Genomic DNA, 53,014 nt, shown 5'->3' on the forward strand with positions numbered 1-53,014 from the left:
TGATGTACATTACATGATGCCTGCCACAATAATTATATTGTTTACCAGTCACCAAAATATATCCTTCAGTAACTTATTGCTCTGTTGAGCCTTTGTATCTGGAAGTGTGGGTGGCTATGACATGCTCCTTGTTGGGTTTCAGTATAGGAGCGATGTTGGCAGGCAGATGAGGGACTTGGACACGTGATGAGGGGTCCCGGAAGATGACTGTGGTGTCCAGCCGTCTTTGTAATACCTGTTCCATCAGTTCTTCTCTGAATAATTGGGTAGTGGCTTCATAAATTGGTCGGGAAATCCATTGCTTTGACTGCCTTTGAAATACAACGTTGTGTCTCGGAAGGCCTGAAATGATATAGCATGATAGAGACATATATCTGTGTCTGTTATGATTATGACTTGTAGACTAAATTATTTATGGTATAGCTATGGTACATACTCAGGGCATATTACACATCACTCTTTTTTCTCTTTTATTCTGGGAATTTACCTGCAGCAGTCGTAGCCTGTTCACGCTTTGTGTTGTGGTTTTCATTGTGGTCAAGTATGGCCAGCATTGTCCGCGCCTGCATCGATGAATACTCAAAATGTAGTCTCTTGGGAGTATACTTGAGAAGGGCATTATGAAACACCTCCAGTTGTCCTGTAAAAACATAATTGGTATTAGAAAAAGAAAAATATTAGCAATGTACTACATGAACACTTACTAGAGAGGTTTCTTATGTTTGGCATTGTGGAATAATAACTTTCATAAGCAAAAAAAAAAAGAGAAGATAAATAATGGGGATGTAAACTAACGCTAGTGTAGTTTGTAATAATATTTTAACCCCCTTTATACTGTCAGTCAGTTTGAGTCATTTCTCTCACACACACAGTATCAACATATTTCAGTGAGCACATTATACTCATTGATAGACATACCTGTGTGTTTGAACAGCGTCATGTGTTCCAGGTCTTGGAGGAGGCGTTTACTCATTACCACATCATGAAGGGCTTTATAGGCTGGGGAGTCTTTGGTCAACCAATTTTTGTTCCTCTGCTCTTCCGGTGACAGCTCTTTGTGGTAACATCTGTGTTGTATGCCATCTTCTTCCCAGCGATGTACCCCAGTGATATGCAAGAGAAGTGACTTCCATCGTCGGATCAACTCCTGACAATAACATTATAGCACATGCAGAATTCATTTTAGAGTTACCATAACATTTTTTGTGAATTATCCATTAGAACGAAGTAATAGTATAATCATTGCTTGTTATAAAACAGATGCACGCTAAATGGTGTTATTGTTGCATTATATCAAGTACTGCATTGGTTAGTTGCTCAAGACCAATATGTTGCTCAGCCATCTGCAACAAGGTGTGTGTCTTTGTGTGTACCTCTTTATCTCCCTTGGATGAGCTACAGCACCACCACATGTGATTGGTAATACTCTTCACCCAGGGACCAAGGTCCTTGCAGTCCCTGTGATTAGATGCTAAAACCAATTTCTTCTTTATTCCTAAAGTAATGGATGAAAAATATGGTTGAATAATGAAATTTCCCTTCAGAAAAGGCATACAATACTTTTAGTGTTTGAGAACAAATTGCCCAGGGGTTGTGCTCTATAACCTGATATGATACTTTAGAATTACACTCACCTTTTGATGTATGCCATGGATCAAACTCGTGTTTTATATCTGCATACGACTCTCTCATAATTTTCCTGATGGAGGGATGTCTGTCAGTGGTGACAACCTTCACATCAATCCCTTCATCCAGAAGCCTGTCCAGTCCTTTCTTGAAACCCAATGGCTCCATTGCAACTGAATTTTTGGCCTGGGTCACCTAGGGGATGAAGCAGGGATAAATGTTTAGTGGCAGTTACATTTTAGACATGTTTTACTTCAGTTTTTTTTTTACCTGAATCAAATCAAAAAGGATAATCTCATTGGTTGAGTCATCTAAGAAGGAGTAGGTGGTGTATTTGCAGGAATGGCCTGGGCTGTCACTTCTCCCATCTCCGCAGACCTGGACACCTTCACCATCGATAGTCTGTCCAATGAGCCTAGCTAGGATACCATTCTGCTGTTTCCTGTATGCTTCTTCGATGACTGGAATCAGGTAGCTGGACTGTATACTGTAATATGTTGTTTTCTGGGGTAGTTGAAGGTTCAAAAGTGATGCCCATTCAGAAATTTGTGTGTATGTTTTACCAGTGAATAGTGTAGCTGCTGCTGTAAGAAGGTTGTTTTCAGCCATCCCACATACATTTGGACAGGACTCCCACTTTCCAGAGTGACCATTGTTGCAATTCCATGTTATTTTTATTCTGCTTCCAGATGTGTTGATTTGTATGTGTGGTTCAGACAGGGCATCACCGCAAGTAGTGCATTTCTGAAATAGTTCCATGAGTTTGGACTCATTCACGATCCATTTCTTCTCAGCCCATCCTGTCAGTTGTTCTGGAATACTTGATGAGCTTCCTGAGCTTTTCTCAGAGGTGGAACAGCTTGGAGGTACAAAGCTGGAATCTGCACGATCAGTGGCTGGCGCAGATGACATGCTGATGTCCAGGGCAGAAGACTCTTGACTGACATCCATCACACATGCTTCCATTTCACTCGTTTCCTGCTGTAAAACCAACAAGACAGTTTTTAATTTTCTCCCTCACAAATGTTTACTACACTAGCTGCAGTTCACCACTATTATTTATCAGGCTATGAACAAACAAATATCTGCCAGCTTTAGTGTTACATTTCATTGTATTCTGGATAAGTGTCAAATACATGAGAAAAATGGAATTGAAATGTAATGTAACAAGTAGATTTTACATTGTTTTCATACACTCACAGGAAAATATAGCCTTGTTTGTGCCTTGCATGAAGTCACCATGGTGGACAAGGATCCAGTGTCCTGCAAAGAAATGGATTTCAAATATGGCTAAATCGTCACATTATTTGGCCCACCGATCGCATAGTCCAGCTTGGTGCCAGTGCAAGATATTTTCCTGATCTGGAGGGCTTTGACCGTGGCCCTGTCTGCTCAGGACTGGTAAGCAGTAAAGTTGCCAGGTGTCCCTCGGTAGGATGTGCTTTTTTGGGGGTTGATTGTGGTACAGCAGCTAAAAGACTCACAGCACCCTCCACTTGTAGGTCCTGTTGGACCTCTCTCTCCAAACTCTGAACAACAGACGATTGATCAAAAAAGAAAAGAAAAAAGAAATGGATAAAAGGTTTATTTTTTTATACACATAATGCTTTTCTTTCTTTCTCACCCTTTCAACATCATATGAAAATTATAATGCCATCTTATGAGTATTGAGATACATAGCATGAAGGAAATATTTTGACACCAGGTAAATAAAGGGATTTGACTGCATTAGACTGCACTGATGTACCTCACAAACTGGCTCACCACATTCATAAAAAGGGGAACATGCTAACTACACACTCCTCACTTTTCCAAAAATGAGAAGTAATGACAGTCACTTCACTAACTTATGTGCTCAAGCACTTATTCATAAAGACAACAACAAAATGTGTATTTTAGTGTCATTCACCCTGCTAGGCAGTTGTAGGCTAGGCTAATGTTACTCAACATAAAGCTATAGCAGAGAGATTAGTGAGTGAAAAACAGCAGTCACTTACCATGTCTGCTTGCTCTGTAATATTGACGGATGGTATGGCAGTATTGCTCAAGTACACTCCAGGCTTTCCTCGGCGTGTCTTCCCGTAGTCCTCGGGGAGAAAGTGGTCAGAGCACACAAACATTTGCCCGACCACTTCTACAGGAGTGTTGGGATCGATGTCCAGCACTGTCAGCCATTGTTTCATCCTGTCTTCATCTGTCGTTGGTACATGGTGAAACTTGACGCTGCTCCATTTTTTCGGCTTGTTACAACAACCTTTTACTATGCACGTGTAAACCATGATTAATGCACGACACTCTGAAAAAAATTCGAATTAATTCTAATACGCCCCGCGATGATAGTCCAAGTCCAGTCGAATCCAGGTAAATCCTACCTACGGCTACGGCACTGGCTGAGGTGCGCACACTGTGTCCCTCCGACCAGTGGTTCACTGAAGAAAGAGTATTTGCTTCACTTCTCTTAACTTTCCGCTATTATCTCATAGCGTGGTAAATGTGCAGGTCACAACTTGTCCACCACAGCGTTTTTGAGTTTTTTGGTTGTGTATTTGCTGAGTTTGATGAGCAAAACCAAGAAATTCCATTAGCCTCCGTAGTGTAGCTGCGCCGCTCGGTATTCTTCTCCCCCGATCTAAAAGCAGCTTGGACCAACAATTAAAGGTAACGAACCTACTGCTATTACTAGGGGGATCATGGCGATGGGCCAATTTTCAAAAATGTTGAACTATCCCTTTAAACTTCCAAATATTTGGAGAATTCAGTTGTTGTTTAGATGTTAATAAGTTTAGACTAATCATGCAGTGGTCAGTGAGCGGAGAAGCTGATATTTTACAATCTGAAATATCGTTACATAACTCACAGCCAGTAATCTAGTCTTGAACATTGACCATTTCCTGCAGAGTTATACCATGTATACTGAACTGATGTTGGATTTGATGTTCTCCAATAATCAATTATGTGTGTTGTTGTACATAAAGACAGTATAGTGTCGCTGTATACAGGTTGAGAATTCCTTTGAGGTAGTCGGTCTAGCCATGAATCTGGGGCTATATTATGGTCTCCTCCCAATATCACTATATATCCTATTATATGTTGTTTTCCATTCATTTATAAATTGGCTTAATTTTGCATAAAAGTTCACATTCACTGCTTGGTTGTTAAAGCCATAAACACATATTAACTCTTTCCCCCTTGAACGCCTATTAGGAACAACCCATATATATGTTACTAGGGCTACCCATGGAACGAATTTGCATAAAAGAAAACAAACCTCCTCGAGTGGTTATAAATGACTTTCACACTCATAAACTTTATTGAAATATAGACATATTATATATCTCTGGAAACCTGAGACTCTGAACTATGCATTTATGGAGGTTTCAATGGGATTTGACTCATTTACAGGTATATAACAGGTCATTAAAAATACAAGTTTACCTCGTCAGGTGCAAAATTAAAAACCAAAAATCATTTAGCATCTGATAAATGCAAATTCTAAACACTGTATTCATTAAAAACATTACAGATATATTTGTCAAAGTATTGAGACAGATTTCATATCACCAGATACAGTATAGACATGTGTACATCTGTTTGTACCTGGTCCGCATTGCACCTGTTATTTCTAAATAATCCTTTTTTTTTTCATTTAGCGCCAGTAGTGTGTGTAGTTGCTATGGTAACCGGGCGTCACCTCCGGTCTGTTTGTTATTGTCCCTGCCCCGTTCCCAGTAAACGGCTGCTGCCGAACGTTACCTGCTGCGTTGTGTGATTCATGTGTCGTCCTCCTTTACTGGCGTGGTGGCAGCGCTTCCCGAACACACGACCCGAGGACATTATCAACTGCCGACGTCATAGCGGTAACTACCCCGTCGGGGAAATCACAGTGTAGTGTAGTCTACAATCAGACACAGCGGAGCTAACGTGGCTAACTGGGCAGCATGGCCAATTCACACAGAGCCCCGAAGCAATGGTGCCTATCCAAGATTGAAACCGTAAACTCCTTTGAAAACTGGCGTCAGAACCTGCTGTACACACTGTCACTTGATGGTGAGTTTGCCCCGTTCCTACTCAATGGTGCAGAATGGGAGAAAAAATCCAAAACATCTCCATGCCGTGGGTTCACTGATGACGCCGACCAGCGTCGCACTAAAGAACGTAAGGCGGCTATGCTAGAACTCATGCTGGGACAGATTGCTAATTACTGTCCTGTCATCTCTCGTCACAGCATAGTCAGAAACTCCACGTCCGTTGACAGCATTTGGCAAGCTATTCGCCTACATTATGGATTTCAGTGCACTGGAGCCCACTTCATTGACTTTGCTGCTATCAAACGGGAACCTGATGAGAGACCAGAGGATTTATATCAACGTCTGATGGCTTTTACTGAGGACAATTTATTACGTAAGGATTCTGGCATTAGTCACATGGGAGACGCTGTGACTGAGGATGAGGAGTTAACGCCCTCACTTGAGAACTTTGTTGTCCTCACGTGGCTTCGCCTCATACACACCGATCTGCCGAGGCTCGTCAAACAGAGGTATGGCACTGAACTGCGGTCCCGCACATTGGCATCCATTAAACCAGAGATCTCGCAGGCCCTTGATTCACTACTGGATGAGTTACAAGCCTCAGAGGATGCCCGTGCTATGCGTGCAGCCGTGTCTGAGCTCCCCAGGTCAAAGCAAACCCTGCCCGCCCGTCCGAGGAGGTCATGTCCCCTGTGCAAATGTGCTGGCAGACCTGATAATCATTTCCTTAGCAAATGCACGTTCCTGCCCCCCCAAGACAGGATGTTCATGGCCAAAACACGGCAAGTGATGGGTGAGCAGGCTGAAACTGATGATGAGGTGGGTGAGTGCATGAGTGAGGAGGCGACTCCACCTAGTGGCGTAAAACGTGTACTCATCAAACAGTCCCCCTACTTGGATGCGTTCCACAGTCACTGTCCTGTGCGTCTCACCATCGACAGCGGGGCTACAGGCAACATGATGAGAGCCTCATGTGCTACCAGGCTGGGCGTTACCGTCACAGGAAGTACGCAGTCTGCTTTCCAAGCTGATGGGTCATCCCTTTTGAAGGTTGTGGGAGAAACGCGGGCAAACTTCCACAGAGGCGGTCACAGTCTGTACTTCGAAGGTCTCGTTGTTGAAAACCTTGACTCTGACATTCTGGCTGGGATCCCCTTCATGGAGAAGAATGATGTCTCAATCAGGCCGGCCAAACACCAAATATGCTTGGGTGAGGATACTTACAGCTATGGCACCCTCAAGACACCAATGGACAGGCATGCGGTGCGGCGCGCGCATGTGCTCCGTGCTCCAGATAAATATGCTGTGTGGCCAGGGGAATACATTGAACTTGAACTGCCGCCTGAACTGTGTGATGTGGACTGTGAACTGGCTATTGAACCTCACGTTGACTCCTCATGTGACCTGCCACATACACACCAGTGGCCCACCCCCACCTTGCTGCGGGGCGTCTCAGGAAAGATCCGTGTCCCGAATCTCACTGGCGTGCCACAGCTGGTTCAGAAGAGCAGCCATCTTTGTCGTGTCCGCACAACATATGTCCCCCCACTCAGTGGCGCCGCCGCGCCAGCCGGCCCCCCTAAACTGGCTGTGAAAACTAAATCAGCCTTACACTCTGGCCCTGTCACTCTTGACCCTGATGACATCATACCACCTGACATCAGAGATAAGTTCCACGCACTACACAGAGAGTTTGACAGTGTGTTTGATCCCCACTTTAAAGGGTACAATGGCGCCGTGGGCCCTTTCCAGGCCAGAGTGAACATGGGACCCGTTCTACCACCGCAACGCAAAGGGAGGGTTCCACAGTACTCCAGGGGTCAGCTGCAAGAGCTCCAGGCTCAGTTTGACGTGCTGGAGGGCATGGGCGTCTTCAGGAAGCCTGAGGATGTCAACATCACGGTGGAATATGTCAACCCTTCATTCCTCATCAAGAAGCCTGGCGGTGGTTTTCGCCTTGTCACAGCTTTCGCAGATGTGGGTCGGTACAGTAAGCCCCAGCCCTCCCTTATGCCTGATGTTGACTCCACTTTGCGCCTCATTGCCCAGTGGAAATATATCATTGCCACAGACCTGACCAAAGCTTTTTACCAGATCCCTCTGTCCAGAGACTCATGGAAGTACTGTGGGGTTGTCACGCCCTTCAAAGGCGTCCGTGTGTACGTACGGAGTGCCATGGGCATGCCGGGGTCCGAGACGGCGCTGGAGGAGTTAACATGCAGAGTCTTTGGAGACCTCCTCGAACAGGGCCAAGTAGCCAAGGTGGCTGATGACCTGTATTGCGGCGCAGACACTCTCGAGGACTTGCTAACTGTCTGGAGGCGAGTTCTCTCTGCCCTGCAACACTGCAATCTGAACCTATCCGCAACCAAGACCACTGTTGCCCCTGTACAGACTTCCATCCTGGGCTGGGTCTGGCGTCTGGGTACAATCCGGGCCAGCCCTCACCGTGTCTCTGCTCTGGCTGCGTGCCCCCCACCTAAGACTGTGACGGGCTTGCGTTCATTCATTGGAGCATACAAGGTGTTGGCTCGCGTGTTAAAGGGCTGCGCCGCAGTACTGGCCCCGTTGGACGACGCAGTGGCCGGGCGTGAGTCGAAGGACGCGATCCTGTGGTCGGACGAGCTGCATAGCGCCTTCAAGTCTGCTCAGAAGGCGCTGTCCTCCGCGCGTGCTATCACACTTCCACGCCCTGCCGACCAGCTGTGGATTGTAACCGATGGTGCTGTCAGAGTACCGGGCCTTGGTGCTACGCTGTATGTCACCTGTAAGGACACTGTGAAGGTCGCAGGCTACTTCAGCGCAAAGTTGCGCCAGAACCAGAGTTCCTGGCTGCCTTGTGAGGTCGAGGCTCTGTCCATAGCTGCGGCGGTGAAACACTTTTCCCCTTACATAACCCAGTCATCCCAGAAGGCTTGTGTTTTGACAGACAGCAAGCCATGTGTACAGGCATTTGAGAAGATGTGCAGGGGGGAATTCTCTGCAAGCCCTCGCGTCACTTCCTTCCTATCCACCGCTAGTCGGTTCCAAGTGCTCGTACGGCATGTAGCAGGGGCGGCTATCTTACCGTCTGATTTTGCCAGCCGTAACGCACCTGAGTGTGACAGCCCCACCTGCCAAGTTTGTGCCTTTATCTGTTCGAGCTCCAACTCTGTCGTGCGCCAGGTCACGGCTGAAGATGTGGTGCGTGGGACTGCTAAGTTGCCATTCACGAGCAGGTCAGCGTGGTTGGGCCTACAGGCGGAGTGCTCCGACATCAGACGGACCCGTGCTCATCTCCGTCAGGGCACACGTCCCTCTAGGAAGCTGACGGACATTCGTGATGTGAAACGGTACTTGAATGTTGCCACGGTGGCCAAGGATGGCCTCCTGGTTGTCCGCCGGCACACCCCCCTTGCTGCCTCGACGGACTGTATCGTTGTACCACGGTCCGTGCTTGATGGCCTGCTGACATCCCTCCATATCAAGCTCGACCACCCCACCGCTTCGCAGTTGAAGACTGTCGTGCAGCGCTACTTCTACGCATTGGATATGGACGCCGCTGTACAACGTGCTTCCCTTGGCTGCCACCAGTGCGCGGCACTGCGAAAGACCCCTGTGTTTGTGGCTGACCAGTCTACCTGTGACCCGCCGGAGGTTGTCGGTTCCTCGTTTGCGGCTGATGTGTTCAAGCGGGACCGCCAGCTCATTATGGTTGTCCGGGAGTGTGTCACGTCATTCACACTGTCTTGCCTCATTGACGATGAACGTAAAGAGACTCTGAGGGACGCCCTGACCCGCTTGTGTGTGGGCCTGTGCCCTCTCGATGGCCCCTTTGCAGTGGTCAGGACTGACCCTGCTCCTGGTTTTGCTGCCCTGGCCGGGGACACGGGCCTCGCTGCTCACAGGTTGGTTATTGAAGTGGGGAATGCCAAGAATGTCAACAAAAACCCAGTGGCGGAGAAAGCCATCCAGGAGATCCAGGGGGAAATTCTGCGTCTCGAGCCTAACTGTAGGGCTGTTACTCCCCTGCTACTCTCTATCGCCACGGCCCGCCTGAACAGCCGTGTCAGATCACGTGGATTGTCGTCGCGGGAGATGTTGCTGCAGCGTGACCAGTTCTCCCATAGGCAGTTGCCTGTGGTGGACCAGGACCTCATCCTGGACCAACACTCGGAGCGTGTCACCAACCACCAGTACAGTATGAAGTCGAAAGTGCCCTCTGGTCGTGTGGCAATGCCCCTTGCTGTCCAGCCCGGTGATCTGGTGTACCTGTACGGCGATAGGAACAAGTCGAGGGCACGTGACAGGTACCTTGTCTCGAGCGTGGACGGGTCTTGGTGCAATATCCAGAAGTTCACGGGGTCTCAACTTCGTCGTACCTCCTACAGGGTCAGGTTGAGTGACTGTTACAAGGTGGTGGGTCCTGAGTTGGCCTCTCAGGCTCCCCCGGTGGACCCCGCGCCTGATGAGAATGTGGACGGCTCTGCTCCGCACTGCCCTGACACCCCCCCAGTCATTGCTGAGCCCCCACCTGCTCTGTTCCCCTCTCATGGTGATGATGCTGCCGGGCCCCTGCCTGCTCCTTGCTCACGTCTGGACGATGACGGTGGGTCTGGGGACAACCCCTCAGGGGTGGACATGCCTGCTTGTGCCTCTGCTGATGCGCCCCGACGTTCTGGGCGTCAGCGGCGTGCGCCGCAGTATCTGGAGGACTTTGAGGTGTATCTGTGAACTGTTGTTTCCCGTGCCTTGTGGGTCTGTTAGGTGGCCCCAGTTCTTGTGATGCCTGCTGTTTTGTGCTACTGTTGGTATGCTGTTTGGCTTTGGGGGGGGGGGGTGTACTCTCTTTATTTTGTGGGTAGAAGGGGTGACGCCAGTAGTGTGTGTAGTTGCTATGGTAACCGGGCGTCACCTCCGGTCTGTTTGTTATTGTCCCTGCCCCGTTCCCAGTAAACGGCTGCTGCCGAACGTTACCTGCTGCGTTGTGTGATTCATGTGTCGTCCTCCTTTACTGGCGTAGCTTATTTCCTTTTCGTATGAAGAAACTCTAAAACTCTGAACTGTCTTTTTCAATATAGGAACATCTTTGAACATCTGCAAGAGCAGATTAACCTGAAAGGTGTGACTCAATTATCAGTCAGGTGTCTGTCAGGTGAATGTCACTCGGTTACACCAAATCAGTCCTCAGGAGGATGCAACTGCCGGAAACAGTCATTGCACATGTGTGTGTTGCATGTTGAACAGCCAAACACAGTTTCATGGCGGCGTTCCTTCTTGTAGCAGCTTTTGCACCTGCGGTGTTTTCCAGGTAGTCGCCCAAAGGCATGTGTCACCTTGCGTTTCTGCACATCAATGTCTATGGGAGATCCACACTCGCGAATGGCAGCTCGCTTCCTGCTGGAGAATGAATTGATCAGCTCCTTACCAAGCTCCAGGATGAAGTCCTTCTGGGAGTAGCGCTTCCTCCTTCCCACCTGTCTGGTTGATGTCAGTTTGTACAGGATCCAGGCATTTACACGGCAGCAGTCAACCACAAACCACAAGATGTACTTCCAGTACTTTTTGCTGGCACGTGATGCTGCGTACTTTTTCCTCAGTTGATCATGGACATCAACGCCATTCATGTGTTGATTATACCTGTTGATAGCCTGGGGTTGTGGCACAGTCAACTTCTGTCTGCCCACCTGCCGTTCACAGACTGTCATTTCACTTGGATGAGGAAGGCAAGTGTGAGCAACAACCACAATGTTGTTGTCATTCCATGCAGTCACAGTGATGTTATCTTTCTGAAAGGCCATGGTGTCACCTCTTCTGGGTAGCTGTTTCTTTAGCTGTTTCTTTTGTTTGATGGCAGGGGGGACATTTTTTCTGTTTGTCATCATTGTCCCACAGGCATATATGTGGTCTGATAGGAGATGCTGCATCAATGCAACTGAAGAGAAAAAACGGTCAAAGTAAACACAGTGGTTGAGACCAATTAAATCTCGTGTCAAATCATGTATCACTCGATATCCTAGTCCATGAAGCTGCTGAACAGGAGTCTGATCACGCTTGCCTGAATATAACTCAAAGTCAGACATGTAGGCTGTGCTGCCATCACACCTTGCCCAAAATTTAATGCCAAACTTCTCTGGCTTCCCAGGCATGTACATGCGGAGCTCTGTTCTGCCTTTGTAGCCTTTCATGGCTTCATCAATGGAGATGTCACGGCCGTGTCTGTAGTACATTTTGAAATTCTGACGTGCCATGTCGACCACAGGAGCAACTTTAGCGATAGGATGATAACGAGGGTCACCTCTCTCAAGACGCGCTGCAGCGCAATTGCAGTGTAAGTACTGGGACAACTTCTCATACCTGTTCATGGTCATGATGCGCTGAAACCCACTGACACCCAGGAATGGATCTCCGGACCAGTAATCCGAATATTCATGCATTGGATTTACACCCATGAGTATTGATGAACTAAAAAAGGCTTTCATCTCCTCTCCGTCTGTCGGTGTCCAGTGCCTGTCAGCCTGGCTGCTTTCACGTGCACAGAGCGCCGCATAAGCGTTTGTCTCCGCGGCGATTTTTTCATACATCGAGTCAGAGAAAAAAAGGCTGAAGTATTTCAGAGGACTAGCCTCGGCAACATCCAGGTCTCGGGGTAATTTAGGTCCATGATCCAGTGTGAAGTTGACGATAGTTTGCTCGGATATAATGCGGCTCCATAGAGACGGGTCGGGGTCACGACGAGCATGATCCTCCTCCGCAGCTTCACTCGCTGAACTCGCTGAACTCTCGTCGCTGTCACTGTTTTCCGGTGAGTAATTACTTCCATCATCAGTTGAAAATCCATGGAAATCAGAGTCAGAGTCACTATCTCCAAAATTATCTCTAAAAAAATCCCGCTCCTCCCTGCTCAATCTGCGCGCTGTCATTTTCCATAGCCTAGCTTACATTTTTTCCCCGGTATTCTCGATCGTCACCACTTCGACTAACGTCGGAGAAAACATCGGAGAAAATCGCCGAAAATGGTGTCATGACTCCTGCTGAGTGTGATGTTCCATGTGCAAAGAAGGCGTAATCCCCCCATTGAATTTTCCAAAATTTTCCATCAGTCATAATAGAATGAGTCTCCTGTAAAAAAACACATTGCGATTTTTGGTCCTTACAAAACAAAAAAATGGCTTTACGCTTTGTAATGTTTTTCAAACCCCTAACATTCAATGACATAAAAGAAATTATGGTTGTTCTAAATGCGCTTAACTTCGTTTTTTTCTATGCAGGAATGAACATGTTGTCCTTAATAACATCATATAGAAAATATAGAAAAAACAACAACTTGGAATTGAAGTCCTTAAACTCCTTTTGGCAGTTAAATCAGTTTAACTTTCACCTGGTAAGATTCATACTTTCAGTATGTTTAAACAAAATACCTGAGAGTTTGCTTCTGTAAACATAAATACATCTTACCATGTTACTGTATTTTGCTCTGTAGCAGAAGGTGCCTGAGTGTTTGCTTACTAAGCAGCTATTAGGGGTCAACTCTGCGTCCGTCGATGAGTGCATATCCTTCTCTTAGGGAGGCCTTTTTTCCGTTTCTTCTGGCTTCTTGCACCTTGGGCCACAGCTTAGCTCGAGCCTCACGATCTTCCTTTGAGAAGTCCTCCTTGAACTGAATGTTCATCTCTCTGCACACTCTTGCCTCTCTTGATCTCCTCCATACTTCATCGCGAACAGTTCGCAAGGCAAACTGGATGATTACAGGTCTGGGCATTTTGTTGGTAGCTGCATCGTTCTTCTTTCCCAAGCGGTGCACTGTGTCTACTGACTCACGGAGTTTCTCCACTGACAGCGGGATTACTCTTGTCAGGATGCCGATCACAGTATCTCTTGTATCCTCTTTGTCTTTTTCAGGAAGCCCCATCAGTCTAAGATCCCACCTTCTCTTGTACCTGGCTTGCTCCAAACAAATCTGCTTTAGTGACGCATTTTCTTTTTTCAGCAACAGCATTTCTTCCTTCACTTTGCTTATTTCTTCCTTGTTTTCTCTCACTGCTTGTGTGTTAGCTTCCATTCGACTTTCAAAAATTTTCAGCCTGTCATCTTGTTCATCAAATCTGTTTATCAAAGTTTGAATTGCATTCAAGATGGTTTCATTTGTAATCTCACCCGGCTGGTTTCTCTCGTCTTGATTCCTTTGTTTCATTTTTTTGGGATTTGGGCTGGGCAGTGGTGTGTGGTTATGAAGCATTTTCCGGTTTTCTTCCTCCATCGCCTCTATTTCTTCAAGTTCTTCTTCATCACATGCCTCTTGCAGGGCCGTCAGGTTGTATTCGTGGTCTGTTGTTGTTTGAGCATTAGCTGCTTTGCTAGCGTTAGCCATCTCGTTCTCGTTGTAAAAAAAAAGAGCAAAAGTGTTCAGACTCGAAAAAACAAAACACCGTGGGGCTCAGGAGTTGTTCGTGCAGTTCTTTTGTGCAGTTGTTGTTGTTTTTGTCGAAGGATAAATGTCTAGGACGGTTTCAAAACTTTAATAACGGAGCCTGCAAAAAACGCTACCGCTCACTCCGCCATCTTAACTCCTCTCTCGGTCGGTTGTCTGCTTACTCCATGGATGAGCCACGCTTCCTTAACCGGAAGTGGTTGAAGCTGCAGCTTCAACAGCGCCGCCTGGTGGTGAGTAGGCAGCTGATGATCCAGCCTGGTGGTGAGGAGCATAGGCAGGGCAAGGCATCTTTATTTATATAGCGCATTTCATACCAAGGCAACTCAATGTGCTTTACATAAAGACAAAACATTAAAAAAAAAAAAAGAGAGAGAGAGAGAGAAGCATAAAACAGAATAAAAACAAACACTAAAAACAGAGTTAAAAGCAAGAGCAAATAAAAGTAAAATAAAAGAAAATAGATAAAGTTTAAAGTTCTTCATAAAACAGAATAAAAACAAACACAGCAAATAAAAGTAAAATAAAAGAAAATAGATAAAGTTTTAAGTTCTCAGCTATAAGCACATGAAAAGAGAAATGTTTTTAACCTGGATTTAAAAGTGCTTTAATTGGGGCTGATTTCAGTTCTGCTGGTAGTTTGTTCCAGTTGTGTGCAGCATAACAGCTAAATGCTGCTTCACCATGTCTGGTCTGAACTCTGTGCTCCACTATCTGACCTGAGTCAGTAGATCTCAGAGCTCTACTGGGTTTATACTCTACTAACATGTCATTCATGTATTCTGGACCTAGACCATTCAGTGATTTGTAAACCAGTAGCAGAACTTTGAAATCTATTCTGTAGCTGACTGGGAGCCAATGTAAGGTTTTAAGAACTGGGGTGATGTGATGTGATCTCTTTGTTCTGGTTAAAACTTGAGCTGCAGCGTTCTGAATGAGCTGCAGCTGTTTGATGCTTTTTTGGGGGAGACCAGTCAGAAGACCGTTACAGTAGACATGTATATATAGACATGTATATATGTCTATGGAGAGGAGGACCGACAGCTGATGATCCAGCTGTGTGGACCAGGACCGATCACATGGATACAAACAGGATAAATGAACTGGAACAGAAACAAATACAAAGTATCCCTGCTGGTGTTTCCATGTTAGCCTATTTAAAAGCACAATAGGACAGAACCCAACATTATCTATACAGTCTATACGTGCTTTATTTCAAGAAGAAGTTGTATCAGTTCCGTGTGTAGTCACTTATTGGAATAACTAACTCTAATTCAGTAAACAACCTTGACTGGAAGAAGAACTTACCAGCTAGATATATGATAAATTATAGAATAAAAGAATAAAAGAAGTATGATAAATAATAGAATAAAAGAAGTATCGTTCAAAATAATCCACAGAATTAATTTACCCTTCTAAAGTCTTCTTTTCACAACGTTTTAAAAATGTCACTGATACAAGTTGCTCTTTTTGTTTGGGATGCCCTGAAGATGTCTTTCATTTGTTTTGGTCTTGCTCTTTTTCTACCAGTTTCTGTCTTTCCATTTACCAAAGTTAGACAATACTACATCATTAAACGTATTATCCTTTTATCCAAATGGCACATTCATAAATGTTGATACACAAATCAAAATCCCCTTTTTTTCTTACATTTAAGAATGAAGTCAAGCAGTATATTACAGTAAAACTATTGAAAAATCTAATAACACAAAAGCTACCAAGACCTTGAACCTATGTGCTCTCTACAACATCTTTTTATAATGCAATCTGTAAAAAAAAAAGCCTTTATGTGGATGCTGGACATCAACTTACAGTATTGCCTATCAAACCCACAGACAAGGGAGTTTTTTAGGGATCAACTGTTTGGTCAGACCTGTTGACATGTTTAATTTACAGGCTGTGACTGATTGACCACCACTCAACGTGACACATGGGAATTTCTACTGTTTGTCACCTTTGCTGTGTTTGCTTTCTGCTGCTGTGCTGAGCGCCGTACGAGTCAGTACAAGTCCCACATCTTCAACTTCCAGATCCTGTGGAGTTAGAGGTTGTTGGTTCAAGACCCGGTGTTGGCACTTTGCTTTTCTCTGGTGGCTTTCCTTTCAATGTGGAACTCTAATACACCAGGAGCCAGTGTAGAAGACAGCTTGGCTGGGTAGTCGAGAGGTTTACACTACTGGTGTTGGAGTTGAAGGTTGTGAGTTCAAGACCGGCAATGTGGTCATGATGCATTGAAGCTACAGCTAGGTGAAGCCAGGATTTTAATAAATATAATAAAAAATAAGTGTGCGATTTATATAATAAATATATAGATACATATATATAGTTTATTTATATAAATAACATATATATAGATATATATTATACATTTATATATTTATTTATTTATTATTATCATTGTTATTATACTTTGAAAAAAAGATAGTGGAGAGGTATTGGTGTTGGAGTTGAAGGTCTAACTAACTCTTCTACGACCATGTTACCTAGTGCTGTTATCTAGGCTACATACTATCTTCTATCGCCATCTTACTTAATGCTATTCTCTACATACTATCTATTGGAGTTGAAGGTATCTACTATCACTATCTTCCATCTATTACTATCATCTATAACTATCGTGCGGGGGAGAAACTCCCGCACTAACCCTGGCGTCCTGACCAGGGTTTCCGTTGTCCGGTAATTACCAGACTTTGGCCGGTAAAATCTGCCGAAGTCCGGAATTTTCTAACCCCGCCGGTCAAAATGTCCGGTGAAAATATTCCCTCCGAGTCCGAGCACAATTTGAATTTTATTAAAAAAACAAAAACAAAAACGAAATCGGAGATTTCAGCGACATCTACCCTGAGTGGAGAGAGGCTTCACTCTGCAGAATCGCATCAAAACAGCACAGTGAAGTCGCCTGGCGGAGAGCAAAGTCTCAAGACTGATGCGCATTTCAAGCTGCGCAGAGACACTGCACACATTAGATTTTAAAACAGCTGCAGCACATTTCACACATGCGAAAAAAGCGTAAAAAGTAAAAGGAAAAAAAGAGAACTTGTCAAGGGATTTTTTTTCAGTTTGTTTGTTGAGTTTTTATTGCAAAGCAGTGGACTTTTTATTATTATTAGCCCATGTCAAGTTACCAGCACGCCGCGTTATTATGAAATGAGCCAGTCCAAGTTGTGGCCTTCAGCTGCTTTATGTTCTTTATGTAGGCTATGAGCGCAGGCTTGTGCAATATTTATTTTAGAATTTACGCGGCCATTTGACGGCATTAACAGTAAATTACGTCTGCCATGAATAGATTTTTCGACCAGCGCAACATCGTCCCGTTCAGTCACCTCCGTATAGCGCTCTTTCTCCGTCGTCGACTCACACCTCACACAGAGCAGCGCACATGCATGACAGTCGTGCCCGGCATAGGCGCCGATTTCGTGGGTGCTCCGGGGCACGAGCACCCACTGACCAGGTTGAGCACCCTGGGGTCACGCCACCAGATGCGCATTTCTCCGTGCCGCGCCTCGGCCCCTCAGCTGTGTGTCTGTGTATCATGTGTAGCCCGTATGTGTGTGTAGCCTGTGTAAATGTGTGTATTAATCTCTCGCGCGCTCTGTGATGAATAAACACAAATCGCGGCAGAGCGCGAGCCTGACACCGGTTAACGACACCGAAAGGAGGCTATTTCGCGTCCGACGTCTATGTTAAGCACACGTTCTTATTGATATTGTAGGGTCCGGCCCGACGTAATGGCAACAACATAACACAAACTTATCTGACAGCTCTTACTTCCTCCTCTGCTCCTCCTCACTCACTCACCTACACACACACACCCCGGCCCCGCAGCTTCTCATCCAACCTGCCCGGGCCGTACCAGACACATTCACAGTCAGTCGGAAATCACGGAACTTAAACACCATAACAACAACATTACTGCGGGGTTGCTACAATATTTTCAGTTGTGCAGTTGGCTATTATTTATTAATAATGACCGGAATTTGAAACATTTGTCCGGTAAATTGAAAACCTGCCGGTCACGTTGTCCGGTGACATTTTTTTCTAGCGGAAACGCTGGTCCTGACTCCTCCCTCCTATGTATTATTACCGCATGGTCGGTCTTGAACTCACAACCTTCAACTCCAACACCAGTAGTGTAAACCTCTCGACTACCCAGCCGAGCTGTCTTCTAACTCAACAAATACTATCATCAACTCTTTGATTTTGTGCCCATATTTAAACAGTGGATTTGGATTTTCCCATCCCTCAACTTTTTTTAACCGATCAAGAGATTTTTGCGCATGTAAACAAAGCTACTGTTCTTACCAATGTCATCTACATCCATCATTAGCAGTTAGCACCACCCTATTAAAAAATAATTACTCACAAAAATAAGCAAACAATAAAAGAGATGGTAATAATATTTAAAAAAGAACAAATATACTAGGTAAATATACAAACATTGCACCTCGAGGGTGATCAGAGACATTATAAAGAAAAAATAAAGACCTAAAAAAATAAGTAAATACAGTAAATATAAAAAAAACAAAATAGTGGTCGACTAACCGTAGAGGTCAGCCTTGTCCTCTCCAATGTAATACCGACAGCGGTTCCAGAGAGTCCATCCTTTATGAAGAAAGAGGAAGAGGTGGCAACAATGCAATGTCCATCAATTCAAAATAGGCCAAGAGAAAAAGTGACAGAAAGATGTAAAAAGAAAGACTCACTTCTCTCTTCTATCATTCAGGAAGTGGTCAGGATGTTGGGTAATGTGGGTTTTTCTCACGCAGGCGAGGAAAACCTCCCACTGGACCACATCACGTGTCCAACAGGACTCCCTGAAACAACAGTGAAATGACATTTTGATCAGATCCTGTCTCTTCGTCTTTAGCTGAAAGCTGCAGAGGACAGTGACCAGTCAACACTTCTTCTTCCACTTTCTGTCCGGACTGGAGGCCTCAGTTGTAAGTTTGTTGTTGTTTTTTTTACAGTCGTTCTATCGTTACAGCAGTTAGAGTATGTTTCATTCTACACCTTGAACAGCCGTAGTGCTCACAGAGAAACCTCCATGCTGTGACTTTACTCCAGTCAAACAGTGTAATCAGCAGCTGTTACAACACCTGACAGAGACTACATCTTGATGCTTTCAGGGACGCTTAGAAACTGTCAGACTTAGTCATTTAAAGCTCTAACTCAGTCATATCTCATCTCAGACGTTGTTCAGCTTCAGGACAGACACCAAAACAAAGTCAAACTACTGTACAACTGACCACGCTCTGACACTGTGTCAGCTGTTTCTGCTGTTTCTGCTGACCACCACCTCCTCATCTATATTTAACTCTTTAAGTTTCACTTTCAAAGAACATGTGACGCAGTTGAATTTCTCTTCTGAGGTAATGTGAAGCTTTTATCGTCTGACTCATTAACGCATGACAGCAGCACACGTCACTTATTGGATTTTTCTGTTGTTATAAATTTAGTGTAACTGGACTTAGAGTTTAAACACATAATATACAATGGTGATGATATGATTAATCACTCCACATTGCTTCTCCGATGTTGAAATATTGCAGCTCACAAATCCTAAGACAGAACTTTAGTATTTGGTATCTAACAGATCTGATAACTGCCTCCATAAACCCACTTCAGATTCTGTTGTTCAAGAGGTTTCATCAGCATCACTGTTCATTTGCTTCACTTTAGGGAATAACTTTGACAAGTTGAAACAAAAAACAAAAAACTCATGGAACTCTGTCTGACTAAGTTTGACTTAATTGTGATCAAGCTTTCTAATTATAAGTACTTCTTCTCAAAGAGTTTTGATGGATGCACGATCACACAGAGTACCAGCATAAAAAACTTAGGAGTCACCTTTGATTCTGCTTGATCTTTTCAGCCTCACATCTGGGAAACCACCAAATCTGCATTTTTCCATCTCTTTAACATTGCTAAAAAGCCACCCTGTTTTTTCTCATCACAATGCTGAAAATTGTCCCTCATGCTCTGGCGTCTTCCAGACTAGAGGACTGTAACTCATAAGTTAAACTTATAATAAATGGTCTTACCTATCTGCCTCGACCTCTTTGCTCTCTGAACTCACAGCTTTTGGTCATTCCCTCAGTTGATAAAATATCATTTGGTTGCAGGGCCTTCTCCTACCACACTCCATACCACATGGAATAGCCTCCCGTTACATATTAAAGAGTCCACCTCCAATGCAATATTTAAAATACACCTTTCTACCCAATGTTTTGGTGTAGTTTCAGTTTCTAATTATTCTATCCTTGTCTGGCTTTTCTTGTGTTCTTTTGCTTATTTGGCCTGTCTACTTTTTTGACTTGTAACTGATTCTGTAAAGTGTATTGAGACCATGTAGTTACCATGGTGACTTTACACTAATAAACTGAACAGAACTGAACTAAATGAATATTTGAGAGACAATTCTGAGTAAAGACACTGACTCACCCCACATCAGCCTCTCTGGTCCTGTGGCTCCATCTAGTGGACTGAAAGTAGAAGTGCAGCAGCTTCCTCTTCCTCACACTGGAATAGAGAAGAAGAGCCAGATGTTGGAGGAGCAGCTGGACACACGATGGACATGTCAGTTGATGTGATGTGTGTTTCCTCTGCAGGTGAAGCTCCAGAGTGTGTGACCTCAGCAGCATGGATCAGTGTGATGGCACAGAGGAGGGAGCGCCTCTTTCTAAAACCACTCCATGTGGCTCCAGCCCAGAGCAGCAGAAAAACACACATTTTGCTGGACCCGAACCTGGACCAGGATCCAGCTGTTTGTCCGCAAAGAGCAACCACTCCATCGAACCCCCTCTTCACTTCAGACAGTCTGTTAATGGAAGGTAAGAATACAACACTTAGAGCTGGAAAATGGCAAAGTCAAAGGACACAGAACAGTATGATGAAGAGATTTCTAAAGTCCCTTTACATAACTTATATTAACTCACACTACACACTTAAATCTGACTCAACTTGGCTTTAAAATAATGATTAATGATAACATCACTGATGATGTGTCCAGGTTGCATCACTATGAGACCATTGCTGCGCATTGACATCTGGTCACTATGATTTCTATAGATTTAAATACTTCATCTACACAATGTTGTTGCATCCTAAAGGACAGTGGACATCAGTTGATCAGACATGAGCTGCAAGTTCATAGATCAACCGAGAACATTGGCCCAACAAAACACAGTGGCTGATGGATGCTTTGATAATTGCTCTTTGACTTAAACTTGCAGACAGGTCAGGTCATCACATTCATATTAATTAATTGTTTGTTTGTTTATTTTCTTTTCAGGATGCAACAGCAAACAAAATACTCTTCAGAACCGAGCTGTCTTTCTTTCAACAGCAACAAGTCAAGGGACTGGATCTTGACTTTTGGAGGACAAGAACAATCAGCTGATCAGATGTAAGCTGACACTGACTCACCCCACATCAGCCTCTCTGGTACTGTGGCTCCATCTCCATCTGGTTATTATTCTAAAGATCCCAGCCTTCAAAGAGAGGACGAAGTGATTTAAATATGGAAGATAACTTTTCCATGTGTCCTGTCCTGGAAGACGTTCAGACAGTTGACCTCAGTGACTCACAGTCAGTTCTCACTTGTTGATTCAGAAGAAGCAGTGGATGAACCTTTGACTTGTGTTTGTGTTTTGATTCCAGAGTGGACCAGGAGAGCTCAGAGGTTCCCAGTGGTCAGTCTGCCCAGCAGCATCAAACACACCTGGACTCCATATTTAAGGTGAGGACATGTCCAACAGCTGCTGTTACATCTGTTGTGTTCACCATCATCTCCATGCTGCACTTTGACACCAGTGGATTGTCAGTCTGTCCAACATGGATCTGATGTTTGGCTCCATGGTTTTAGTTTGATGTTGTCACTCATAGAGTTTCTGTTCCAGCTGCTGGAGGAGAACATGGTCACTTTTGTCAAGAACGAGCTGAAGAAGATGCACAAGTCTCTGAGTCCAGATTACCCAGAAAGCTCAGGGAGCCAGAGGGAGGATGAGAGTCTGTTGGATGGTGAGGATGAAGAGCAGAGGAGGAGAAGCACAGAGGCATTAGTGAAGATCACAGTGAACTTCCTGAGGAGGATGAAGCAGGAGGAGCTGGCTAAGCGTCTGCTGAGGAGTACGTTTCTTGAAAGATTCAATGTAATGGACAAATGAGACATTTCAATTGTGATGCCTATCGGAGTTAGTGCAACCTTGTTTTGAATCTTACTTCTCTCTTGCAGCTGAAAAAGTTAAGATACAACTGCATTACAATAAATGTTCTTTTGTGTTCTTGCAGGATCTCCTGCTATGTGCCAGCAGAACCTTAAATCTGACCTGAGGAAGAAGTTCCAGTGTGTGTTTGAGGGGATCTGTAAAGCAGGAAACCCAACTCCTCTGAACCAGATCTACACAGAGCTCTACATCACAGAGGGAGGGGCTGGAGAGGTCAATAATGAACATGAGGTCAGATGGATTGAAACAGCGTCCAGGAAACCAGACAGACCAGAAACAACCATCAGACAAGAAGACATCTTTAAAATCCCACAAAGAGACCGACCAATCAGAACAGTGATGACAATGGGAATGGCTGGCATTGGAAAAACAGTCTTAACACAGAAGTTCACTCTGGACTGGGCTGAAGACAAAACCAACCAGGACATACACTTCACATTTCCCTTCACCTTCAGAGAGCTGAATGTGCTGAAGGAGAAAAAGTTGAGCTTGGTGGAACTTGTCCATCACTTCTTCACTGAAACCAAAGAAGCAGGAATCTGCAGGTTTGATCAGTTCCAGGTCGTCTTCATCTTTGACGGTCTGGACGAGTGTCGACTTCCTCTGGACTTCCACAACACTGAGATCCTGACTGATGTGACAGAGTCCACCTCAGTGGACGTGCTGCTGACCAACCTCATCAGGGGGAAACTGCTTCCCTCTGCTCGCCTCTGGATAACCACACGACCTGCAGCAGCCAATCAGATCCCTCCTGAGTGTGTTGACATGGTGACAGAGGTCAGAGGGTTCACTCACCCACAGAAGGAGGAGTACTTCAAGAAGAGGTTCAAAGATAGGGAGCAGGCCAGAGAGATCATCTCGCACATCAAGACCTCACGAAGCCTCCACATCATGTGCCACATCCCAGTCTTCTGCTGGATCACTGCTACAGTTCTGGAGGATCTGTTGAAGACCAGAGAGGGAGGAGAGCTGCCCAAGACCCTGACTGAGATGTACATCCACTTCCTGGTGGTTCAGTCCAAAGTGAAGAACATCAAGTACGATGGAAGAACTGGTACAGATCCACACTGGAGTCCAGAGAGCAGGAAGATGATTGAGTCTCTGGGAAAACTGGCTTTTGAGCAGCTGCAGAAAGGAAACCTGATCTTCTATGAATCAGACCTGACAGAGTGTGGCATCGATATCAGAGCAGCCTCAGTGTACTCAGGAGTGTTCACACAGATCTTTAAAGAGGAGAGCGGCCTGTACCAGGACAAGGTGTTCTGCTTCGTCCATCTGAGTGTTCAGGAGTTTCTGGCTGCTCTTCATGTCCATCTGACCTTCATCAACTCTGGACTCAACCTGATGTCACAACAACAACCAACCTCCAAGAAGTCTGAAAGAAAAGTTGAATGTACCCCGGCCTGTTTCTACCAGAGCGCTGTGGACGAGGCCTTAAAGAGTCCAAATGGACACCTGGACTTGTTCCTCCGCTTCCTCCTGGGTCTTTCCCTGCCGACCAATCAGACTCTCCTACGAGGTCTGATGACACAGACAGGAAGTGACTCCCTGACCAATCAGAAAACAGTCCAGTACATCAAGAAAAAGATTGAAGAGATTCCTTCTGCAGAGAAAAGCATCAACCTGTTCCACTGTCTGAATGAACTGAATGATCGTTCTCTAGTGGAGCAGATCCAACAGTCCCTGAGCTCAGGAAGTCTCTCAACACAAAAACTGTCTCCTGGTCAGTTGTCGGCTCTGGTCTACATTTTACTGTCATCAGGAGATCTGGATGAGTTTGACCTTAAGAAATACTCTGCTTCAGAGGAGGCTTTTCTGAGACTGATGCCAGTGGTTGAAGCCGCCAACAAAGTTCTGTAAGTGCAGAAAGAGATGGTTCAATTGAGGATAGTTTGGTCCAAGCTGTGTAACACAATCATGTTGTTGTTGTTTCTTCAGACTGAGCGGCTGTAACCTCTCAGAGAGAAGCTGTGAAGCTCTGTCCTCAGTCCTCAGCTCCCAGTCCTCTAGTCTCAGACACCTGGACCTGAGTAACAACAACCTCCCGGACTCAGGAGTCAAGGTCCTGTGTGGTGGACTGGGGAGTCCACACTGTAGACTGGAGACTCTCAGGTGAGGATCTAATTCATTCAGCATAACACAAGAAAGATCTTCACGAAAGACAAGTAGTCAAGCCTCAACCTGATTTAGTTTCCTGAACAATTAACAATCATGTCAAAACTTGAGCCTGAACTTCAATCACCCAATGCACTGTACCCGATCCCATGTTATGTATGAATTCTGCTAATCTAAGTCTAGACTATGAAGGTGATCTGATATGTATCTCGTGCATGTTTTGAAGGTTGTCAGGATGTCTGGTAACAAAGGAAGGCTGTGCCTCTCTGGCCTCAGCTCTGAGCTCCAACCCCTCCCATCTGAGAGAGCTGGACCTGAGCTACAACCATCCAGGAGCCTCAGGAGTGAAGCTGCTGTCGGCCGGACTGAAGGATCCAGACTGGAAACTGGACTCTCTCAGGTATGGAGAAGCTTCATGCAGGTGCACACTTTACTATTAGACAAGGTGATGAGGTGTTTCCTCATCTCCTCCTCCTGCTCTGTATCATCACAACATGAAGACTCCAGCTCCTTCTTCTCCTCTTCTTTCAGAGTGGAGCCTGATGGAGTACAATGGTTGACAACAGGTCTGAGGAAGTGTAAGTGTGTTTGGACTTTTATTCATGGAAACAAAGCGGCACATTCAACCATCTTCACACTGTCGTCATGAGTCTTCATCAAACTATCAATAACTGATCAATAACTGCAGCTGTGTCTTGTTTCTCCATCAGATTCCTGTCGACTCACAATTGACACAAACACAGTGAACAAAAAGCTCATACTCTCCGACGACAACAGGACAGTGACACATTTGGAGGAGGATCAGTCATATCCTGATCATCCAGACAGATTTGAACGGTGGCCTCAGCTGCTGTGCTCAACTGGTCTGACTGGTCGCTGTTACTGGGAGGTCGAGTGGAGAGGGGATGTGGATATATCAGTGAGTTACAGAGGAATCAGAAAGAGAGGAAACAGAGACGACTGCGTGTTTGGAATGAACCATCAGTCCTGGAGTCTACGGTGCTCTGATGGCCGTTACATCTTCTGGCACAATAACGTGCAAAAACCCATCTCCTCCTCCTCCTCCTCCTCCTGTGTCTCTGACAGAGTAGCAGTGTATGTGGACTGTCCTGCTGGCTCTCTGTCCTTCTACAGAGTCTCCTCTGACTCACTGATCCACCTCCACACCTTCAACACCACCTTCATTGAGCCTCTGTATGCTGGGTTTGGAGTCTGGTGGTCTGGTTCCTCAGTGTCTCTGTGTTGAGTGTAGCACAGAAACACACGTTCCTGTTGTTACAGTTCAGTCTGTAAATGTTTGTCTTTTTCACTCATACGTTTTCAGATTTACATCTAGATTGCCACTGGATCACGTGTCCAATATGATTGTTACTGTGACGTGTTTTCAGTCAAGTCCGTCTTTAGCTAAATGCTGCTGCTTCAACTCAACCTGCCAAACTCATCTCCATCATGGGTGGAGCTTCTTCTTCTTCTTACGCCTTCTTTTTGTTTATACTTTGTTAAGGTTTGAAATAATTCAATATATTTACGGCAAATAAAGTAGATTTCATTCTAAACTTTGGAGAACTGTTGTGATTCATCCTGTTGACTTTACTCCAAACAGCTGTTAGCTGGGTACTGAATGTGATCTCCATCAGGGTAAAGGACATCACACTGTAGTGTCATGATGTAATGATGCTCTCAGGGAGGTGGACATGAGAACAGCTTCAGCCCCCAGCAGCTCTTCTCATTCAAAATTTCCCTCTGGCCAGCAGCTTTGAATCTGTCTGACTTGTCTTCCTGTCCTTCACAAGGTTATAAGAGTCATATTGATATTGCTAATGATGTTTTAGTAGTTTCCTTTAGAAATGTTGAAATGCTCCTTTAACTACCCTGCTGGTGACATCACAGCCACTTAGCTCCCTGACCAGGTTAAGCAGCTGAAGGAGCAGCTTTCTGACTGTTGTGCCTGATTGAGCCAAGAGTGAATCTTGTAACTTTGTAAAGTTTTTACTGACTCAGGAGTTTCTTTTTGTGCCAAGATGACGACTTAATATTGGTGGTTATGTGGAGTACTGGACGGACCAAAGATTACCGCCACATGGGGTTAAGCTATCAGATAAAATAAAATCTACAACACACATTTTGATCCAAGCAGGTACTAACTTTCAAAAATATCATCAACTAAATGATCACAGTCACTACAAGTCAAGACAAGACTTAAGTCTAAACCTGCTCAGCGACTTTGAATTCCTTACTCCCTCCCACCATTTTCTTGTTGAAGTTAAGTTTCACTTTCAAAAAACATGTTTCTCCTCTGAGGTAATGATAACTCCTTATTGTTCGACTCATCAACACACATAACTCTAACCAAACAGTGCAATGTCTGTTAGTGACAGAGACTCTGACAGAATCTCAGAGCTGGGCTAAAGGATGAACTTGGTGCGGTCTCACCTGACATTTCTGTCATTCAGAAACTTGTCAGGATGTTGAAGAATGGAAGTCTTCATCCACTCCTACATGTTCCCCTAAAATAAAAACAAAACAAAACAAAACAAGACTGATGGAGGACATTTGATAAGAGGCCCTGCAGTACACATACACATGTTGTCAGTCAAGTTTTTCTGGACCAGCAGTGAACACATAACATGATGCCGCAAGTCCTGCCTCCATAACAGGTGCAGTCCTGACTTATTTACATAGGCACTTCCCCTACCAGCCTGTTCTCTACAAGCGTCGAATGGAAATGTCTCCTCATCATCTCTCTGGACTTTCTGAACTCTTCGTAAGTTTGTTGTGTTTAATCTCTTAATTTCATCTATAATGAATCCGTTCCCTCTATTTTCCTGCTCGGTAATGATTGTCAGTATAAGGCCAGTTTTGATCTCATTTGAACAGACTCTTGTATTCAAAGCAGTTGGTGTTGTAACTGAAACAATCCTGGCTGCAGTCAGAAATATAACTGCGTCACACACCTGTCTCTCGTCCTACAGGAACCAGAGCTTTTTGCAAATCTGAATTAACACATAATCAGTGACGTGATCAAATAGATTTTGTTTAAACTACTTTTAGACATCAAAGTGAAGGCTTTATTAAGACTGTAACTTTGGACATGTCTCTATAAACTGCTTTAAGGAATACATCTAATTTGATCATCCTGTGATAAACAGTGACTACATACATTTAGCAAAATCTTTACACTCTAATTACATTTCCACATTCTACTGCTTTATATCATTGCACTATTGTACTAAGTATGACTGTGCAATGATGATAAAGAGTTATCTTGAACTATAATAAAAACACAACATTAACATCACAGACACAGTTAAAGGACAATTCCGGGCGAATTCAACTCTGGGGTGTATTTTCATATCATTTTAGGTCTAAAAGAATGAATCTGAAGATTTTCAGTTTAATCGCTCCTGTTTTGCGGTAGTTGCGTCTGTCCCCGCGTCCCCACGGCAGCAATGAATGGGAGTGGATGTAAGTTCCGCTGTTTAGGCTGTTTCCAGCCCTCAAAGCCGCAATTTTTTTCCACAGACAGCGTCAGATGGCTACTCAAACATGCACCGAGAAGTTTATTTACTTCAAGCAAGCCGGCATGTTTGTAAAACTAGATCTAATTCAAAGTCTCCCGGAGTCTCGCGCGAGCCCGAAGTTGCAGTGCTGGTGTATTCAGGCGCAGTCGGAGCTACCGCTTGTGTCATAAACACAGGAATATCAACTCTTTACTTGCTTGAAGTGTACATTTTTTTCCACAGACAGCGTCAGGTGGCTACTCAAAGATGCGCCGAGAAGTTTTTTTTACTTGAAGCAAGTAAAGAGTTGATATTCCTGTGTTTATGACACAAACGGTAGCTTTTCCCACTGCACCTGAACACACCGCGCACGGCAACTGGGTCTCGCGCGAGACTCCGGGAGACTTTGAATTAGATCTAGTTTTACAAACATGTTGGCTTGCTTGAAGTAAATAAACTTCTCGGTGCATGTTTGAGTAGCCATCTGACGCTGTCTGTGGAAAAAAATTGCGGCTTTGAGGGCTGGAAACAGCCTAAACAGCGGAACTTACATCCACTCCCATTCATTGCTGCCGTGGGGACGCGGGGACAGATGCAACTACTGCAAAACAGGAGCGATTAAACTGAAAATCTTCAGATTCATTCTTTTAGACCTAAAATGATATGAAAATACACCCCAGAGTTGAATTCGCCCGGAATTGTCCTTTAAAGTATTACTTAGGGTACAGTATTCAGACTTTTAAACACATTTCTCGTTTAATTTCGACTTGTAAACTGTGTTTCTTGTATTTGTTTTGGACAGCAGCATAGTAGAAACTATGGGACCGGCTCAACTTGATCAATGTTTTGTTTCATATCTGAATCTCTATGGCTGTTTACAGTGTAGAAAACCTGTCTGTCAAGACATTACGCACTTCCTGTCTGTGTCTCTGTTGTTACTGGTACTTTGTGCCGGTTCAGACTTTACTATTAAACTATTAAAGAAAGCGACCCTGGTCATTATTATGACATTACTCATTATTGTTACTACAGATGTCAGAATGTGTCAGGGTCATTAAAAACAGGAATATTTTAAGACTAACTAACCCCACATCAGCCTCTCTGGTCATGTGGCTCCATCTAGTGGACGGAGAGTAGAAGTGCAGCAGCTTCCTCTTCCAAAAACTGAAACAGAGAAGAAGAGCCAATCAGTTGAGGAGCAGCTGGACACATGATGGACATATAAGCTGGCAATGATGTGTGTTTCCTCTGCAGGTGAAGCTACAAGGTGTGTGTGAACTGATGTGGATGTGAACTCTGCAGCATGGACAAAGAACAGGGAGTTCATCCCTCTAAAACCACTCTGTGTGGGGAACATGAGAGCCAGATCAAAGGTCAAAGGTATAAGGACGACTTCTCCATCATTGTTACTCTCATTAAAAGCTGTGTGTTAAATTCAGTCAATCTGGTGATGGAAGGTCAGAATTAAAACATTCAGAAACACTTTTCTCATTAAAAGTCAGTTGTTGTGTTCATTAAAAGACTGAAGACATTTTTCATCAGTTTTCTCTAAGGTTGTTGTGTTGTTGTTTCAGGATCCAGCAGCAGAGACCAGACTCTCCTCAACCCAGCTGTCTGTCTCTAAAGAGCAACGACTCAAAGGATGTCATCGTTGAGTTTAAAGGAGGACGAGGATCTGCTGGTCAAATGTAAGCAGTAACTGACACTCAGACTCAGGTTAATTTATAAAACAACCAGTTGTATGAGGTGTTGTTGGACCAGGTCAGAGGTCAAAGTGTCTCTGTGTTGTGAACGTCCACATTGGAAGGTGGAGGTCAAACTGTGAGGGGTGGTGAGAGCTGTAGGGACTGAACCAAACACTGAGCTGAAGCTACAAACAGCTGCAGACTGAGCTGTTGATTCTCAGTGGGATCAGCAGGACTAGTCAACCTTCACCTCTACAGGGAGGCGTCTGATTGGCTGTCACATCAAACCTGACTTCATGGACCTTTAGCTTGTGTGTGTCTCTGTGTGGACAGACATGATGTGAGCTCATTCTCCATGATTCCTCCACAGAGTGGACCAGGAGAGCTCAGAGGTTCCCAGTGGTCAGTCTACCCAGCAGCATCAAACACACCTGGACTCCATATTTAAGGTGAGGACAGCTGCTGTCACATCTGTTGTGTTCACAATCATCTCCATGCTGCACTTTGACACCAGTGGATTGTCAGTCTGTCCAACATGGATCTGATGTTTGGCTCCATGGTTTTAGTTTGATGCCGTCACTCATGGAGTTTCTGTTCCAGCTGCTGGAGGAGAACATGGCCACATTTATGAAGAACGAGCTGAAGAAGATGCACAAGCTTCTGAGTCCAGATTACCCAGAATGCTCAGGGAGCCAGAGGGAGGATGAGGAGGTGTTGGGCTGTGAGGATGAAGAGCAGAGGAGGAGCAGAGAAGCATTAGTGAAGATCACAGTGAACTTCCTGAGGAGGATGAAGCAGGAGGAGCTGGCTGAGTGTCTACAGAGAAGTAAGAGATTCAGTCTCAAGATTCAACATGATGGACGAAGTCATTTACTCACATCAACACAAAGTGTTGTTCATATGTTCCATATGTTCATATAGTCGTTTCTTATAGGAATAAAAATTCCTACACAATCTACTCAATGAATTCACATCATTCTGTCAATGAATCAGTCATGAATTTTATTTCTCAAGTAATTCGTTTGCATTTACTGGACACTACGCACAGCCTTGTTTTGAATTGTTCTTGCAGCTGAAAAAGTTCAGAAACAACCACTATAATAAATGTTCTTTTGTGTTCTTGCAGGATCTCCTGCTATGTGCCAGCAGAACCTTAAATCTGCCCTGAAGGAAAAGTTCCAGTGTGTGTTTGAGGGGATCTCTAAAGCAGGAAACCCAACTCCTCTGAACCAGATCTACACAGAGCTCTACATCACAGAGGGAGGGGCTGGAGAAGTCAATGATGAACATGAGGTCACACAGATTGAAACAGCATCCAGGAAACCAGACAGACCAGAAACAACCATCAGACAAGAAGACATCTTTAAACTTTCACCTGGAAGAGACCGACCAATCAAAACAGTGATGACAATGGGAATGGCTGGTATTGGGAAAACAGTCTTAACTCAGAAGTTCACTCTGGACTGGGCTGAAGACAAAACCAACCAGGACATAGACTTCACATTTCCCTTCACCTTCAGAGAGCTGAATGTGCTGAAGGAGAAAAAGTTGAGCTTGGTGGAACTTGTTCATCACTTCTTCTCTGAAACCAAAGAAGCAGGAATCTGCAGGTTTGATCAGTTCCAGGTCATCTTCGTCTTTGACGGTCTGGACGAGTGTCGACTTCCTCTGGACTTCCACAACACTGAGATCCTGACTGATGTGACAGAGTCCACCTCAGTGGACGTGCTGCTGACCAACCTCATCAGGGGGAAACTGCTTCCCACAGCTCGCCTCTGGATAACCACACGACCTGCAGCGGCCAATCAGATCCCTCCTGAGTGTGTTGACATGGTGACAGAGGTCAGAGGGTTCACTGACCCACAGAAGGAAGTGTACTTCAAGAAGAGGTTCAGAGATGAGGAGCAGGCCAGAAGGATCATCTCCCACATCAAGAGATCACGGAGCCTCCACATCATGTGCCACATCCCAGTCTTCTGCTGGATCACTGCTACAGTTCTGGAGAAGCTGTTGAAGACCAGAGTGGGAGGAGAGCTGCCCAAAACCCTGACTGAGATGTACATCCACTTCCTGGTGGTTCATCTAAAGCTAAAGAAGGTCAAGTATGATGGAGGAGCTGAGACAGATCCACACTGGAGTCCAGGGAGCAGGAAGATGATTGAGTCTCTGGGAAAACTGGCTTTTGAGCAGCTGCAGAAAGGAAACCTGATCTTCTATGAATCAGACCTGACAGAGTGTGGCATCGATATTAGAGCAGCCTCAGTGTACTCAGGAGTGTTCACACAGATCTTTAAAGAGGAGAGCAGCCTGTACCAGGACAAGGTGTTCTGCTTCGTCCATCTGAGTTTTCAGGAGTTTTTGGCTGCTCTTCATGTCCATCTGACCTTCATCAACTCTGGACTCAACCTGATGACACAACAACAACCAACATCTTGGTGGTCGTTTCAAATATTTAAACCAAAACCTGAAAAAGCACATTTCTACCAGAGCGCTGTGGACGAGGCCTTAGAGAGTCCAAATGGACACCTGGACTTGTTCCTCCGCTTCCTCCTGGGTCTTTCCCTGCCGACCAATCAGACTCTCCTACGAGGTCTGATGACACAGACAGGAAGTGACTCCCTGACCAATCTGGAGACGGTCCAGTACATCAAGAAGAAGATTGAAGAGACTTCCTCTGCAGAGAAAAGCATCAACCTGTTCCACTGTCTGAATGAACTGAATTATCCTTCTCTAGTGGAGGAGATCCAACAGTCCCTCAGTTCAGGAAGTCTCTCAACACAAAAACTGTCTCCTGCTCAGTGGTCGGCTCTGGTCTACATCTTACTTACAGGAGATCTGGACAAGTTTGACCTGAAGAAGTACTCTGCTTCAGAGGAGGCTCTTCTGAGGCTGCTGCCAGTGGTTGAAGCCTCCAACAAAGCTATGTAAGTGTAGAGAGAGTTGAATCAATTCAGGATAGTTTGGTCTGAGCTGTATAAAAGAATCATGGTGCTTGTTTGTTGATGTTTCCTCAGACTTAGAGGCTGTAACCTCTCAGAGAGAAGCTGTGAAGCTCTGTCCTCAGTCCTCAGCTCCCAGTCCTCTCGTCTGAGACACCTGGACCTGAGTAACAACGACCTGCAGGACTCAGGAGTGAAGGTCCTGTCTGGTGGACTGGAGAGTCCACACTGTGAACTGGAGACTCTCAGGTGAGGATCCATCCAGCTGTTGATCTGATAACACTTGAACACGCCCCCAGGTGTTGACAGAGAGTTCCTGTGTGTTGTTGTGTGTGTTCAGTCTGTCAGGATGTCTGGTCACAGAGGAAGGCTGTGCTTCTCTGGCCTCAGCTCTGAGCTCCAACCCCTCCCATCTGAGAGAGCTGGACCTGAGCTACAACCATCCAGGAGCCTCAGGAGTAGAGCAGCTGTCGGCCAGAGTGGAGGATCCAGACTGGAGATTGGAGACTCTCAGGTATGGAGAGGCTGCTGCAGCCACACACACTGTCTGATAGAGGTGGAGCTTCATGCAGGTGCACATTTCACTATTAGACAAGGTGATGAGGTGTTTCCTCCTCGTCTCCTCCTGCTGTGTATCATCACAACAGGAAGTCTCCAGCTCCTTCTTCTCTTCTTCTTCTTTCAGGGTGGAGCCTGGTGGAGTCCAATGGTTGACAGCAGGTCTGAGGAAGTGTAAGTGTGTTTGGACTTCATTAAACCTTCTTCACTCTGTCACATCACTGGCATCATGAGTCTTCATCAAACTGTCAATAACTGATCAGATGATCATTAACTACAGCTGTGTCTTGTTCTCTCCATCAGATTCCTGTCAACTCACAATCGACACAAACATTGTGAACAAAAAGATCAAACTCTCCAACGACAACAGGAAGGCGACACATATGGAGGAGGATCAGTCCTATCCTGATCATCCAGACAGATTTGAACACTGGCCTCAGCTGCTGTGTTCAACTGGTCTGACTGGTCGCTGTTACTGGGAGGTGGAGTGGACAGGAGCTGTTGATGTGTCAGTGAGTTACAGAGGAATCAGCAGGAAAGGAAACAGTGAGAGCTGCAGGCTTGGAAGAAACGATCAGTCCTGGAGTCTGAAATGTTCTGATGATGGTTACTCTGTCAGTCACAGTAATACAGTAACATACTCCCCGTCCTCCTCTGTCTCCAACAGAGTAGCAGTGTATGTGGACTGTCCTGCTGGCTCTCTGTCCTTCTACAGAGTCTCCTCTGACTCTCTGATCCACCTCTACACCTTCAACACCACCTTCACTGAACCTCCGTATCCTGGGTTTAGGTTCAGGTCCCAGCAATCTACGGTGTCTTTGTGTACAGTCTAGTGTCCAGATGCTCCCCTTTTGGGAAAAAAAAGCTCTTGCGTTCCTTTTTGCCGTGTCTTTTTTAACAGATAACAAATTATGTTCATCCATCTGTTCGTTCGTTCGTTCGTTCTATCTCCTTCCATTTGTCTCAATGATGGGCACAAATAGGCCTAGAGATCAGGAAGGAGATGCTGCCATGTTTAAGTTGTTTGAATTTTATTGTAAATGGTTGCGGTGATTAACATGATTCATCACTTACCTTCAGATTTGACATTAGATTCTGTAAATACTCTGTGGATCACTATAACAATATCTTGATGGAAAAAGTCCTTTTCAATGCTGAACTGTCTTTAAACCCAAGTTCTTTAGTACTTCCATTACAGTAAAAATCTCTAACATTCACTGGTAATAGAATTGTATTTGATCAGGATGATCTGTACTCTGACACACGTCAATAAATTGTCTGCTTCATACAATTAAGAGATTATTGCAGGATAAAAATGTTGTAGAGTTTTACTTATTTACCACTGTCACTTTGTCATCTTTTGACAATAAAAGCCTCACTGAGAATATTTGTGTTTTGTCTCTGAATCATTGAAGAACTGACATGATCAGGTTCAAACTAAAACACTGCCACAGTGTACATGAAATGTCTGAGGAAAGACAAATACAGTGAAAGTATTCCAGAGGCTCTCAATGTTGAAGCTTTACGTCCAGAACAAAGACTAAGAGGTTCCAGGAAATTGGGTTTCCATCAACCTGCTTAATGTGCATTTTGACATTTTGAATTTAAACAATCTGTAATGGAAACATCAAAAAACAGTCAGTCAGACAGGGCAAATTGTTTTAAAATTGTAATGGATAGAAGAAGATTTGCTCTCCAGCCTGAGTAAGGAGATGATCCGAAACTGGTTTATGTTCTTATATTCTTCTTCCTTCAGTATGATCACTCTGGGTGTTTCCCTTCTCCTCCAGGTCACATTCAAGGCCCACCACAGCTGTTGGAGTACCTTTGGACAGTTCTTACAGATTCTGTGGGGCACTTTGCTTTGTCCTGGCGCTGAGCTTGATCTTGCCCTGTTCACCATTTCTCAGGATCAATAGATGCTTTCGGAGCATTGCCTGGATGTCGGCACAGGCCAGCCATCTCTTCTTCCCCAGAAATCCTGCACTGGTTCTTTAGCAACCTGAGAGCTGGATCTTCCTTGCTCTATTGTTCAGAGTATAGGCTGCTACTGCAGGCTTGGCTGCCTCTGTGCCAAAATGCTCAGGTGCTATGTTGATGGTGAAGGTGGTCATGGAGCACAGCCTGTGGTCCACTTCACCCTTGGCCGTTGCTTCCAAGATCTGGTCAACATCCTCATCAAACTGTTGCCAGACAGCTCTCTTGAGGATTTCGGCCAATTGATCCTGGGTCTAGCGTATGGAGCTGATGGCGTGTAGCTTGGTGCTGTGGTTGGTGACTCTGGGGGATTCATGCATTCTGACCCTTGGGGGGTGAGGGTGGACTGATTGCAGCAGGTGTTGGTGACACTTGGAGGCTCGGGGCACAGTGATTTGTCTCCTGACCTAGCTCCTCCTGAGTATCACCAGAGGTTAACTTCTGTGCACTGTGTGGTTTGTTCCTGTTGGGGATTTGCATAGGTGTTTGGTGATTGACAATAATTATTAAGCATTAATAATCAATAAGCAGGTCAACTAATTTATTAATTATTGAGTTTAATAGAGAAACTAATAAATTTAGGATTAGCGGTCGAAAACAGTAGTAAAACCACTTATTGACTAATAATTACTAGAAAAAAGAATAGTTGCATTATTAATTAAATTAAATAAATTAATAACAACTGCGGGGCACCACCCTGAAATCAGGGATCAATGACCAAACTCTAATAGAGTAGGATAATCAATTAGATACGAAGGCGTAAAGTCGAGCACAGACCCTGATAACCAGCTTTAGCGTCACAATAGAATGTCCACAAACAACCACGGAACAACTACTTTAGTTCAAGGACATTTATTACTAAAATCATCTAGTAGTACACACTCAAGTTCAGGTAATTCAAAGGAATAAACAGTTCAGCAAACATACACTCTCAATGGCTTAGAATGAGCGTATGGTGTGTACTGTAGGTGTGTGTGTGTGTGTGTAGCCTAAGAGGGGGAGGAGAGACGTCGAGTGACGTCAGAGGGCGTCGAGTGACGTCGGATGGCGTCACGGACGGCGCGCTCGTTCGAGTGAGACAATGGACACGATGTGGCTGTTTCCACGTGTTCCTCAGGTCCACACACAATGGTCACAGTCACGTCGCTCACACTGATCACTCTGATACGAACTCTCGTGTTGGAACGCTCGTGTTTGGGGCGGAGTCCCTTATGGCGGCCCGTTGTGTTACATAGGCAGGTATATGTGTGTGGGTGCACGGCTGCGCACGTGTGTGTGAGTTAGTAGAGAGGAAAAAGGAGAGAGAGAAGAGGGAGAACGGCGGCTAAAAGGGGCGATCGGTTATACTAGTCAGGGCTGAACCCAATCTGTATCCAATACCACAGTGAGAATAAAAGAGCTGACGCTCTGATATCTTCACTGGTCTTCTGACTTCTGAATTGCGTTCAGCACGTGACTAAGACCTAGTTAATATAACTAGTAAACATCGATCGACCACTCTAGTTAATACAACTAGTAAACATACAGCAAAATCACAATCAACATAACCGGACGCGGAGGTCCTAATAAAATCACGCTTAATTCTAGTCGCTGCCCAGACAAAAGCTCTCTTACTGAAGCGTGCTTCCCAGTGCTGATGAGGTCCGTCGACCTGATGGCCTGGGGCAGCTGTAGCGTCCCACAGCGGGATGAAACTGGTCGTCCTCTGGAAGGGTGGCAGAAAGGAGGGCCAGCTGAGTTAACTCTGATGACGGCGGGATCCTCGGCGGAGTCCGGCGTCGGCGCGTGAAGAAAGGTGATCTTCACTTCTGCGGCAGATGTGGGAGGGAGAGAGCGGCGGTTGCGCGGCGGTCTCCACAGGATCCAGGTGTTTCAGATGAAACTTGAGGCAATTTACTTGTCCAGCAAGCTCAGAACTGCGGCCTAGGTCTTTCATTTCATCCTGCTCTGATGTATCTTCAAGCCCTTCTCGTTTTTGCAGATCTTGTTGCACTGTGCTGTTGTTATCGTTGCTCCGTTGTCCTGGGTCAATATCCTTACATCCAACCAGTTGAGGTGCTCATCCCACTCCCCTCTCGGACACCCCCTCTTTTTGGGTTTGGTTGCTTGGGCTGCTAACCCTCTCCACCCCAGTTGCCATCTTTCTGGCTGGCCTCTGTCTCTCCAGGTGTCACAACTCTCTTTGTGGTTGTCACCCAGTCTATTCCTGGTTGTCAGTGGTGCTCCAAGAGTGTTATGGTTTCCACAGCATATTCTGATGCACACACTTGGACATATCATCAGTGTTGACAAACGTTTAATATTTGATATCTAGGGGAAAATATGTTGTTCTTGTTTCTGTCTTTGTCTAGCAGCTGTTGAAAACTTGTCTACAGTTTAAAGGTCATGGGTTTTAATCCTCAGTGATTTAATGAAGTTTGAGTTTCATCACATGTTCACACCAATCATATTGAAGCTTATCTTTAACAAACACCTTCACGATTTGGCAGTTACTCTGCATGATGACAAGCTTTACTTTTGGTATTTTCAGCACATGATCACACTAATGGAAGTTTACTCTGGTTAAATTATAAAGAAGGAGTTTTACTTGTACAAAAGTATTTTGACTATTCAACAACTTTGTCTTAATTCAGATTTTGTTAAGTGTATTTTTGTGTTTGTTTGGGACGGCAGAACAGCTCTGAAACTTTTCTGCGCAATATTTTTTCTTATCTTTGTCTTGCACCTTATCCTCCTGGCAGTTACCCCCCCCCCTCCCACAGACACACATGTCTATCTCCTTGTTGACATGTTACTGATCAGTTTCACTTTAAACGAACTTGGTGTCGCAGATGATTTTCTCCTCTGAAGGTAACATGAGCAGTTTTTAAATGTTTGACTTGTTAAAGGACAATTCCGGGCGAATTCAACTCTGGGGTGTATTTTCATATCATTTTAGGTCTAAAAGAATGAATCTGAAGATTTTCAGTTTAATCGCTCCTGTTTTGCGGTAGTTGCATCTGTCCGCGCGTCCCCACGGCAGCAATGAATGGGAGTGGATGTAAGTTCCGCTGTTTAGGCTGTTTCCAGCCCTCAAAGCCACAATTTTTTTCCACAGACAGCGTCAGATGGCTACTCAAACATGCACCGAGAAGTTTATTTACTTCAAGCAAGCCGGCATGTTTGTAAAACTAGATCTAATTCAAAGTCTCCTGGAGTCTCGCGCGAGCCCGAAGTTGCAGTGCTGGTGTATTCAGGCGCAGTAGGAGCTACCGCTTGTGTCATAAACACAGGAATATCGACTCTTTACTTGCTTGAAGTGTACATTTTTTTCCACAGACAGCGTCAGGTGGCTACTCAAAGATGCGCCGAGAAGTTTTTTTTACTTGAAGCAAGTAAAGAGTTGATATTCCTGTGTTTATGACACAAATGGTAGCTTTTCCCACTGCATGTGAACACACCGCGCACGGCAACTGGGTCTCGCGCGAGACTCCGGGAGACTTTGAATTAGATCGACTTTTACAAACATGTCGGCTTGCTTGAAGTAAATAAACTTCTCGGTGCATGTTTGAGTAGCCATCTGACGCTGTCTGTGGAAAAAAATTGCGGCTTTGAGGGCTGGAAACAGCCTCAACAGCGGAACTTACATCCACTCCCATTCATTGCTGCCGTGGGGACGCGGGGACAGATGCAACTACCGCAAAACAGGAGCGATTAAACTGAAAATCTTCAGATTCATTCTTTTAGACCTAAAATGATATGAAAATACACCCCAGAGTTGAATTCGCCCGGAATTGTCCTTTAACACCTGTTGTTACCTGAACATACGACTGCTTTTAAACTCCCAGGGGTGGACACATCACCACTGTGGGGCCCTGACAGCTATGGATACTCTGAAGGTGGTTCATGTGTTCTGATCCTTAAAGAGTTAATACTGCAGTTTAGAAATACTCCTGTACGAGCCAGAATTCTGCATCAAATGTATTACTCATGTTTTTTTTTGTTCTCTAGTCGATGTGTGAGGAGCATTTTAATATCTATTTCAGTTTAAACTTTGATGGACATGTTGTTTGATTGTTATTCTCATCTGTTGTTCCACTGCCTCACTACATCACAACTGATTCTCTCTTCTTCATTTGTGTTGGGAAACATGTTGTGTGGATATTTGCACTACAACACTTTCATGCTTTCATGTGATGTGCTAACTACGTAAATGAGGTCTCCACCTTTCTACTGCTGGTTTAGTTTGACGGATCTGTGAGACCAACTCACAACACATCAGCCTCTCTGGTCCTGTGGCTCCATCTAGTGGACTGAGAGTAGAAGTGCAGCATCTTCATCTTCCTAGCACTGAAACAGAGAAGAAGAGCCAATCAGTGGAGGAGCAGCTGGACACATGATGGACATGTGAGCTGGTAATGATGTGTGTTTCCTCTGCAGGTGAAGCTACAAAGTGTGTGTGAACTGATGTGGATGTGAACTCTGCAGCATGGACAAAGAACAGGGAGCCTCTCCCTCTAAAACCACTGGGGAACATGAGAGCCAGATCAGAGGTCAAAGGTCAGATGAGCATCTTGAAGTGTCTATAATTTACATCACTGCTCCGTCATTGTTATTTACATTAAAATCTGTGTTAGGGTCAGAGACACACATTACTCTGGACCTGGACCTGGACCTGAACCCAACATGGTGTCCATGAAGAGTGACTGGTCCATGGATCGTCCTCTTAGATTCAGTCAATCTGTGGATGGAAGGTCAGAACTTCAAAACACTTTTCTCACTAAAAGTTCTTGGTGGTTATTTTAAGATTGAAGGCATTTTTCATCAGTTTTCTCCAACATTCATCAGTTGTGTTGATGTTTAGGATCCAGCAGCAGAGACCAGCCTCTCCTGAACCCAGCTGTCTGTCTCTAAAGAGCGACGACTCAAAGGATGTTATCATTGAGTTTAAAGGAGGACAAGGATCAGCTGATCAAATGTAAGCTGTAACTGACACTCAGACTGAATGATCGTTCTCGGGACTTTTTTTCACTAGAAGTCACTTGTTGCATTTAAAATATTAAATACATTTTCATCATTTTTTTCCAACATATACATTAATCAGTTGTGTTGTTGTTTCAGGATCCAGCAGCAGAGACCAGACTCTCCTGAACCCAGCTGTCTGTCTCTAAAGAGCAACGACTCAAAGGATGTTATCATTGAGTTTAAAGGAGGACGAGGATCAGCTGATCAGATGTAAGATGTAACTGACACTCAGACTCAGGTTAATGTAGAAAACAACCAGTTGTATGAGGTGTTGTTGGACCAGGTCAGAGGTCAAAGTGTCTCTGTGTTGTGAACGTCCACACTGGAAGGTGGAGGTCAAACTGTGAGGGGTGGTGAGAGCTGTAGGGACTGAACCAAACACTGAGCTGAAGCTACAAACAGCTGCAGATTGAGCTGTTGATTCTAAGTGGGATCAGCAGGACTGTCAACCTTCACCTCTACAGGGAGGCTTATGATTGGCTGTCACATCAAACCTGACTTCATGGACCTTTAGCTTGTGTGTCTCTGTGTGGACAGACATGATGTGAGCTCATTCTCCATGATTCCTCCACAGAGTGGACCAGGAGAGCTCAGAGGTTCCCAGTGGTCAGTCTGCCCAGCAGCATCCAACACACCTGGACTCCATATTTAAGGTGAGGACATGTCCAACAGCTGCTGTCACATCTGTTGTGTTCACAATCATCTCCATGCTGCACTTTGACACCAGTGGATTGTCAGTCTGTCCAACATGGATCTGATGTTTGGCTCCATGGTTTTAGTTTGATGCTGTCACTCATAGAGTTTCTGTTCTAGCTGCTGGAGGAGGACATCAAAGATGATCTGAAGGAGATCCACAAGTCTCTGAGTCCAGATTACCCAGAATTTCACAGGGAGGATGAGGAGGTGTTGGATGGTGAGGATGAAGAGCAGAGGAGCATCAGAGAGGCATTAGTGAAGATCACAGTGAAGCTCCTGAGGAGGATGAAGGAGGAGGAGCTGGCTGAGCGTCTGCAGAGCAGTAAGAGGATTTCTCTAAAGATTCAACCTGATGGACAAATGAGATGTTCATTGACATCAACACATGGAGAGAAACATGTTCATATAATTACTCGTTAGAGGAATTCAAATTTTTCCCATCATTGTCTCTATGATTCAATTGTTAATTGGATTTCTTCTATAATTCTTCTGTATTTATTGGACACTAAGGAGGAGCTAACAGTGCAACTTTGTTTTGAATCTTCCTTCTATCTTGTAGCTGAAAAAGTTAAGATACAACCACATTACGATAAATGTTCTTTTGTGTTCTTGCAGGATATCCTACTATCTGCCAACAGAACCTTAAATCTGGCCTGAAGAAGAGGTTCCAGTGTGTGTTTGAGGGCATCGCTAAAGCAGGAAACCCAACTCTTCTGAACCAGATCTATACAGAGCTCTCCATCACAGAGAGAGGGGCTGGAGAGATCAATGATAAACATGAGGTCACACAGATTGAAACAGCATCCATGAAACCAGTTGGATTGGAAACAACCATCAGACCTGAAGACATCTTTAAAGTCCCACCAGGAAGAGACCGACCAATCAAAACAGTGATGACAATGGGAATGGCTGGCATTGGGAAAACAGTCTTAACTCAGAAGTTCACTCTGGACTGGGCTGAAGACAAAACCAACCAGGACATACACTTCACATTTCCCTTCACCTTCAAAGAGCTGAATGTGCTGAAGGAGAAAAAGTTCAGCTTGGTGGAACTTGTTCATCTCTTCTTCCCTGAAATCAAAGAAGCAGGAATCTGCAAGTCTGATCAGTTCCAGGTGGTCTTCATCTTTGACGGTCTGGACGAGTGTCGACTTCCTCTGGACTTCCACAACACTAAGATCCTGACTGATGTGACAGAGTCCACCTCAGTGGACGTGCTGCTGACCAACCTCATCAGGGGGAAACTGCTTCCCTCTGCTCGCCTCTGGATAACCACACGACCTGCAGTGGCCAATCAGATCCCTCCTAATTGTGTTGACTTGGTGACAGAGGTCAGAGGGTTCACTGACCCACAGAAGGAGGTGTACTTCAAGAAGAGATTCAGAGATGAGCAGCAGGCCAGAAAGATCATCTCCCACATCAAGACCTCAAGAAGCCTCCACATCATGTGCCACATCCCAGTCTTCTGCTGGATCACTGCTACAGTTCTGCAGGAGCTGTTGAAGACCAGAGAGGGAGGAGAGCTGCCCAAGACCCTGACTGAGCTGTACATCCACTTCCTGGTGGTTCAACTGAAACTGAAGAACATCAAGTATGATGGAGGAGCTGAGACAGATCCACACTGGAGTCCAGAGAGCAGGAAGATGATTGAGTCTCTGGGAAAACTGGCTTTTGAGCAGCTGCAGAAAGGAAACCTGATCTTCTATGAATCAGACCTGACAGAGTGTGGCATCGATATCAGAGCAGCCTCAGTGTACTCAGGAGTGTTCACACAGATCTTTAAAGAGGAGAGAGGCCTGTACCAGGACAAGGTGTTCTGCTTCATCCATCTGAGTTTTCAGGAGTTTCTGGCTGCTCTTCATGTCCATCTGACCTTCATCAACTCTGGACTCAACCTGATGTCACAACAAGAAACAACATCCAAGAAGTCTGAGAGAAAAGTTGAATGTACCCCGACCACTTTCTACCAGAGCGCTGTGGACGAGGCCTTACAGAGTCCAAATGGACACCTGGACTTGTTCCTCCGCTTCCTCCTGGGTCTTTCCCTGCCGACCAATCAGATTCTCCTACGAGGTCTGATGACACAGACAGGAAGTGACTCCCTGACCAATCAGGAAACAGTCCAGTACATCAAGAAGAAGATTGAAGAGATTTGCCCTCCAGAAAACACTATCAACCTGTTCCACTGTCTGAATGAACTGCATGATCGTTCTCTAGTGGAGCAGATCCAACAGTACCTGAGTTCTGGATGTCTCTCCACAGATAAACTTTCTCCTGCTCAGTGGTCGGCTCTGGCCTTCATTTTACTGTCATCAGGAGAAGATCTGGACAAGTTTGACCTGAAGAAATACTCTGCTTCAGAGGAGGCTCTTCTGAGGCTGCTGCAAGTGGTCAAAGCCTCAAACAAAGTTCTGTAAGTGTAGAAAGAGTTCAGTCAATTCAGGATAGTTTGGTCTGAGCTGTGTAATAGAATCATGTTCTTGTTTGTTGTTGTTTCTTCAGACTGAGCGGCTGTAACCTCTCAGAGAGAAGTTATGAAGCTCTGTCCTCAGTCCTCAGCTCCCAGTCCTCTAGTCTCAGACACCTGGACCTGAGTAACAACAACCTGCAGGACTCAGGAGTCAAGGTCCTGTCTGGTGGACTGAAGAATCCACACTGTAGACTGGAGACTCTCAGGTGAGACTCCATCCAGCTGTTTATCTGAAGACACTTGAACACTTGAACACAGCAACAGGTTTTGACAGAGGTTTCCTGTGTGTTGTTGTGTGTGTTCAGTCTGTCAGGATGTCTGATCACAGAGGAAGGCTGTGCTTCTCTGGCCTCAGCTCTGAGCTCCAACCCCTCCCATCTGAGAGAGCTGGACCTGAGCTACAACCATCCAGGAGCCTCAGGAGTGAAGCTGCTGTCAGACGGACTGGAGGATCCAGACTGGAGACTGGACTCTCTCAGGTATGAAGAGGCTGCTGCAGCCACACACACTGTCTGACAGAGGAGGAGCTTCATGCAGGTGCACACTTTCCTATTAGACAAGGTGATGAGGTGTTTCCTCCTCGTCTCCTCCTGCTCTGTATCATCACAACATGAAGACTCCAGCTCCTTTTCTCTTCTTCTTTCAGGATGGAGCCTGATGGAGTCCAATGGTTGACACCAGGTCTGAGGAAGTGTAAGTGTGTCTGGACTTCATTCGACCATCTTCACACTGTCACATCACTGACGTCATGAGTCTTCATCAAACTGTCAATAACTGATCAGATGATCAATAACTGCGGCTGTGTCTTGTTTCTCCATCAGATTCCTGTCGATTCAAAATCGACACGAACACAGTAAACAGAAGAATCAAACTCTCCAACAACAACAGGACAGTGACACTTGTGGAGGAGGATCAGTCATATCCTGATCATCCAGACAGATTCGAACACTGGCCTCAGCTGCTGTGTTCAACTGGTCTGACTGGTCGCTGTTACTGGGAGGTGGAGTGGACAGGAGCTGTTGATGTGTCAGTGAGTTACAGAGGAATCAACAGGAGAGGAAACTGTGAGAGTTCCAGGTTTGGAGGGAACGATCAGTCCTGGAGTCTGAAATGTTGTGATGATGGTTTCACTGTCAGTCACAAAAAAACAGTAACATCCTGCTCCTCCTCTGTCTCTAACAGAGTAGCAGTGTATGTGGACTGTCCTGCTGGATCTCTGTCCTTCTACAGAGTCTCCTCTAACTCTTTGATCCACATCTACACCTTCAACACCACCTTCATTGAACCTCTGTATCCTGGGATTAGGTTCAGGTCGTGGCGCTGGATTCACTCTTCAGTGTCTCTGTGTTCTATGTAGTATCTTTAAAACCCCTTTTAAAAAATCTGTCTGTCTACTGTATCTATCACTTTACATTTGCAGTGTCCTAATGATGGTCACAAATAGGCCTAGAGATCAGGATGGAGATGCTGCCATGTTTAAGTTGTTTGAATACAGATTGCTTTTATTGTAAATGGTTGCTGTGATTAACATGATTCACCACTTACCTTCAGATTTGACATTAGATTCTGTAAAGACTCTGTAGATCACTATAACAATATCTTGACAGATAAAGTGGCCTACTTTTCAATGCTGAACTGTCTTTAAAATCAAGTTCTACAGTACTTCCACTACAGTAAAAATGTCTAACTCTAACATTCACTAGTAATGGAGTTGTATTTGACCAGGATGTTTGTACTCTGACATGAGTCATTAAGTTGTCTGCTTCACACACCTCAGAGATTATTGTAGAATAAAAATGTTGTAGAGTTTAACTTTTTTACTACTGTGAGTGTCATTTTGTTGTCTTTTCGCAATAAAAATCTGACTGAGAATATTTGTGTTTTGTCTCTGAATCACGAGGAACTGACCTGAACAGGTTCAAATTAAAACACTTTACATGAAATGTCTGATGATGACAAAGACAGCAAAAGTATTCTAGGACCGCAGAACAGTTTCAGAACAATTTCTGCACAATAAGTTTTTTTTTTTTTTCAAAGTATATTTTTGGGGCATTTTTGCCTTTATTGGACAGGAAAGTCGAGAGAGAGACAGGAAATGGGAGGCAGGGGGTTGGGGTGGGAGGGGGTGTCACGCAGGATAGGGCCGCTCGGCACGGGATTCGAACCAGGGTCGCCTGCAGTGAGGACTATAGCCGCAACACAACACATGGGGTGGGTGCTCTACCAACTGAGCTAAACACCGCCCGCAATAAGTTTTCTTATCTTTATCTTGCACCTTATCCTCCTGGCAGTTACTCCGCCCCCTGCCCCCCCACAGATACACATGTCTATCTCCTTGTTGACATGTTGCTGATCAGTTTCACTTTAAATGAACTTGGTGTCGCAGATTATTTTCTCCTCTGAAGGTAAAGTGAGCCGTTTTTAATGTTTGACTTGTTAACACCTGTTGTCACCTGAGCATTCGACTGCTTTTTAACTCCCAGGGGTGGACACATCGCCACTGTGGAGCCCTGACAGCTATGGATACTCTGAAGGTGGATCATGTGTTCTGATCCTTACAGAAGAAATACTGCAGTTTACAAATACTCCTGTATGAGCCAGAATCCTGCATCAAATGTATTGCTTGTGTTTGATTCTGATCTGTTGTTCCACTGCCTCATTTGTGTTGGGAAACATGTTGTGTGGATATTTGCACTACAACACTTCACTGTGTTGTCAGAGTAGACTGCAGCTATTGGTCACCTGTGAGTCCTCATGCTGCTTTCAGGTGATGTGCGAACTAAATGAGGTCTTCACCTTTCTACTGCTGGTTTAGTTTGATAGATCTGAGGCTGACTCACCCCACATCAGCCTCTCTGGTCCTGTGGCTCCATCTAGTGGACTGAGAGTAGAAGTGCAGCAGCTTCCACTTCCTGACACTGAAACAGAGAAGAAGAGCCAATCAGTGGAGGAGCAGCTGGGCACATGGTGGACATGTGAGCTGGTAATGATGTGTGATTTCTCTGCAGGTGAAGATACAAAGTGTGTGAACTCAGCAGGATGGATCAGTGTGAGGACAGAGAGGAGGGAGCCCCTCCCTCTAAGAAACTGTGTCGGGAATATGGGAGACGAACCACAGGTCAAAGGTGAGATAAGGATTAATAAGTATCCATGAGGCAGAACACTGCTCCATCATTATTACTCACATTAAAATCTCTGTGTGTATGTTAGGGTGATGGGCAAACAACAGACTGCTGGACCTGTACCTGGACCTGGATCTGGACCCAGCTGTGTGTCCATGAAGAGCGACCGGTCCAAGAATCAGCCCCTTAGATTCAGTCAATCTGTTGATGGAAGGTCAGAATTAAAATGAATAAAATCTTTCTCACTAAATGTTACCTGTTGTGTTAATTAAAAGATTGAATACATTTTTCATCAGTTTTCTCCAACATGTACATTAATCAGTTGTGTTGTTGTTTCAGGATCCAGCAGCAGAGACCAGACTCTTCTGGACCCAGCTGTCTTTCTCTAAAAAGGGGTCATTCAAAGGACTGGGAAAATGAGTTTAAAGGAGGACAAGGATCAGTTGACCAGAGGTAAGCTGTAACTCACACTCAGACAGACTCAGATTAATGTAGAAAACAACCAGTTGTATGAGGTGTTGTTGGACCAAGTCAGAGGTCAAAGTGTCTCTGTGTTGTGAACGTCCACATTGGAAGGTGTAGGTCAAACTGTGAGGGTTGATGAGAGCTGTAGGGACTGAACCAAACACTGAGCTGAAGCTACAAACAGCTGCAGACTGAGCTGTTGATTCTCAGTGGGATCAGCAGGACTAGTCAACCTTCACCTCTACAAGGAGGCATCTGATTGGCTGTCACATCAAACCTGACTTCATGGACCTTCAGCGTGTCTCTGTGTGGACAGACATGATGTGAGCTCATTCTCCATGATTCCTCCACAGAGTGGACCAGGAGAGCTCAGAGGTTCCCAGTGGTCAGTCTGCCCAGCAGCATCAAACACACCTGGACTCCATATTTAAGGTGAGGACATGTCCAACAGCTGCTGTCACATCTGTTGTGTTCACAATCATCTCCATGCTGCACTTTGACACCAGTGGATTGTCAGTCTGTCCAACATGGATCTGATGTTTGGCTCCATGGTTTTAGTTTGATGCCGTCACTCATAGAGTTTCTGTTCCAGCTGCTGGAGGAGGACATCAAAAATGAGCTGAAGGAGATCCACAAGTCTCTGAGTCCAGATTACCCAGAATGCTCAGGGAGCCAGAGGGAGGATGAGGAGGTGATGGACAGTGAGGGTGAAGAGCAGAGGAGGAGCAGAAGAGAGGCATTAGTGAAGATCACAGTGAACTTCCTGAGGAGGATGAAGCAGGAGGAGATGGCTGAGAGTCTGCAGAGGAGTAAGAGGATTTCTCTAAAGATTCAACATGATGGACAAATGAGACGTTCACTGTCATCAACACATGGAGGGAAACACGTTCACTCATTAGAGGAACTAAAATTTCCACACGATTCAATGATTTCACATAATTTTCTCCATGAGTCAGTTGTAGATTGGATTTATTTTAGAATTCTTCTGTATTTATTGGAAACGAAGGAGGATCTAAGTTAACTTAAGATACAACCACATTAACTAAATGTGTTTTTGTGTTCTTGCAGGATCTCCTGCTATGTGCCAGCAGAACCTTAAATCTGTCCTGAGGAAGAAGTTCCAGTGTGTGTTTGAGGGCATCGCTAAAGCAGGAAACCCAACTCCTCTGAACCAGATCTACACAGAGCTCTACATCACAGAGGGAGGGACTGGAGAGGTCAATGATGAACATGAGGTCACACGGATTGAAACAGCATCCAGGAAACCAGACAGACCAGAAACAACCATCAAACCAGAAGACATCTTTACAGTCTCACCTGGAAAAGACCGACCAATCAGAACAGTGATGACAATGGGAGTGGCTGGCATTGGGAAAACAGTTTTAACACAGAAGTTCACTCTGGACTGGGCTGAAGACAAAGCCAACCAGGACATACACTTCACATTTCCCTTCACCTTCAGAGAGCTGAATGTGCTGAAAGAGGAAAAGTTCAGCTTGGTGGAACTTGTTCATCTCTTCTTCACTGAAACCAAAGAAGCAGGAATCTGCAGGTTTGATCAGCTCCAGGTGGTCTTCATCTTTGACGGTCTGGACGAGTGTCGACTTCCTCTGGACTTCCACAACACTGAGATCCTGACTGATGTGACAGAGTCCACCTCAGTGGACGTGCTGCTGACCAACCTCATCAGGGGTAAACTGCTTCTCTCTGCTCGCATCTGGATAACCACACGACCTGCAGCGACCAATCAGATCCCTCCTGAGTGTGTTGACATGGTGACAGAGGTCAGAGGGTTCACTGACCCACAGAAGGAGGTGTACTTCAGGAAGAGGTTCACAGATGAGGAGCAGGCCAAGAAGATCATCTCCCACATCAAGACCTCACGAAGCCTCCACATCATGTGCCACATCCCAGTCTTCTGCTGGATCACTGCTACAGTTCTGGAGGAGCTGCTGAAGACCAGAGAGGGAGGAGAGCTGCCCAAGACCCTGACTGAGATGTACATCTACTTCCTGGTGGTTCAACTAAAACTGAAGAAGGTCAAGTATGATGGAGGAGCTGAGACAGATCCACACTGGAGTCCAGAGAGCAGGAAGATGATTGAGTCTCTGGGAAAACTGGCTTTTGAGCAGCTGCAGAAAGGAAACCCGATCTTCTATGAATCAGACCTGACAGAGTGTGGCATCGATATCAGAGCAGCCTCAGTGTACTCAGGAGTGTTCACACAGATCTTTAAAGAGGAGAGAGGCCTGTACCAGGACAAGGTGTTCTGCTTCATCCATCTGAGTGTTCAGGAGTTTCTGGCTGCTCTTCATGTCCATCTGACCTTCATCAACTCTGGACTCAACCTGATGTCACAACAAGAAACAACATCCAAGAATTTAGAAAGAAAAGTTGAATGTACCCTGAACTGTTTCTACCAGAGCGCTGTGGACGAGGCCTTGAAGAGTCCAAATGGACACCTGGACTTGTTCCTCCGCTTCCTCCTGGGTCTTTCCCTGCCGACCAATCAGACTCTCCTACGAGGTCTGCTGACACAGACAGGAAGTGACTCCCTGACCAATCAGGAAACAGTCGAGTATATCAAGAAGAAGATTGAAGAGACTTCTTCTGCAGAGAAAAGCATCAACCTTTTCCACTGTCTGAATGAACTGAATGATCGTTCTCTAGTGGAGCAGATCCAATCCAGATCAGGACGTCTTTCCAAAGATAAACTATCTTCTAGTCAGTTGTCGGCTCTGGCCTTCATTTTACTGTCATCAGGAGAACATCTGGACGAGTTTGACCTGAAGAAATACTCTGCTTCAGAAAAAGCTCTTCTGAGGCTGCTGCCAGTGGTCAAAGCCTCCAACAAAGTTCTGTAAGTGTAGAGAGAGTTGAATCAATTCAAAATAGTTTGCTCCGGGCTGTGTAACAGAATCATGGTGATTGTTTGTTGTTGTTTCTTCAGACTGAATGGCTGTAACCTCTCAGAGAGAAGCTGTAGAGCTCTGTCCTCAGTCCTCAGCTCCCAGTCCTCTAGTCTCAGACATCTGGACCTGAGTAACAACGACCTGCAGGACTCAGGAGTGAAGCTGCTGTCTGGTGGACTGAAGAGTCCACACTGTAGACTGGAGACTCTGAGGTGAGGATCCATCAAGCTGTTGATCTGATGACACTTGAACACACCTCCAGGTGTTGACAGAGGGTTCCTGTGTGTTGTTGTGTGTGTTCAGTCTGTCAGGATGTCTGGTCACAGAGGAAGGCTGTGCTTCTCTGGCCTCAGCTCTGAGCTCCAACCCCTCCCATCTGAGAGAGCTGGACCTGAGCTACAACCATCCAGGAGCCTCAGGAGTGAAGCTGCTGTCAGACGGACTGGAGGATCCAGACTGGAGACTGGACTCTCTCAGGTATGAAGAGGCTGCTGCAGCCACACACACTATCTGATAGAGGAGGGGGAGCTTCATGCAGGTGCACACTTTACTATTAGACAAGGTGATGAGGTGTTTCCTCCTCATCTCCTCATACTCTGTATCATCACAACATGAAGATTCCAGCTTCGTCTGCTCTTCTTTCAGGGTGGAGCCTGGTGGAGTCAGATGGTTGACACCAGATCTGAGGAAGTGTAAGTGTGTTTGGACTTCATTCAACCATCTTCACACTGTCACATCACTGACGTCATGAGTCTTCATCAAACTGTCAATAATTGATCAGATGATCAATAACTGCAGCTGTGTCTTGTTCTCTCCATCAGATTCCTGTCCACTCACAATTGACATGAACACAGTGAGCACAAAGATCAAACTCTCCAACGACAAGAGGAAGGCGACACATGTGGAGGAGGATCAGTCATATCCTGATCATCCAGACAGATTCGATCAGTGGCCTCAGCTGCTGTGTTCAACTGGTCTGACTGGTCGCTGTTACTGGGAGGTTGAGTGGACAGGAGCTGTTGATGTGTCAGTGAGTTACAGAGGAATCCAAAGGAAAGGAAACAGTGAGAGCTGCAGGCTTGGAGGGAACGATCAGTCCTGGAGTCTGAAATGTTGTAAAGATGGTTTCCTTGTCAGTCACAATAAAACAGTAACATCCTGCTCCTCCTCTGTCTCTAACAGAGTAGCAGTGTATGTGGACTGTCCTGCTGGCTCTCTGTCCTTCTACAGTGTCTCTTCTGGCTCATTGATCCACCTCTACACCTTCAACACCACCTTCACTGAGCCTCTGTATCCTGGAATTAGGTTCAGGTCATGGTACTGGACTGACTCTTCAGTGTCTCTGTGTTTGTTGTAGTATCTTTAAAACCTTTTTTTTTTATTTAAAAAAAATGCTATTTTTTTGTGTTTCTAACATAGCTACATGCACTTTATTACTTTGCAACATATAGAACCTTTAAAGGTGTTCAGAAATGGCAGAGTTTCCACAAGTTGCCGCACGAGTTTACCCGAGTAAGGAAAACAAATTTCATTGGTCGTTATCGAGCGGGTGGGATATTTAATGTTTGGGGCGAGACCGAGCTTGGTGTGTGTGTCTCAGACGTTTGATTGACGGATGACGGATCCAATATCAGTGGCTGATGAATCGTGAGCAAGGTGACGCATAATTTGTGCGCCTGCATTATCCAGTGCGAAAAAAAATACCACACTTTCATCCCGGATTTACTCGAAAATAGAATTTTGCACAAAGTTTGGGCTCCATCGTCTGATAGATGAGTTATTTCACTATTGTTAGGACCCACAGTGGAATCAAATTCAATTTTCTTTTCCGTACAGCTTTTTTTTATTTTTTATGCTATTTTTGTGTTTCTAACATAGCTACGTGCACTTGATTACTTTGCAACATATAGAACCTAAAAGTGTATAAAACGCATACACAGTTTTTACAGACCTGGTAATAATTGCAATGTGGGATACTTAACTTGTATAATAGTAGCATCTGGACATGGCAGACCTGCCAACCTTGAAATATTTTTATGAGTACCACCCCCCCCCCCCCCCTACCCCCACGAGGGAAAAAAAAAAAGTTTTTTAGAAAATGCTCTATTTCTTCACCCACATTCAATTTTACTGTAGAATAACTATATCATTCAACTACTTTTCTACTCTTTGTGCTTTGCTAGGGATGTCATAATATCATAATATGACATTAGGCTACCTTAATAACAAGCCCATGACATTTATTGCAGTATTGTAAAGCATGTCATGATATCAAAATTTCACTGTATTATAATAGCACAGTACAATAATTATTTCATTATCCATAAGTCAACAACAAGAACATTTGGTCTAAAATAAAATACTGCAGCTTATCTGCCTTTCTCATTCACCAGCCTCTCTCCCCTTATCCCATCCTCACCTGCCTGTCTGCCCCCACCTCACTCACTCACCTCGCTCCTTCTCCTTCCCTCCCTCCCTCCCCTGGCTCACCTAGCTCCTTCTCCCTCAATAACTTTAAACCTGGTTCTGTATCTGCCGTCACACAACACAACATTTTTTTTTTCATTAGTGTGAAAAGTTTAACGATGTCCGCGACATCTGCGCGGTCGGTCCGTGTGTCTGTCTCACGTGCGTTACGTCTGACCCCAGCTCTCAGTAGAAGCTGCAGCGACTGTTGTTGTTGCTCCAGGTAGTGCTAAACATCAACAACAACAGCTGCTTGTTAGTCAGCAGTGACAACGCAGCCACACACGCACCAAACAGTCCGCTGACAAAGTGACACGGACGTTCGCAAGCGCCGTCATTTATATCGTTAAATGTCCGCGTCGCGCGGCTCTGCCATTTCACCCAAGCCTAAAGCCTTGGTTATACTTTCGCCTGGCTCCGTTGGCAGTTGGCGCGCGCACCTCGGCAGAGCGCACAGGCGTTTATACTTGCCGCATTCACCGTTGCAATATTCGTAGCAAAGACAGGGGGCGGTAGATAAAAAAATACAATAGGAAGTAGCAGAAGCAACTAAAAACAGAGAAGAAGTAAGCAGGATTTCTCCTGTAGCTCTACTATTTACCTTAATTAAAAAGCTCCGGTGTAATTGTGATAGTTAACTACATGATTTGAAAACCAACCGTCCTTGCAACATCAGTGTAGTAGTTATATAACGTTATCGATCGCTCCATGTATTGATTTTTCGCCGGCTTGTTGTAAACAGATGCACATGGAGGAGAGGAGGGACCGGATTTGCATAGTTCCTCGAGTTCTGGGTCATTTGATGGTCTTTATAAC

The 53,014-nt window shown here is 45.0% G+C and overlaps 3 protein-coding genes across 3 annotated transcripts in view; all 3 read left to right on the forward strand.

The window, feature by feature from the left end:
- The first annotated feature begins 18,287 nt into the window (after positions 1-18,287).
- On the forward strand, positions 18,288-34,321 carry LOC146990558 (uncharacterized). The gene is made up of 20 exons (XM_085804165.1): positions 18,288-18,570; positions 18,748-19,004; positions 20,673-20,894; positions 21,356-21,469; positions 21,724-21,802; positions 21,963-22,191; positions 22,354-24,145; positions 24,228-24,401; positions 24,631-24,804; positions 24,936-24,988; positions 25,115-25,645; positions 26,008-26,042; positions 29,483-29,592; positions 29,960-30,038; positions 30,190-30,415; positions 30,716-32,513; positions 32,604-32,777; positions 32,869-33,042; positions 33,214-33,260; positions 33,390-34,321. Exons 3-20 carry the CDS (start codon positions 20,704-20,706, stop codon positions 33,917-33,919), a joined length of 6,510 nt encoding a protein of 2,169 aa, XP_085660291.1. The 5' UTR covers positions 18,288-18,570; positions 18,748-19,004; positions 20,673-20,703; the 3' UTR covers positions 33,920-34,321.
- Positions 34,322-37,818: 3,497 nt separating this feature from the next.
- Positions 37,819-53,014, forward strand: part of LOC146990559 (uncharacterized) — a 22,278-nt gene continuing 7,082 nt past the window's right edge. Inside the window, exons 1-13 of the mRNA XM_085804177.1 lie at positions 37,819-37,913; positions 39,483-39,602; positions 39,680-39,796; positions 39,907-40,020; positions 40,164-40,277; positions 46,695-46,808; positions 47,174-47,252; positions 47,413-47,629; positions 47,889-49,680; positions 49,771-49,944; positions 50,036-50,209; positions 50,378-50,424; positions 50,554-51,085. Of these exons, the coding sequence (XP_085660303.1) occupies positions 39,532-39,602; positions 39,680-39,796; positions 39,907-40,020; positions 40,164-40,277; positions 46,695-46,808; positions 47,174-47,252; positions 47,413-47,629; positions 47,889-49,680; positions 49,771-49,944; positions 50,036-50,209; positions 50,378-50,424; positions 50,554-51,085 (3,545 nt within the window). The 5' untranslated portion in view covers positions 37,819-37,913; positions 39,483-39,531. The remainder of the gene's footprint in view (positions 37,914-39,482; positions 39,603-39,679; positions 39,797-39,906; positions 40,021-40,163; positions 40,278-46,694; positions 46,809-47,173; positions 47,253-47,412; positions 47,630-47,888; positions 49,681-49,770; positions 49,945-50,035; positions 50,210-50,377; positions 50,425-50,553; positions 51,086-53,014) is intronic.
- On the forward strand, positions 41,570-45,087 carry LOC146990560 (stonustoxin subunit beta-like). Its single transcript, XM_085803700.1, has 5 exons — positions 41,570-41,578; positions 43,234-43,439; positions 43,539-43,712; positions 43,880-43,926; positions 44,055-45,087. The coding sequence occupies exons 1-5, from the start codon at positions 41,570-41,572 to the stop codon at positions 44,588-44,590; spliced, it is 972 nt and encodes a 323-aa protein (XP_085659826.1). The 3' UTR covers positions 44,591-45,087.

Source organism: Trachurus japonicus, chromosome 2, assembly GCF_045865225.1.
Source record: "Trachurus japonicus isolate A0001 chromosome 2, Traja_1.0".
In the NCBI taxonomy this organism is placed as follows: Eukaryota; Metazoa; Chordata; class Actinopteri; order Carangiformes; family Carangidae; genus Trachurus; species Trachurus japonicus.

Bases quoted from the DNA above. Each gene is read 5' to 3' on its own strand.
- LOC146990558 (XM_085804165.1), top strand. From the start codon at position 20,704: ATGGATCAGTGTGATGGCACAGAGGAGGGAGCGCCTCTTTCTAAAACC. The intron at 26,043-29,482 runs GTAAAGGACATC...TGTTTCAGGATC, and splicing joins TGAATGTGATCTCCATCAGG to CAGCAGCAGAGACCAGACTC. The intron at 30,039-30,189 runs GTGAGGACAGCT...TTTCTGTTCCAG, and splicing joins ACCTGGACTCCATATTTAAG to CTGCTGGAGGAGAACATGGC.
- LOC146990560 (XM_085803700.1), top strand. The intron at 43,440-43,538 runs GTGAGACTCCAT...GTGTGTGTTCAG, and splicing joins TGTAGACTGGAGACTCTCAG to TCTGTCAGGATGTCTGATCA. The intron at 43,713-43,879 runs GTATGAAGAGGC...TTCTTCTTTCAG, and splicing joins TGGAGACTGGACTCTCTCAG to GATGGAGCCTGATGGAGTCC.